This window comes from Corvus kubaryi, unplaced genomic scaffold (assembly GCF_017639235.1).
Source record: "Corvus kubaryi isolate FWS band 111438036 unplaced genomic scaffold, C.kubaryi_AGA036_p1.0 split3-73, whole genome shotgun sequence".
NCBI lineage: Eukaryota > Metazoa > Chordata > Aves > Passeriformes > Corvidae > Corvus > Corvus kubaryi.
Genome location: NW_024582091.1, coordinates 15,531,050 through 15,603,138, shown reverse-complemented (window position 1 = coordinate 15,603,138; position 72,089 = coordinate 15,531,050). Strand labels below are relative to the sequence as shown.

The following is a 72,089-nucleotide window of genomic DNA, read 5'->3' as shown; positions in this document are numbered from 1 at the left end:
AACAAGCTTCCATCTCACTGCAATGAGATTAAGAGTCCTCAGCTACTCACTGTTTTGGGGACAGAAGGATTGACACTAAATTATAACTGTTACCTGCGAGGAAATCTGCTGCTGGCTGGAATTCTTAGGCCTGAAGGTGTTTACATCCTATTTTGATGATATTCTGGATTTCTGCATCTCAACTAGTCACTCAAAATCAAGTAGAGAACTGAGGATACAGGAATCATCCCCTATTTTAGTTGTTCATCCTACAAGATCTGTGTTTCTAAACTGGAGAAACAAGGATTTTATGCATGAACCACTCAGAGGATAAGGAATTGGCTGGATGGTCATGCTCAAAGAGTGATGAGGGACATTCCTCAGGGACTGGTGTTGGGACGGGAGCTGTTTAACATCTTTGTTGGTGACATGGACAGTGGGACTGAGGGCACCCTCAGGAAGTTTTCAATGACACCAAGCTACAAGGAGCAGACAACGCACTGGAGGGAAGGGATGTTATCCAGAGGGACCTGGACAGGCTTGAGATGTGGGTCTGTGCAAACATCATGAAGTTCAGCAAGGCCAAGTGCAAGGTCCTGCACTGGGTTGGGGCAATCCCAAGCGCAAACACAGACTGGGTGGAGAATGGATTGAGAGCAGCCCTGAGGAGAAGGATTTGGGAGTGATGGGTGATTAGAAGCTCAACATGATCCAGAAGTGTGCCCTCACAGCCCAGACAGCCAACCACGTCCTGGGCTGCATCAAAGGGAGTGTGACCAGCAGATCGAGGGAGGTGATTCTACCCCTCTACTCTGGTCTTTTGAGACCCCACCCAGAGTACTGCATCCAGCTCTGGGGCCTCAGCATCAGAAGGATGTGGACCTGCTGGAGCAACTCCAGAGGAGGACCATGAAGATGATCAGAAGGCTGAAGAACCTCTCTTATGAAAGACAGGCTGAGAGAATTGAGGTTGTTCAGCCTGGAGAAGAGAAGGCTCCAGGAAGACCTTATAGCACCTTCTGGTACATAACAGGGGGTGACAAGAAACCTGGAGAGGGACTTTTTACAAGGGCATGCAGTGACAAGGGGCAATGGCTTTAAGATGAAAGGGGGTAGGTTTAGATTAGGTATTAGGAAGAAATTCTTTTACTATGAGAGTGGTGAGGCACTGGAACAGATTGCCCAGAGACATTGTGGATGCCCCATCTCTGATAGAGTACAAGGCCAGGTTGGATGGGGATTTGAGCAACCTGTGTAGTGGAAGATGTTCCTGCACAAAGCAGGAACTAGATTATTTTTATCATTCCTTACTACCCAAACTGTTCTATGATTCTATTATTTGATCATCATCATCAAGGGCAGTATTGCCATCAGCTTCTGTGCGATTCATTCTGGAGGAGAAAAAGAGAAGTTCATCAACAGTGTTATTTTATATATAGCAGCTATTTGTGTTCCTGGTGACCATGTTCTGCTATTTCTGGGTTAATTTGTGGCTGTAGGAACGTTTTATATATCTCTGCTTGAGTGGAAGGACTGAGAGTCTGGGCAGATCTACAGGCAACTGAATCCATGCCAGAATTCCAGGTCTGAATGGGACACTTTCCTGGGCAGGAAACACAGAGGTCTGAAATTCCCACTGTAGATTAAAACAAAAAAAAAACCAAAAAAAAAAAAAGAAAAAAGAAAAAAGAAAAAAGAAAAAAGAAAAAAAGTGACAGATCTTAGTTTGAGTAATCTCCTCTTTAAAAATTCAGACAAATTAATTTACGTTGAGTGCTTTTGCTGAGTGGTTGAAATGATGAACCTTAGTCTCCTAAAGTGACCCCTTCAGTACAGATAATTCTGATTTTTTCTTGTGAAGTGTTGAGATCAAATAATTTTTGCAAGGTGTTAACATACATGGGAATTAGCTATACGAAAACAGAAGTACAGTAAGTCCTTAGGTCTGTTTTCTCTCTTGATTGTGTTTTGCCAATTAAATTGAGCTCCTGGCTTGCACCTGTGGAATATTTGACATTTCTTATATACTTTCATCAGGTACACTTCTCTGCATGCTTTTCACTGCATGGGAGGAAGTGAGATTAATTCCCATTATAAACTGAGGTGAATTGATTGTACATTAAGTGGACTTGCATTCCTTTGTCTCTCTGGTGTCCTAGGCTGTTCTTTTCCAGCACATGGAAGGTATTTTTGCTTCTCTTTTTTTCTTAGTGTCTTAATACAGCAAGAACTGCTGAATAAACTGAATTGGTGACTGTTTTGCCTCTGGACATATGACTATTAATTATCAGAATACATAGGTCTCTCAGAATAACATACATATAAAAATAATGGTGTTAAATATTTCCCCCTCCTTCATATAATACAGACACCTAACACCATCTCATTTGTCCCAGTGTCAAATGACCTCTGCCAAAATATTGGCTAAATACAGTGTGGGCAAATGTAGATTTGCTAAATATCTGGTTTTGGTATGTCACATCAGATAGGTTAAGCTTGTCTTGAAAGGAGAAGCAGCCCTGTTAGACATTTTGACATGAAAAGTGACTTACACATTTGCTGGAGGGTAGAGAGGGAGAAGAAGTAAGCAAGAAGTACTACTCAGAGAGTGAAAGAGAAAGCAAACCTGCCATTTATCTAATTTGGTGTCATGGGATACTTTGGCCTCTCAGGGGCCATATTCATGCACCTGATGCAATCAGCCACTCCTATCAATGACTTCAAGCCTGAGAGTTACACCCATTTACATTAGGGGATGGAAATGTTCTTCAAAGAATACTTAACTCTTTGGGACTTTGACCTTTAAGCTAGTCTACTTTATCATCTGTTTTCTGACCAATCCTATTGCTGTGATTTAATTCCAACTGCTGCAAAACTTGGCTTATAGTGTACTGAAGCAGGCAGGCAAAGCAGAGATAACTTTGTGAAACTAATTATTCAAGGAAACAACTATTTTAGTTACAAAATAGAGCTGATTTTGCTCCAAATGTTAATTCTGACCCTTCTCTGTTACTGTTTTTATTAGACTAACTGATAAAATAACACAGACAAGATATCAGGCATACAAGCTTGCTTTCAGATATGAAGCAGAAACAGCAGATGTCAAGGGTGTAATTCTTTGCATGCGTCCATGCCCCATTCCATGAACACTTGTTCTTCATGCCAGTCTCTGTCTGCTGACTCCTGTGTTATGCTGACAGAACCATATGCAACAGTTCCTACTGAATTTGATGGCAAAACTGATGCAGGTGAGGAATGGCTGTGTTTTCCTTCTTACTTCTCAGCCAGGTGAGCTCTTTGGTGCTTTGCTGCCTGAGTGCTTGTGCTTGCACAAGAGAGAAAAGAACTGAGTGTAAAGCAAAACAGGTTGACACCAAGCCGAGGGCAGGGCCTGGGGGCACCATCTCTAGCAGTAGACTGTGTTCAACCACAAAGCTAGGATTTAGCAGTATGATGTAGTACTTGCACCTAGGAGTACTGATCTCAGCTTTTATTGCAAAGAAACATATAATTTGAAACTATTGTTTACCTCACCTCTCTTTTCAGCTTGATTTACTTATCCTGGCAATTTCAGTTTTCTGCTATGTTTCCTGTGTTTCCCTGCTGTCCGTTCCCTGCCTTTCTGGTCTGGTGTGTGAGATTTTATGTGATATCACCATCCTGAGAACTAGGAAATGCAGGTATCTCACCATTCTTTCCTTTCTTTTGGTCTTGAACATATCTTGTTTCTTTTGCACATTATCCCCTTTTCCACTTGCACCTCTTTTCCATTTCCTGCACAAGTTTCTTCTTGAGTTATTCTTCTGCAGATTTGTTTTGTGATATTTTCCTGTGTCTCTCACTGATTTCAGGAGGCTCTGAGGTTATTCTGAAAATGCCGTGGCATTGTACTTGCAAATGCATCTTGTGAACTGAAGGTAAGAAAAACCTACTGGAACTCATTTAGTGTCTAACTCATCCTAAATGGTCCAGCAGGGCACAGTGGTCACCCTCTCCCCTTTGACATCTTGTCACAAACACTATTGCATTGTCATGCTGTTGCATAAAGGATGAGAGCTGTGCTGCAATGGATTTTATCTGTTTACAGTATTTCTCTGTTTAATTGTGTCCCTACTTCTGAAACGAGGAACAGTACATTCCTGGGAATTATGTTTCTGAGAAACAACGGCAGCACAAAATGGCATGCTGCACTGCTGGGAGTGACCCTTTGAAATAAAATGAATGTTCTCTGACATTCTTTCTCTCTTCATTGTAGCTTAACTGGCATCAATACAAAGGTTTACATCTGTATTAAAGATGTTGGTGATTGCTGAATGCATGATACATGAATGGCCATTATCATCTGCAGAGAGTTAGTGTACTATGCATATAATCAATCAGATTCTGTTCATGTCAGGAGCTGGCCAGCTCATTACAGCCTGTATCATATTAACCCTTGCAGCGGAGTGATAAAAGGCAGAAATATTCTGGAACAGGCCAAGTGGTCATCCAATCTGCCTTCTTTTTTGCCTGACAATCCCATAGGAAATCAGATTTATTAGACACCAACCCAGAGCCTGAACACTTTCATTTAGCCACTCATGTCTAGTCTTGAATCTATTTCTCACTCATTCAAGAGAGGAGTTTATTTCCCACTTAGCACTGTCCTGATACTCAAATTCTAGATATTCTGGTACTGTATTTGGTCAGGAAAGCAACTTTCCCCATCTGACATGCTGTCATCTGCCTCTTGTGTGATGGGCTAGTGCTAAAGCTGGGAAGTTGGAGGTGGAGAGCAGGAGACAGAAGGGAGACTGATAGGCTCTAATCCATCACTCTGCTTGGGCCAAGGGCAGAATTGGGATTTCAGATCATGCTCCCAGGCCTCTGCTTTTTTTATCCAATGACAGATCATTGAAAGAAAGTAAAAACAAAACTGAGAGCATGGCCTGGAAGGCCAGCTTCCTAATGTGCACACACTCCAGCAATCAGCAAAATGAGCCAGTAAAAAATAATAGAGGAAATTATGCATTTTATGGAAGAGTTAAACAGCACAGATAAAGCTACTTCAGCTGTGAGATATATAGATTTGAGGAATTCTATCTGTTATAAAGGATAATCTATCTGGCATCATAATCTATGGAAGGCCTTGATCCCTGCGTTTGCTGCTCCACTAATGCTTCACAGCCACAGTGCTGGCTTAACTGGCCACATCCAGCATGGGAGGAGACACAGCTTCAGCAACAGCTGGACAAAAATTATCTGATCTGTAAATCTGTCATTTTGCCATAACCTTTTCAAGGAATATGAAAAAACAAAGAACCTAATGTTTCAACCAGAGTTAGTTTAGCATGATTGTGGCTTTTGGTGCTCAAGTCATTGCTAATTTCCATGATAACTCTCAGGCTCTACAGGATACTGAACGTGCACTGAGGGTAAGTCCAATACACATCTGAGGAGTCCAAAGATGTCCTCAGACATGTGCTCCCACCTCTTGGATTGATTGTGCTGAGATCTGAATCCCTATAAACAGCTGAGGAACCTCTTAAAATAGTCTTAATTTTTACAGCAAGATGATGACATCTATGAAACTCTAGTCAGGCTTTGAAGCTGACAGTAGCAAAGCTGAAGCTTCTGGATCTGCAGTCCCAGACCATGGCACAGATGCCTGCACTTCACCCTGCATTTGATTTATAATTGTTGGCATAATTTTTGAGTTATTAGAGTTTCAAGAATAAGAAATTCTTCTAACCTAAACAAGTAAAATAGCACTATAAATAGCATTTAATCTTCATTGTGACTAAATTAAGTGAAGCAAGACGTTATTAAACACATTTCAATTCATTTCAATTCATTGCCATAGCTTCCCTTAAATTTTATGTGAAGCAGGAAGCTGCAGTTGAAAGCGGGGAAAGACAAAAGTTTCTGACTGAGCCAAGGATGTGGCACAGCTGGGAAAAAAGTAAATATAAATCTCAGGCAGAATACTGCTAGCAGAAGCATTAAACAAAGGAGGAATTTTTCAGTGTAGTACCAATATGACCTTAGCTGAATTCTCATACAATTTTATCTGCTTGTGTTAAAAATCACAAAAAAGATTCCAATTGGAACAGGTGCAGAGAAGGGTGGAAGAGGAAGCCTGCTTCAGGAGGGCAGACTAAAAATAATTGGTATTTAGCCTGATTGGTGAAGGCTGATAAGGGGTGTAAATAGTCTGTAGATGTATTTAGTGGGTTAGGACAACAGAGAATAAACACAATTGGGAACTACTCAGTCTTACCTAACTCTTGAAGGAAGGCACAGCGTTGCAAAGTGATATAGATAAATTTAGACTGAAAGTTAGAAGAGCATCTGTAACCACTAGACTGTGGTTATTCTGTCCTTTCCTTTTAGGGCTAATGTTCAGTCCTAACCAAGTCTTTACCGGTTGGGAAGGGGCCAAGAAGCAGGAAAGAGAGGAATTAAGCCAGGAGGAGAACTGATGAAAGCTGAAATGACATGGTATAGAGGTTGGGAAAGAGATTACTAAGGGATGGTGTGGGGGACACTGAGTACCCAGGGAAGTGGTGGAAGCTGCCTGGTGTGCTGGGTTCTACTCAAAAAAGGGGGTGAAAGAGGGAATGCACATCACCCCCCGAAGTTGCTGTGAGCCTTGCTGTCATTTGTCCTCCCCTTGCAGACCTGGTGTGCCTGCTTGGCCAGAGCCACGAGGTGATTGTGGAGGAGACTTGATGAAGTTGCCTTCCAGTGGGCCTCTCACAGGAAAAAAATGTCCCAGTTTAAGCTGGGACTTCTCTGCGCAGGAAAGAACTGTATGTTTTAGTTCCATGTACAGCAAGGTGAAGCCACTCCATATGGTTTTCTACTCTAACTGTCTTAAAAAAATCCCATCAAAACCCAACTCTTTCCCTAGTCAACAGTGTAACTGGTAGGAGTCTGAAGATTTGTTTTGTCCCAGAAGAAACTGATTAATTACTCATAAGGCTCATTAGAAACCTTCTAACTAGCATCTCTTTGCGGTTACAGCTTTGAGAAACAATCTGTCAGGTTTCTGGCTGTTTTGTCTTTTTTCTTTTCTTTTCTTGAGAAGTATGGCAAAAGGCTTCAGGTTTCATATCAACCTCTGATCACAGTAAAAAAGATGGACAGAGCTAGTTGTAATGACAACTGCCTGTGTGATATTGACATACAGCAGAGTTTGATGGCCAGGTTCTTTTAACTTAGAAGTGTTAAAATGTTTCTTGGATTAACATCTTTATATGTCAGCATTTCATTCACGGCATGGAAATGGGTGAGAAACCAGAGAGCCTTGTCAATTTTATGTGCTGGAAACTGTCATGTGAAGATATCTTTCAAGAGCTTGGCATTGTTAGGTTTTCAATGTCTCTAAGAATTAGATAAGAATGGAGAGAAAACTCAGGACATTGCAGCTAGAGCCAAGTGCAAATTTCTGGAACTGTTTCAGTATCAGTGGCAAAGAAAAAATTTTCGACTTGTGTGGAGGAAACCTCATTAGAGTTCATACCAGACTCAAATAGGAAGCATAATTCCATTAGTGTTGCTCAAATATTCTTTTTAATTACCCTTTAATCTTTCCGTCCGTGCTCTACAGCTAGTTCTAGTCTCCATGCACTTGTTGGAAGAATGGATGCCACTAGAGCCTCACTGGCTTACATGTCCTGAGGATGATTTGTTTCCTTGCCAAAATCTCTTTGGATTCCTTTTGGTATGAAACAGGTTCTTGCTGTGATACGACAAGATGCATATATAACACATAACATATTACATCACTGCTGTTGTGGGATGACCTTCTGGAAACAGTCTGAAACACCAGAGAGACTCTGATTTATCCCTATATTATTATATAACTGAAATAATTTTTCAAACCCTAATTGTAAACAACCTTAGAAAGGTTGTTTAACAAGGTTGTGTCCTTTGGAAAATATGGAGTCACATGTAATAGTCCTAAGTGAAAGTAATAATTTTTATTGGACGTTTTTATGCTAAGCAAAGCAAAAAAATCCCCTCAAAACTCTCCAAACCAACCCCCTGTTTAAACACTTGTATTTTAACTGCCCTGTGATAAAAGCTTATGAATGTTACAAAAGTAAAATAATGCCCAAAATCTATAATGATGCCTAGTAGAAGAGCAAATTTCATGGAGCCATCTCGAGTCTGCAACATCTAATGGGTGTTTCTTTGACATTAGCCTGAATAGCAATAATCTGAATCCACCAGAGGTCACACTAATTATGGAATAGCGCTTCTCCTGAATCTCAGCTCTAATGTTTTCCCTACCCTGTTTTGTGCATTGTCTCTTTTAACACTGTTCCTTTTACAGTAGAACCATTGGACGCACATTGAAGCATATTATTTCTCTATATTTTTATATGCTGTCATAATTGCATAAAGCATATTCAATTGAGTATAAACTAAAAAAACCCAAAACCATATAGTTTTAAGATGCTTCAAGGTTCTTTCTCCCAAGCAAGAATCACCAAGCAATACACATCGAAGAATTAGAAACCTAGAAGTATTTTGCTATCTAACAGACTTGCTGACCTTGGTTAATTTTTACATTTTTTGCCTGGCATCATTAAGAAGACTGTCCCACATTTCACTGGCATTTTCCCCACCTAAATTGAGGTGTTTAGCCTGGTAACTCAACTAGGAGTTTCATCTAGACTGTCTCTAGCACTGAGACAGGTGATTTTATTCAGCTGGTACTGGGTGGCATGTCCCACCTTCAGAAGCATTTCCCTCCCTCTCTTCACTACATCTAGAATTTAACATAACCTTTGAATAAGCACTTAACCTTTGAATGATCCCCTTGGGATAGCACATAATGAACCCACAATGATTAGGTAAATGTGATTGTGACTCAAGACGTTCAAACCTTTTGCCATGATGTATTTAGTATTAATTACGGTTAGGCCTATTTTAAGTAATCAGCTCTAATAATGATACTCTCTGTAATTAGTATTTTACTTAGTGGTACTACAGACTTCATACTCTGGTCATGAGAAGATAGTCGGTTTTTTTGTCTCGGTCAACAGTTTGTGTGATAGTAAAAAAACCATCTTTTCTTAACTTGTATTAGCTATGCTCTCTCTTGGACAGCATATACTTAATAAGAAATGGGCAGTTTGCACAGATTAAAAACATGTGATTTGAAACAAACATGCATCTAAGAAAAGGAAACATTTGGAACTTGTTAGCTTTGTGAGCACTTCTTGCAAATAGATGTAATTCTAATGGTCTTAAGGATCTGTGCAAGGAAGAGAAGGACTTTATCTTTGTTGACCTCTGAAGCAGAATGATTGGCAAGTATTGGGACTTAATTTGTTGGAAAACAAGTGATCTCATGGTTTAAGTGGCTTTGTCAGTGAGTGCAGTAAGAATTATGAAGATGCAAATCACAGGGAATGAAAGAAATTTGGTTCCACATTGGTTTATTGTCATGAATGTTTTCAGTAATGTTTTTACTCTGGTATTCTCTGTGCTGATGTACAGAAACATCTGTTCATCAGAGAAGTCCAAGTTTTAATAATTGTCTTGACAAGGCACAAAAAGATCAAGTAGCTTGCTCAAGGTCACACAGAGAGTGAGATTTAGTTTGTGTTTGCAGAGAAGTTTTGCTGGATCCCAGCCTTTCATTTAGCTGCTAGAGCTCATATTCTCCTTAATATTTAGAACTTGTTCCATATAGCACATGATTAAAGCACTTGCGGCTACAGCTTCAAAACCTACTGTTATTTGAGTTGGAACCTAAAGCATTTCTATTCAGAGTGCAAATTAAAGATATTAGATAGAAAAGTAAACAAAGCATGATTCTGTAATACATAGCTCTAATCATTTGGAAAAGCTAAGATTGCAGAGGATAGTACAGCTGCAAGCAGCGTAATAAGTAATGTGCAGTATTTTAATCCTGTTGTTTAGAAACATTTTTGACATTACTTCTAGACAACTGGGAACAGAAAAAGATCTATTCTTATATTATGTATTTGTTATTTAACACACCAAGATGGTAGGTTTTAAAACACGTTATAGTCCTAATCTCCTTAAAATTTGTAATTTATTTAAAGAAGAACCTTCACTTTGAGGTTTTTTTTTTTTAATTAAGAAGATCTCTAAAAGGAATATTTTGGAAATAAAACTCTTTCTTTTTAAAGATGGAATCTATGAATATTGGAATAACAATTTATTTTAATAAAAATTTAGGTGTGTGATGCTGCAGAACGTAAAATTTGTTGGATATTCATTCCAGTTAGAAGTCATTTGGAAAAATCATTGCAGTGGGTTGCTCAGGAGTCCAGCAAGTTGATACAAATGCATAATATCTGTGTTTAAGCCATAAAACCATGTGATTTTTCTTAGCAGTTCAGAGCAAGGGCTCCTTTACCATTGTCCTGGCTCCAACAGTGGCTGCAAGTAGATGCTAGGAATGAGCAGGAACAGGACAAGGATATGTTGGTACTGTCATAACACCTGCTGTAGTCTCCCAGTTCCAACTATTCTGTCAGCTCAGATTTCCTGGATTTGTAGCTTTTGTATTTTGTAGTGTTCAGTGGATCTGACCATGAAGTGTGTATCCTACCCTCCCTGGTGATGATGTACGTGTGCCTTATCTGCAATGCTCCCAGTCAAGGAACTGTGTGGGTTTGCAGGCTGCTGTCACATCCTGCTTGTTTCAGTTGTGGCTCTTACTACCTGCATTTGATGGCCCTTTGATGGCCATTTGATGGCTCTTCATAGTGGAAGCTGCCACGTGTAGGTCAACCCTTCTTCATGTTATCCAGAATTCCAGACCCACCTAAATTTTCAGTATAAACCAGCCTAACTTACCCTTTAAATTTCTTCAGTGATTCCCACTTCTCCTCAGGTTGTATTTAAAAATATACTTTACAGACATGCCCAAGAGGCCTTTTCATGCTTTCATATTTGCACTACTTTCAGTGTTTAACAACCCAGCTCCCAGGTCTCCCATCAGGTCTGTCTAGGGTAATTTTTAATTTGGAAAACCTTGAGTTTGTTGCCTGTGCAGTAATCTTTAGGCCACGTTAGCAGGATAATTCACTTTGAATTATGTTTGATTAAATTATGGTCTTTAAAAACAAGGACACAAGAATAGTGAAAACCAGTTAATCTTATTCTTAATTTCCTTAATTAAAAACTAGAATGCTATGCATATAAAATCTCAGGTTCTCAAATATTACAATGACAAGACTGAAAAAAGAGTAGATATTTTTAGTACATTAATATTACAAATTTTAAACTACCCTGTTATCTTGCTGAAGTTCTGTGCACCGTTTCAGTTCCTTTTCCCTTAATTTTTTCAGACAGATGGATCTGAAAAAATTAAGTACAGTGAAATTGCCAATTAAAAAAATCTATTTCAGTCATAAAGCTTATCCTGAATAAAACCCTTACTTTTCTCAGAATCATAAAATTAAAAATAATATTTCATGCTTTTTTTAATTTTAAGGGTGATGTTGGCAGCCTTCCACAATATTCTCCAAAACATTCAGCTTCATCAAATCTCAGGCTGTGGTGAGGTATTTGGCACAAGCACCAAACAGTCTGGCAGAAGCAAATCCTGTCTGTCCTGGAGCATTCATTGTTGCTTTTGTGTCTGATCACCCAGTCTTCTGATGTGTCTTTGTGTATAAGCTGCAGAGATGCATGTGTAAATGAGACTGATACGTCTTTAAAATAAATGTTTTCTGCCACACTATCCATTTCAACACTTAAGTGGTGAAAAAATGGATGTAAAAGGACTTGGAACACTGGGTAAGAGTCTTTTCCATCGGAAAGGAAGGTCAAGTACGGTATTAAGCGCTGCTGGGGAAAGTGGCTCAAGCGGTGAGATACAGAGTGACTCTTGTCCAGAACTGTCCTGAGGTACTCAGCTAGCCAAAAAGAAAAATTTGCTGTACTTTTGGGAACAAATATCACTGCCAGTCTCAAGCATTTGAAAATCATGAATCAGGCCTCAGAAATCATGAGATTAAGAAGAAAATACGAGCTTTCAGAAACACTATGCATTGGAAGATATTTGTACCCTCTTTTTTCAGTGTTTCTCGTACATTGCAACATGTTTTCTAAGCATTCTTCCACATCCTTGAGGGTTAACAGATACTCTTAAAAATGGAGATTTTCATGAGGTAGCATGACTTGAAGAGCTTGGGTTTTGTGAAAATCATTGGCTATCAGAAACTTGGATAAAACATTCAAAAGGTTTAGCAATAAAGAGTAAAAGAATGGGGAAATGAAGTACAAAGGCTTCAGAAAGCTTAAACTGCCTCTCTGAGTGAGTTGACAGCACTGTTACTGAAATTAAAGTGAGGCTGGCCAGATGAGAAGAGACTGTAAAGATTTTATCGATTAACCTTGTGCAGGGAACACACATCTCATTTTTCCTGGTAAAACAGAACAGGCTCCAAAGAGTAAAATGTGGTGATTTAGAAAACCGCTCAAAGGAGAAGCAATGACAGGATTTATGGCATTCCTAAAAGCACAGAAAATAACTAAAATGTGGGAATGTTGTCTCTGTCACTTACACAATCCTTGCATTTTGATAGTCTTATGTAAAGATTTTATAGGGCAGAAGCACAAACCCCCTCAAGATACATTGTTTTCGGTTTCCAGAATTATCAAACTCAGCAATAATTTTTTTAAAGGCAGCTGAGAAGAACAATGAAGAGCTGTATAAGAACAAAATTATCTATTTCGATGACAATTACTACCCTGAAGTTCAGAAAACTTGGAGACATATTGGAACTAAGCAAAACCATCTCAGGAAAAGGAATAAGCTCCTTCATTTCATAATCATCTCAACTAAGATGAATATTATTGTATAAGAACAAAAGATCCTAGAGAAACACTGCCAGTGTTTGACAGTTCAGGCATTGTGATTCTTCAGAGAGAAGCAGCAGAAGGATTAAACATCCAGTCTGAAATAACTAGACCAACGTCTAACCTTACAGCAAAGTCACCTAGATTTTTAGACATGAGGCCTAACATACATTGGTGTTCCAGAAAGGGAAGCAGAGAGAGAAAGAAGTTAAATATGAAGTCCGGATGCTCTATTATGTCCAAAGAGCAAAAAGGACGCCCAGGGGAGGAAGTATAAAGCTGCCTTTTTCTGAGTTGCAGTGTTCCTGCATCCAGACCCTTCAGGAACTTCCAGCAAACTTAAGGCTGTTTGGGGTTATGTATTATCTGACAATGGACTCAAGGGGCCAGTAAAGCAGCTGGGGATCAGCTCAGAGAAATACTATCTCCTGTGGAGGCAGCTAGAAGAAGGGGAAATTCTGAACCTAAATTTCTCATTTTCTAGTAAGCATAAGAGCATCTCTACAGCTGTATGAATCCCTTGCAGACTGGATATGTCAGGCTTAAAAGCCAAATCTTCGAGCTGTGGAGCCACACCATCAAAATAAGCAACAAACTTTATAAACTCCGTGTTTTACATTGTGCTATAATGGTATGTTTAATAGCCAGATGTCAAAGATGGATATTATGGATACCAGGAAGGGAAATAAATGATGGGATAAAGGTATTAAAAAGAAAAGGCTGTATACTCGGTAAAATGTGCAAGGAAATACTGATAGAAGAAGAGGTAAGTAAGTAGACAAATATACTGACTGCTAAAGTCAACTCCCTCTATTTCAGACTTGCCTTGTTCCCTGTCTTCTTATTCTGAAAAGTAAAAGATCAAAAGTTAGCAAAAAAAGGTAAAATATACTGCAGCTTTCTGAGCTGTTTCCTTTCCTTCATATTCTTTTAATAGGAAGAAAAAGTTTTCTGGGGAAACTTCTGGGAAGACAGTTCTTTGTCTACTTCAGCTGTTAAAAATAGTAGTTGTAGCTCTTAGCCTACTGATCATTGAAGCCACACAGCTTTTCTGCCCAAATGAATTTGAGTTCAGGGACTACTAGTTTAAGTTGCTGATCCTAACCAAGTGTTAGGATCAACCTGTTTTCATCACGTCAGAATGACTTTATACCCAGAAAAAATGTAATTATAGCTGCATTCTTTATTGCACTGTGCTGGATACATTTGTATTGCTGTATCAGGAACCCATACTTAGAACTAAAGATTTGCCTTTTTTGGGCGAGGGGCATCCACTTTTTTCTTTCTTTATTGCCTTTGCTTCTAGAAGTAGGTCTGTAGCTACACGTTAATGAATACCACAGTACTTCTGTCTTTCATGTGGGACAACAGTGATGGTGTATTTTCTTCTTTACATTAGTTTATTTTTCAGGAATATTAACATGAATATATAGATTTTTGTGCAAGATTTTGTGGCTCGATTATGAAAGCATGTATAGTGAGAATTTAATTGGTGACATTAAATGTTTTAGGGTTATGGTGAAAGAAATTTTGGATGTTATTCACATAGAAAGACCTTTAAGAACTGAACGTCACAGAGCACCTACAGTATTAATTGCTGATTAACCTGAGTGTGGACTCCTAAAACTCAGATGCCAGCAAGGGGAGAAATACATGAAATTTAGTCATCAGGTTGTGGGCTAAAACTTCTGGACCTCCTCAGCTGTGCTGTAATTAGTTGCAGTGGTATGTACGCCAAATTAGCTATGCACTAAGCTCAAGACACAGCCAACCAGCCATAGGGACTTTAGGGCTGAATAGATTCTGCTTTGTTCAAATATAGCTAATACAAGCAACACATCTGCTGATGGTTAAAGAGACCTCAGTGTGGCTGGGAGACAATGTATTGTAAATTGTATGAGCAAATTATTGTTGGCTCTGTCTGTTATTATGACAGTAATAGTGTGCAAAATATGAAGCCATAGCCAAGGCCAGGATGGACGGTATCTCAGTGAGTGAGATACTAAGGTAGGGCTTTCACTGTTATTCTGGCCAAATATAAATTTATGCTTTCTATGTTTTTTAATGTGGCACAGCTTAGGTCTCTGAAGACAGAACAGAAAACCATGCTGGCCTTAATTCTCGGTTGATTTATTTAAAGATAATAATAGATAAAAGTAACCCTGTATAGATGGCTATTTCATATGGAATATTTACCCCTGTTCTCTACAGCCTTGTCATAACAATGCAAAATCTACAGAGGCATTCTGCTTATGTGAATTTAACAGATGACATAACTTATTGGTGCTAAGATTTGCTTGCATCTGAGCTGTCAGAAATATGAGATCATCCTTCTTTGTTGCTTAGGCTGACCTTTTCCTCTAGAAAATATTTTAACCATAATTTCCATTACAGTCCTGCTTTAGGCATTACGTACATGAACAAAAAGGACAGAACATTTTAAAGAAACAACACTTTCATCCTCCTCTCCAAACTTGAAAAGAGTGCCTGTCCTGATATTCCACATCAAATGGAAAAACAAAATAAAGACGAGAGAACAAAGTAAGCCAGCAACTACTTGTGAACAGTGTAATAAATAAATGTCTTGACACCCCAGCTGAGAATCCTCAAGCATACTTGTCCTAATTTCCTTCATATATTATTCACCTTATATTGCAAGACATGCTCAGTTACTTGTAATTTCACTGCCACAATCTACCAATCATTTTGGTTTATTTTCAGCTGTAATATGTTTAGTTACACAACCAAGGCTGGCAGAGTAGAAGGGTGAAAGCTCAAGCAGCTTGATGACAAATTGCTGAATCTTGTATTTGAATTCAAGAATGAGGATTTAAAACAGTCTAGAGATAACCTGTTCCTAGGCTGTCCTGAATAACTGAGCTAGGCCCAGAAAACTGCAGACTTTGGAGTATAACGGTAGAAATCACTACCTGGATCCTGCAGGTAGTTTTATAACACTTAATTTTGAAGGTAGAGTAGCATAGCAAATTTATTGAGACTTTGTGCTCTTTTGGTTTAGCAACACAAATTTTTAGAAACACAACAGTGCCAAGTGCAATTGTTTTCTACCTGAAATTCTTGAATTAGTCATATTATCTGATACCAGATGCCAGAGGACAAGCACTGTTGGAATGCTGGAAAGCTGACTGGCCCAACAAAATGTGATGTTACTGCTTTCTTTATTGTGTGGGTGAGGTTGAGCTCTTTCCTAACATCATCGTCTGGCTTGCTGACTTTTCTTGGTCTGGAGTTCTGCTTAGTAGCTGGCCTTCCAGCGGTCTTCCTCTCTTGTGCATGTCTTTGAAGTGTTTCAGTCACTGGATGTCTGCTGCCAGGCTCAAATCTCTGAACAGAGGGCTAGTAACCCTACATGATGCCTTGGTATATGTTGTCCTCCATTCTTTTTTTTAGTCTCTGAGGTCCTTCTTGGATAGAGTCAGCCTGCTCCATTCCTAATTAAATGCTGAAGGCCCGCACAAGTCCAGCCTTGCCTCTTGTGTATTAGATTGCTTGTCCAGACTCTCTCTTCCTTAATGGTCTCAAAGGGAGCTTCTGATTTCTTCTTTTCTCATTTGGATCTTCTGATTTCTTCTTTTCTCATTTGTGACTTCAAGCCTGTGTGGAAATTTGTCATGATCCTTTTGTCACTTGTTCACTTTTTCCCCTTTCTTCCTTCTTTGTACTGCCTTCCTCTGCTTGCTCTTTCTCTTTTGTCCCTTGCCCCCATACTTCTATTGATCTCATCCTGTGGATGAACACCTGCTTTTCTGAGATACCAAGGCTGGATGTTGCAAAAGGCTTTTGTTTCCTTCCTATTCCTCTGATTTAGTCCCTCTGGGCTAAAGTCATGAGCAGCAGGCAATGCTGCAGAAAACACTTTTGCAAACAGCTACAACATATTTAAATGTAGTTCATAAGACAGCACATCAGCAGAGTTCATACTGCTGCAGTAGTCAAAATTGGCAACCTTCCTACCTTTCTTATCAGGGTACACCACCTCCATCACTTGGGCATCCTCAGATTTGGTGGTAGTCCTCTGACGAACACCTCCAGCACAAACCAGTACTAGTGTGGTCAGGACAAATAACCCAGCAGTCAGCACCACTTCACAAATATCCTGTTATTCTCTGCTAGGAAATGGGAAACCTAGGTCAGTTCTCCCCTCAGAAGAACTCTGAAGGAGAAGGGTATCGACCAACTTAACATTATAAGAGGCAGTTTCCAATCTTCTGTTTGAAGCTGGACTGCTCTGTAGAAATAAATGAAAATTTCATGTAACTTGATGGGGGTCTTTGTATCCGAGTAAGTGAGCATTTCTCGGGGGACACCAGAGGTGAGCTCTAATCAAGTCTTTTAGGGTTCTACACTATTTTACCCAAAATTAAAATCACAAGTGGATAGGGTATAAGACACTTTTCTGTAGCATTGTCTGTTGGCTTCTCAGTATGGTCCCCATTCTCAATCCAATCTTCACCTGCCTGACAGCCCTGTGCAGAGTGTAGAGAGCACCAGTGGCTGCTGAGTGCTGTGGAATTGACACTAATGGCTGTGCAGTGTATAAGATAGTCATCATTTACCCAAGTTCCTCTGTGGGTTAAGTCTTGGGTGTCTTACTAAAATAATGAGAAAAGGCATGGAGAGTCTGCAATCCATCTGCACTCCTCAGAAAGAAGTTTGTCCCTAACAGTGGTCCCAGATTCTCTCCCAGAATGGATGATGCCCTTCTCTTCACCTTTGTAGCTCTGCCCAGTCTGCAGCTTCTGCTCTTTGCTTTCGTTTTACTCTAATGTTCTCAGTTGCCAGGTGGTTCTCCCATCCCAGTGACTGGATCATAAGGCAGACTAGGGCTGCGAGTGACATACTGAATAGTATCTCAAAAAGTAGTAAATAAAGGCTTATTTATTCAAAGGAAATGAAATACATAATAATGAACAAATTCATTGATTTTAGCTTAAGAAAATAAGTCTAGTGAGATTTATTTGAAGTGTAGATTTTTTTGTATGTGTTTATTTTTTAAAAAAGTGCATGGATGCCAAAGTTCCAGATATTTTTTTAGAATAAGTTCATGAATTTGTCAGATGCGACTTTGAAGCTTTTCCCAACCTTTTGAAAGTAATAAAACTGGGTGGGTTCAGTGCCTCAGATGGAATCTCCTAGACGTAAAATCCATCTACTAAGGTGTTTCATATTTTCTAAAAGCCAAAATCGTGCAAACTGCAGCCCGAACTACGAGGTGCTTGTTAAACGTAGGCAGAAAACAGTGTCAAATGTTCTTTAGGCTGGCTTTCATAATCACTTGTTGGCTCCACTCCTGCAGGACCTCCTAGAAGGAGGTCTTGGCCATGTTCTAAAATAATACATTTATCCATAAGCAGCAAAGGCTACAGCTGCAGCCTGGTGTTTGTGTGAGATTTAAACACCAATGGAAAGGTCTTTTAACTTCTCTGAATTCCTCATTAAAATGCTGGTGTGATTTTCTGCAGCCACCTCAGCTAAGAGTAGCAGTCCAACAAAGAAGCACTGGAAGAGATTGGCATTGTATAATTCCCTTTGAAATGTGGCAAAGAGAGGAATAAATTTGGATCCCCCATCAAGAAAACTCGGAGCAGGAAAAGTATTTTCACCACTACCTGTTGCGGGAAGGGATTCTGTGATGACAGCTCTCCAGCAAGGAGCTGGTGGTGAGAATTCAACAAAAGACTGTAGTCTCAAAATACTGCATGTATTTGTGGGTGCTGTTGTCTTCTTAAAAAACAACAACAACAAAACTTGCTTAAATGCAACATTTTCCCTAGCTGGGCCTTCCCCTTTTTAACACATGAGCTAGTCTGCCTTTGCCATCTGTTCAGATCTCTGGGAGCTGCAGAGAAAGGAGGGTAGGAGTGTCAGGGCCGTATATCTATGTGTATGATTATGAACAGGTTTATTTCAATTAAGGAATAATGAAAACCAATGGCCTGAAACTGAAGCCAGACAAAGTCATATTGGAAATAAGACACAAGTTTTTAAAAGGGAAAACACTAACTTTTGGAAAATACCACTGTGGGGAATGTTGGTGTCTCCATCTCTGGACATCTTCAAATCAAACCAGGGCCCCAGTGCCAGATCGGTGTGCTGCACTCACAGAAGTCAGCCAAGCTCAACCTGCTGAGCCCAGCACAGGAGTAACTGTGTATGATTTAAAGACCCATGAAGTCAGACCATGTGATCCAGATCTAGCACATTCTCCTCACTTTTTGGATATGAGAAGCTTTTTAAGGAAAATAAGTGTATTTAGATACGTGCCAGCTTGAGATTGACAGGCTAGACTTTTGCATCTGCTTGCTTTTACTAGATGTGTAGTGACATATTTAAGAGGTATAATAAATAGTTTTATTTCAAGTCTCCTAAAGTGTATGAGTTTCTGAAAACAGTTTCCCAAGGCTAGCATGCACCTGATTTGTAGAAGTGTTCTGAGGCAAATATAGTCAATTTGGTCATATTTTTATCACCTATTGTCGACTGCAACAGATTTCCTACATGGTCCTTGTGAAGCAATAGTACATCTACCACATGAAGAAGGCCCGAATCTGTTCTTGGATGCACAGTGTAGGACTGTGTGACACATTCAGGTGAACTGAAAGGGGTGGGACCATCTGCTGAGTATTAGGATGAAATTTTTAGTCACACAGACAGTTAATATTTCTTTCTCACACATGACCAGAAATATTTTACCTTTAGAAAATACCATCTGTTTTCAAAAGCTAAAAATAAAAAATCAGAGTTTGATATTCTCACAATGATTAGCCTGACATGAGTCCATGGTGGTACTGGATGGGCCAGATTTGGATGCAGTGTGGGTGACAGCTGTAAAAATCAGCCCTGGTACCAGAGAAAATACTTAAAGAGAGAAGAAAAAGAAAGTTGAAACCAACTGGAATTAGAAATATTGTTTCCCTAACATCCCTTGAAAAGAAATACCTGCCTATATCCCTATCTTGGAGGTGAAGTTTAAAAGTGTGTTCGATTTTATTTTGTTTAGAATATCTGGGATTCTGTTGTTGCTGTGTCTGAAAATCTGCATTAGATATTTTGTTGCATTTCAAAATCCATCAAACTTTCTAGATATTGCACAAATCTGCTTAGCTATACAAAACTTTTTTAAAAGGATTAAATAATTTGATTATCTCTTGACTTTGGAAGGGCCACAAGATTTGTTTTCATTTAATAGAGATCTTAGGGTAAAAATGATAATTTTGTTATAGAATTAGGGAAGGGAATCAAATTGTGGTTAAGATGAATGTTCATGTTGACAGGTAGACATTGGGCCTGAAAAACCTTGCACTGCTTGTGAAATGGTGGTTTGGGTTGTTGCTGTTGTTGGTTTTTGGTTTGTTCATTTTTTTTTTTGTGGAGGAAAGAGTTAAGTTGCATCAGTGCTTATGATAAAAAACATCATATGTGGTAAATTATCACTGTGCAGTAAATAACCAAAGGGGAAGAAATCTGCAAGGCTCCACTCAGAATTTTTTTGGCCTTTATATATATTTCTGTTGCAGAAGAAGTTGAAGCTGGTTGGGAAGCTGTGCTGGTAGGACATGTATGTGGAGGGGTAACCACTGGTGTGAGTCCAATAGATGCATCAGTCACAAGGGAAGGAGAATCCAACTGCGCAGCTGACGACATTAACCAAAGAGACTTTGGAAAAGAAAGGTCATCAAACTGTAACACTAAAAGGCACTGTAGTAAGAGTTTAAGAGCAGGTGTAGAGCAGAACGAGTGTAAGTGTATGCAGCTGAACGTCTGCTCATATAATTTTGTTCCACCTTCCCATTCAGATTCAGTAGCACAAAGCATTCACCATATCCTGGCCTAAAATACTGTGAAGAGCTCCTGTGCTTTGCTGAGCATTTGTGACCGGTTGTCTTAGAGGCTGAGCACATTTCAATGGGGGATGAAGAGGTCCCTGTATACATTGGCCATGTATCAGCTGAAGTTTGTAAAACACTTTGGAATCCTTTGGGCCGTAAGTCCACATAATGTCAGGCCATTATCATGTTTGCTAGGAAAGCTAGATTTGCTGCCAAAAATGACAAAGTCCCCTTTAAACTTTGAAAGACTGTAGCTAGACTCTCCATTAAAATAGGGCAAGAACGAAGTAAAATGGGACTAACCAGTAATTTTTGTGTTGCCTTGGCACTGCCTCTTCTCCCTGTAGGCAGTGTTGATCCTATTCCTTTTCACCTTCTTCCTCTGGGTTCTCCAAAGTCCATGGCTATAATCATGAGGTGGACTTGGCAGCAGTGTATAGGACCTGGAATGTGTTTTTCCAGCAGCCCTGTCTGGCTTTGTGGCTGACTTCTTTGGCTGACGCCGCGGCTGGCTCTGCTGGCAGACACATCTTCTTTGGGGGCTGTTTTGGGTTCACAGGGCTGTCAGCTTACTTTCTGTTCTGCCCTGGATGCTTTTTTACTTGAGTCACACTTCCTTTCTTTTTTATTTCTTTCTTTTTTTTTTTTTTTTTTGAGGACTATGTTTGTGGACAAACTTTCTATTATGGAAACACGTGATACAGCAAAAATCTTTCCATATTTCAGTGTTCTTGTAATTGTTTCCCTGGGAACCAAGTGTAAATGTGCACATTTACTCAGCTGCTACTGTACACGTGGTCATTTCCAAATAAAGCTGCTCAGCTTGGGACCTTCTTTAGCAATTTCTGTCACTGGTAATGTGGCAAATCTCAATTTCCATGACAAATAGTGCCCTATTGTGCCCTTCACTAAGACCTGGATCTGCAAAGATATTTAGGTGACTAACCTTTATGTAGGTGCTTCATTTTCACTGACTCCTATTAAGTGCATTGCTTTTAAGGATGTGGGCATTAAGCCATGCAGACAGCTGCCACCAGCAGGTCGTGGCGGTGATGCCATCTTGGTGGGATGGATTCTCTCTCACAGTCCTGGATTTCCACCTTTTTACTCCTTTGTTGACTTGTTGCTCTGCTGAAGTTTTGATAGATTTCTGTGAGTAGTTTCACCAGGAGATGAGATAGTAAACTGAAAGACCCTCACTGGATCCTGATGAGAGTTCTCCACATTTTTTTTAAACTTTTTCTGATATTTTGAAATATATTTTCCATGATCAATTTTCTTCTTCTCTCTCACATCTTTCTTCCTCCTTTTCTTCTCACTTTTCTCTTTTTTACTTTCTAGATTCATTCCTCCTGGGATGGCCTGGAAAGTAAGAAAAAGAAAAGCTAAAAAGTAAGAACACTGTGAATACAAAAAATGCTTCAATTTGACAAAGAGGTTTCCGCTTTTTAGATATGCTTTGAATAGAGAATGTTGGTAGCTGCAATCTTAGTAAGTGGACTGAGGCAATAATTCTCAACCTATTTTCAAATTGTTTTTTGGAAAAAGGGGTTTCCCTTTCTGTGTTAGATACTCTTATTTTGCATTTTGGTGTCTGTACCCCTTTGCTGAATCTGTGAGCATGTACTCTAGGCTGTATCAGCACGCCAGCAAAGTTCCTTTGGCTTGTACCCACTGTTGGCTGTGGACCCTGGTTCCCAGCTGTAGAGGCACTTGTTTACTACTGGGCTTTTATTTTCTCAAATGAGACAGCTGTTGATATAATCTCCTTTCCTGCACTGTTGAGTAGCTAATTGACGAGCATGGAAGTCAACCCCCCTAAGGACTTCCGTAAGACCTTTGACACAGCCCCCCACAACATCCTTTTCTCTAAATTTGAGATATATGGATTTGATTGGTGGACTGTTCGATGGATGAGAAATTGGTTGGATGGTCACATTCAGGATGTAGTGGTCAACAGCTCAACGTCCAGGTGAAAATCAGTGAGGAATGGTGTCCCATGGGGGTCTGTACTGGGACCAGGACTGTTTCTTATCTCCATCAATGATATGGACATCTGGATTGAGTGCACCCTCAGCAAGTTTTCAGATGAACACCAGGCTGAGTGGCTGGGGGTGTTGGTGGATGAGAGGCTGGACATGAGCTGGCAACATGCACTTGTACCTTGTTGTAACCTGGGCTGCATCAAAAGAAGTTTGACCAGCAGGTCAAGGGAACTGATTGTCTCCCTCTGCTCTGCTCCTGTGGGACCTCACCTGGAGTACCAAATCCAGCTCTGGGGCCTCCAACATAAGAAGGACCTGCTGGAGTGACTCCAGATCGGAGGGCCGTGAAGACAGTCAGAAGACTGGAGCACATCTCCTAGGAAGACAGGCTGAGAGAGTTGGGGTTGTTAAGGCTGGAGGAGATAAGACACTGGGGAAACCTTATAGTGCCTTCCAGTACCTAAAGGAGCCCTACAAGAGAGCTGGAGAGGGACTTTTTACAAGGGCATGTGGTAATAGCACAAGGCGGAATTGCTTTAAATTGAACGAGGGTCAATTTAGACTAGATATAAGGAAGGTATTTTTTACAGTGAGCATAGTGATGCACTGGAACAAGTTGCCCAGGGAGGTGGTACATGCCCTATCCCTTAAAATATTCAAGGCCAGGCTGGATGGCTCTGAGCAACCTGGTCTAGTAAAAGATGTCCCTGCTTATTGCAGGGGAACTAGATAACCTTCAAAAGTCCTTTCCAACCCAAACTGTTTCTTCCAACCCATTCTGTGTTTCTTATGTCCTTTATTTGGCTGAGTTTCGGTCTAATTATTTCCAAAGCAGATTTTTTTTTGAGGGGAATTTTCCCTGGAGTTCACCTAGAGTACATTTTTATCTTTTGCACCTTCTAATCCATCTCTAAAACACAGAAGCAAGACTAAGGGAATTAGTAAATAATGATAGGGCTTTGTGTAAGAGGAGTGGGAATATCAAGTTCCTCTTTTGCAAATAAATGGGAACTCCAGCTTTTTGACAAGGAACAAACTTTTGTTCTTACAACAGCAAGGCTGAGTAGCAAAGAAGTACAAAAGAACATTTCTGAAGCTGCATAGGAAAAGAAGAATCCCTGAATTCTGGATTACAAATGCAGAAGATACTGGTTTCCTGTTAGTAGTTCCAACTTTGTGTCCTAAACAATTGCGTAGGAACAATTTTGTTTGTTGGTTTGTTTTAAATGTGCAGTGCTACTTGTTTCATTATTTTGAAAAATATCTGACAGACAATATCTTCAGGAAGTGTTTATGAGGAAAGTTTCATAAGAGTGGTATTTTGTTTGCTCTAACATTTTAGACAAGTAGGGTTAATTGAGGTAAATGGTTATTTCAATTCATTGAATGACCACTTGTCTTTTGCATTTTGATTTATAAATATCATAAAGGAAGATATTATCAAGCAATAATACCTGTCAAGCTCTCTTGCCAGCCCCAAATAGATATTTAACTTTTTTCAGTGATTTTTCCAGTTTAGTCTCTAAGTTATTAGGAACAAGAAGACTCCTGCTGCTTTTCTTCAGATACTTATCTGTAATTAACAGAGCTCAATGTTAAGAACTTCCCCTAATATATTTATTTTCTGATTTTTAGTTACACCTTCTTGTTCTAGCCCGGTTATTTCTTCCCTTGCTTGCTGTTTACACTCTTCAGATACTTGAAAGTGTTTAACATACGGGTTTTGTACATCGCGCCGCCAATCAAACATCATTCCTTTAATATCTCTTCATAAATCAAACCCTCCAGCTGTTCAATTATTTTTATGGTTTTTTTATTTTTTCCACATACCCATATTTTTGTTGCCTTTTTCTGGTATTAAAGTACCCAGAATTGTGCAGAGATTCCTGCATATAATCCCTCCAGAGGGAGGCTGAATCATTCACCATTCACTGGTACAGTATCTGTGACCACATACACAGCTAACTATGGACTTCAATTTGGGTTGCTCCCTTACCTCTGATAATTTAGTGCTTTGTAACATGTCTTTAATTCTGGTTAAATGAGAACAACATTTTGGTCTGTTTGAAAGCCTGAATTAATAAATTTATGGTATTTAGACATTTCAGAAGAGATGCTGTAAATTAATGATCACAGATTTTCATAATGACCGACTGCAAATAAGGACTGAATGTGATACTGCAATATCAGAGAGGGAGATCTAAATGCAGCAAATGTTTTAACATGGCACGTAGGAAAGAGATGTAGTATTCACATACACTGAAGGATAATTGGTAGTATTAATGATTCAGGAAAATATGTCTGGAAGGATCTAAGACATCACCTCATCCATTATCCTACCTAGGGGTAGGATGCACTATAGCTCTGTTGCTCCTGATGAGTTCATCTTTCCTATTATTATGTGTGTCCACTAGAGAGGCTGTAATCTACAGAAAATCTATTTCAGTATTTACAGAGTAATCCCACTAGAAGGCTTTTTCTATTTTTCAACCTGCATAATACTGATGTTTGATTAAAAGTTGCCCTTTTGCTTCTTGAAATGACAAAATTGATGAAATATGGGACTGGGACCTGGGTCCACCTGTTCCTTGCAACAAAAAAAGAAGACATGAAAGAGATATCATTACTGTGTGGCCTGTCATTATTAATCTACTTTTGTAGTCACAAAATATTTGAGCAGCCATAATCAGTGCTCTTGAGAATGACTGTCTGGGAGTGAGATGCTGACAAGAAGAAGCACTATTAATTCAACAAGAAAGGCTTTATCCATGCCAGAGACCCAGATGCTGATAAAGCTGATTGCAGTAGTGCTGTGCTGATTTGCAGCATCTGAAGGTCTGTGATTTATGTAGACTGAGTTTGTTTGAAAAATACAGAACTGTGGTATAATTTTTGCACCAGCTCTTTACATGAGTACCCAAAGTTTCCTCTGAACTAACTAAACTTCACTTGTAAAATACTATCAATTAAAAACTGTTCTAACAGATGAAAATAACAGGGCAAGATGCAAAGCCTGCAAAACTACCCCAGAAGTACTGTAAGAAGTTCTTTCTATTTAAGTTATATTTAGAATGCTAAATTATTTGGGGGGAAGGAGGGGGTAAGTACTTTGCAAGTGATTTGTAGCTTTATTAATACTTCAATTCCACATTCTAGGTAGTGTCAGGAAATGCAGGGAGACATCATAGAGAAAATGCTACCCAAGTCTAGAAAGTGTTTAGTGGCCTGGGAAATTGGCCAAATTAGATATTCAAAGCAAAATATAGCACATCTTTCAAAAGTCTCAGAAGTATTCCGGTTTCCATATAAGTATTACCATTTACAGGAAATGTAGTACAGACATACACATGGGTCATTCTTATCCAAAACCAGACTCATTTGATGAATAAGTAACAGTTTTAAAGTATGTACTCAATTTCTCAGGTATGAGGTGTTGTTATTGTAGAAATCAGATGTTCAAATAATTACATGCCATACCCTCTTGCCCTTTGCTGCTCATAAATAACCTTATATTAATATCTTCTGTGTGGATGAGCCTGGGATTTTTTTTCCAGATTATGTTCCCAGAAAACATACAAGAAACACTTCATGCTTCAGAGAAGGGTGCAATAGGTAAAAGAAATTCTTTGGAATTTGTCCCTATCAAGTAGGAATAAGGTCATTAAATATGTCAAGAGTGCGAGCCAATACCCTTCCTGATGTTCCTTCTAAAAATAACAACACAGGAAATCTAGTAAAATGGCACAACTCCATAACAGAAAATCACAATACACTGCCACGTAACCATGTAGGACTTGGTTTACACTACCTCACCTTAAGCACTCAGCTGAAATGCCTAAACAATGAGAAAAGTTCTTCAGGAAGTTATCTACAGAATATGGAAAGTGATGGACACAAGTAGAAGGCAATATAGGTCTTCGAGTCTAAACTGTAGTGTTAGTAGTCAAAAATTCTGCTTCCTTCCCCAAATCAAACCTGAATATATATTTAAATTAGAAAAAGTAATGCAATTTACCAACTAAACTAAAATGCACATCTTAGTAGTCTGCTTTAATCACACAGACTGAAACACTCCCACAGCCCTTTCCCAGTCAGCCTCACTGCAGGATATTTTGGAGAAAGGGATGTACAACAGACCTAAAAAGCAGTAAAATTAGACTCTGGGAAAAAAAACGAGGAAAGAAAACTTCAGAATCAAGATTTTTTATGCAAAGTGTCCTGTATCTTATATGATCCTTTCTCATTTAAATTGGGATCTAGTCATGTTAGCGATGGAATTCCTGATTTTTAAAGACGGCCTTTAGAACAGTATAGAAAATTGTTTTTACACTACTCAAATTGTTTGAAACCCACAACTAAGGATGTATGTTTTTCTATATTGTGGATAGTATATGTACATATAAAGTATATAATAATCTGTTATATCTTTCAAATACATTTCTGGTTTTGTAAGCCCATGCTGCCATTGAATTCTCCTATCTCCAGCATGGCATAGGAGATAGGAAAGAAACTAATAGTTAAAGCATCTCCTTCAACTAGGAACTTTTTCAAGGATAACTGTATGTAGCAGTACGTACTTTACTAAACTCTAATGCTTCACAGTGTCTCTATTTTACTGAAGTTTACTTTTCTAAAAGTGATATTTCCCTCTTGTAACTGACCCCATCTAAATGTGGGTAGTGTATGCTTAAGCTAGTCAGCTTCATTTCCGTTTATATTTGATGGAAAAAAATGGGCATCCCCAGCGATGCAAATGCATCTGTGCCTGTCTTTTCCTAGAACAGAACCACAGAGTGGTGCAGGTTAGAAGCAAACTCTAGAGTTCATTTAAGCCAGTTCCTGGCTCAAAGACAAGCCAGTTGCTCAGGGCTTGTCCAGCCTGCTGTTTGAAAATCTCCTGGGAAGCCTATTCCAGTGTTTGATCAGCCTTGTGGTAAAAAGTTTTCTCCTTTTATGTGATCAGAATTTCTGACACAACTGAGCTCCAACTGGCTTCTCTTACATGTTATTTTGTGCCTATGGGCCTCTGAGGAGAGGCTCCCTCTGTCTTTCATATTCCCTTTCATGAGCTAGCTACAGGCAACAGTAAGGTCCACTTGAGCCTTCTGCTCAGAAAACTGAAAAAACCCAGTTCATGCAGCCTCTTCTTGTGCATCCTGGGGATTGGTCTCCTGCTCATCCTTCTGGCCCTCCACTGGGCTCACCCCAGCATGTCCATGTCTTTGTGGTACTGAGCAGCCTAAAACTGGGTGCACTACTCCAGGTGCAGTCTCACAAGGGCAAATAGAGACAAACATTTTGACTTACAGAAACAGTATTAATTCTTGCCAATACAGTTCAGTTGACCTTCTTTGCTGCAAAGGGACACTGCCAATTTGCATTCAGCATATCGTCCATCAGGATGCGCCAGTCCTTTTCTGCCAAGCTTTTCCAGACGCTTGAGCCCCAGCCCTTATTGCTGCCTGGAGCTATTCCCTCACAGATACATGACTTCGTATGTGCCTTAGCCCCCATGAGGTTCCTATCAGTGCAATTCCTTCAGCTTGTCCAGGTCCCTCTGAACTGCAGCCTACGCTCCTCCATAGTGCCTGGTATCACCTGCAAAGAGGCTGAGTGTCTTCAGTCATTAGTTAAGACTGAATAGTATCAGCCTTGCTGCGGTCAAGATGTGCAACACCTTTTGTTCTTCTGTTGTCCATTGGGCCTGTCAGTTCATCATGGAAATTTATGGGATTGGCTGGGCGTGATTTGCCCTTGCTAGATCCCCTTCACCTTCTTGCTTTTCATGTGATCAGCAACGGCTTCCCAGATTATTTGCTCCATAAAGTGCCTAGGGGTTGAAGTGAGGCTATTTGACTTAAGTCACTCTGCCTGCCCCTTCTGAAGAGGGGTGTGATGTTGACTTTTTTTTTCTCTGAGTGCAGTGACCTTTCAAAGATGACAGCTCTTTTTGGAATGATGTCAGAAAGCTCCCTCAGCACCCTTAGATGCAGCTGATCTGCTCCCATGGGTTGCATGTGCTCAGTTTGCTGAAGTTGTCCCTGACCCTGCCTTCCTCTACTGCAGATTCCAAGTCATTCCCATAGACTCTGCTGGTAGCCTTCAGGGGCTGCAATGCCTGGGACGTATCTTCCCATTGAAAAATGAGGAGAAAAAAAGAGACGGAGTACCTTTGCCTTTTTCAAGCCTGTTGTCACTCAGTCCCTTACTCCATTGAGCAACATGCCCACATTCACATTAATCTTTTCCCCAGTGGACATATTGCTCTTCAGTAAATATAAAGACAGACCAGGCTGATTAGCTTAGTCTTCATTAATTTTCAAAAGCCTAGAAAACAATGACATCAATCGTATTTCAGCTCCAAATAAACCTCTGTTTTGTGAAGGATTGTTGCCATTACCAACCTGCACTGGGCTCTTGGCATGTTTGCAGTGGTTGATAGCTGCCTTCAGCAGCCCGGCAGGCTAGTGCCACCACATTGCACCAGAAGCAAGGGCTTTGATCAAGCATCAAAACCAGGGGTTCCAGGCTTTTATTCTTTGTTGTGTTCTGACTTGAATAATAGTTTTAATTACTTGAAGAGTGATTCATGGCAGTGGAACACAGCTCCATCATCAGTGCGGTCTCAAGCAGTTACTGAGCCTGTGATGATCTGGATCGCCAGAAGTCTTCCAGCTCTTTGGAGGTTCCTGATGGTGTGCAGAGGGATATGTGCTTGGCTGACTTGTCACATACAGCAGTTTTGTAAGTTTAACTTTTGACATGAAGTGGTGTTAAGTCAAATAAAGGTGTCAAATATTACATTTCTCTTATGAACTAGCACTAAAGGAAGGTGGTACAGAAGGTGCCTCTAACATATTTAGAAGCACTTAAGGGAAGTAATTCTGATGCTGTTCTGCAGTGCTCTTCTTTTTGGGGCAGTACAGGCAGATGTTATCTTTAGTGGTTCTTCCAATGCCCAGTGCCTCTTGAATGTTGGATGTGCTCTTGGATGCCTGATTTAGCTCATGTTTTAGACATAAAGTTAATGGCAAAAATCAAAACATGTGACTTAATCTGAACAGAGCAAAAGACAGTTTCTACCTTAAAACTCCTAAAGAGAATGTTCTAAATAATATTTGGGGGACTACAGTGAGGGGTGTCACAACAATAGTGAGTGGAAAAAGAAGTATTATTTATGAAAATGCAAAAATAAATTGGTGAAAAAGAAGAAAGAGGTTATCTCATTAACCTCTCTGCTTGTGCAGTTCTTCCACAATATCTGTTGTAATAACTATTCTAGGAGATGCTTGCCTGCCAAAAGAGCGGTGCTAGCGGCGTTTCCATGGAGCGTGCAACATGCTGAGGGTCTGCGCAGCTTCCAGTGAGGGTGAGCAATGGATTCCTGGTAACTTTAATGGTTTTTCAATCCAGGTCTAAAGCCTACAGTTAGCCCAAGACAACAATTAATTAAGACCTTCCTGTGCTTAAAGGCCCAGGTAGTAGTAGGCAGTGCCAGATTAGCAAGGCAAAAATTACTTTATAGATCTTTAGGCTGCTGTAAAGCTATTATAAACTAATCTTGGCTACTTGTGACCCTGAAGAGTACATCTGGCAGCAAGAGAGGAATGCGGTATTGATACTACACCCTCCAGCTGAAGAAGAGAAGGTGGCACACAGCCACTATTCCTGCTTTGAATTACCGAGTATTTCCCCTGAGGAAAGACCATCAGGAGAGCAAGACTGCTGGGTCTCTGGCTCTTTTGCACTGCTGAAGTGGCAAAAAGCAGCTGAGACAGACCTGAGAATTGAAATTACACAGCTCATTTCGTTAACATTCTAATACATTTTCTTCCTGTTTCTGAGCTATATGGAAAATGACAAAACTTTTGATTGGCTTTAATTGCACTATATGTTAAATTATAACTAAGCACTCTTCATACATTAATTGCCCACAGCTTTCTGATGACATTAAGGACATTGAATAATTGTACAGGAGATGTGCATCTCTCATGAAATGGTTAATATTCAATAAGTTTATTTCTTGCAATCATTCTGTAATTATTTTACACTAACTATATTTAAATTTAGTAGCATAAATCACAGAATACTAAATTATTATTTAAAACAATATTTTAAAATTCTAAACTGTGTAAGCTAATCCTACAGAAATATGTCTTTAATAATCAACTGGTATTTTTAAAAAAATGCAATTAGAATCTTATTAAATCTAAATTAAAAGCTTACATGCAAAACAATTTAAAAATAGATATTGAAACCTAAGAATTCACACTCTTCGGTGTTTGCTCCTATTACAATGCACACTTAAGAATTTAATAATTTTTTCCAGGTGGACAAAAACAAAAAGGGTTCAAATTTGTAGCTAGTTTCAGATTTTAAAGTAAACAGGCTATTTAAATGGAAGGACATGGTTTGCTGTGTTGTACCCATATGGGAACATTTAATATTAAACACATCATAAAAATGAGGGAGATTAACATTTTTAAGCAGCTTTGCGCCATTTGAAGGGAGGTTTTATTTTTATTTCAGGCACTGAACTGAGCTTGGTTTTTCCAACATGCAAATTCTGAGTCAGCGATAGACACGGTGAAGCAAAAGTGAGGACGTGGTGAGCAGGCGCTCCTTTTCAAAAGGTAAATCAAAGTGAAAAAACCTGTAGAGAACACAGGCTACGAGGGCATAAAGCATATCTAATGTGGCCCAGTCACTGGAGTGGTGCTAAGTTCAATGCAACTGCTCAAGCCTAAAGCCATGGTTTGCTCTCCTTGCTTCTGTAGAAGGGTCAAAGTCCCAGCTCTTAGTTATTAGGAAGCAAATTTTTGGTCAATACTTCCAAACTGGGCTATTGTGAGGTACTTCTCTTACCGCGCCACATAATATGTTTATGCATTGGGAGCTGTGCTTGGCATTTCTTGCATCACATCCACAGGACAAAAGCAGAATTAGACATAGAAGCAGAGGGATTCCTGCAGAGACAGCAGCAACAGCAGCGTGTGAATTCTTCCTGGTATTGCACAGAGATGTGTAAAATAGGATCTGTAGCTGGAGGCTGTACTTTTGAGCTCAGATATTTGATAGCTGATAGTTTTGCATACTGAGAGCTATCAGGATAACATAACAGCTATATGATGGTCATAATTTTACTGACTTTCCGTCACTGCTAAATATTTTTCAGGCTTTATGGGAATTTTTTCCATCTTTACTATATATTTAATGAGCACAGAAGTCTATCAAATGTCCATTGTTCTCAAAGGATTGCCTTTGGGAACTCAAGGGATGCTTGCTTGCTTTTTTTTTGTGGAAGGAAGATAATTAACTTATTGGAAGAAAACCAGGCACATTGTATACTTACAGTGTTTCCAACAGTTTGTGGTGGGTTTTCTGAAACATAAATTTTCTTCTCAGCTGCAGGATTGGGTCATTGACTCCTGATGAAAATAGTGAAGTGACTGGAACATGGTTTTCTTTCTCTAGAAGGTTGTAATAACAAGACTGTATCATCATCTCTATGGCTTCTCTGTCTCACTTGATGTCTGAGGAAAGGGATGGTCTTGTGGCAATAAGAGGGAGGCATTATGAAGAAACACAGAGTGTCATTTGATCTTTCACATCCATCATGTAACAGCATATCCTCTGCACCTCTCTATGCCACCCTATGTGTAAAAGCCTGTAAATGTGTGCCAATGACTGGATGTCAATCATCTTGGGGACTTATTTTTTGGTTTAGTTGCAGAAGAATTGCTGAGCTACTAAAGCATATGGGAAGAAGCAAGTAGAAATGCCTGGGAAGAGAAGGGTCTCCATGACGTGGGAATTCACAGTCCCGCTAGGAAAGGGTGTAGGCTGGCCAAGAGTGGATGCCTGGCAGATGCACAGACTGTTCTGTGAAAGAGACCTCTCGGTAGTTTGAAATACTGCCATACCCACACGAGTTCGTATACAGAACTGCACTGGGAAGACACTCTGAAAGCCTGAACCAGAGAGCTCCTCCTTTGCTGGGGGAACACTTGCTTTCCATTCTGGTCCCATTTAAGTGTTCTGTAGAAACTGCTGAAGTGAGTTAAGTATTAGCATAGAAAAGACTTGTCTAACATAGTCCCTTGTGCTTTTCATTGCCTTTTTGATCTGTTACAATGGGTGGGTTTGAGGAACCTAGAGGAACACTTACTTCTGCTTTATAGAGGACTTACTTTCTAAGAAAGGATTCGTAAAAAGTGGTTTTCAGTCTTCTGTCTGGCCTCAGAAGGCTGTTACCTTTATTAATGCAGATGCCCCAAGTGAAATATCTGCCTGCCTAGCAGCAGCTGATTAGGTTTAAGGACCTATTTGATCCTCCTTTCCACCTTTCAGAGCCTTTGATATATGCTCCAGATAAAGACTTAAAGCCCTACTGTTGTGCTCCTCCAGAGGTCAGGAAAGAGTCCTGTATCTAAATGGTTCACTAGATGATATGAATGTTCAGTTCTTACTCCTCGGTCTGTGGAAGCTCAAAGCCCCAAATATTGGATCAAGTCATCCTTATGGCAGTGCCATTGGGCAACCTTTGAAGAGTCTGCTCAAGGACCTCCAAATTGAATTTACTTTCCCTCTTTTCCAGATGTTCATAAACTCAAGTGACTACAAAAGAGTCTGGACAACCACCTTAGTCAGAGATGTCTCCTCTGTTTAATGCTGGGTAAGCGAAGTCCTGCTACAGGACCTCCTTGCTCCTCAAAATCTCAGCCTGAGTATGCCTCATGGTGTTTAGCTCTATTTGTTCCCTTTGCCCCTCTGCCCACTGTCCTGAGTGGTGGTAAATATCTTAAAGTCCCTGATGGTTATTTCCAGTTCCTAGCTGGAAATAACTCTTTTCTGAAAGCTTCCTCTGGCTTTCTCTCTAAAGGATTAGCCACAAAATATGTGTATACAGGACTGGAGCCCAAATTCTACAGCCAGGAAAATGGTGGATGATTCTCATTCTGGAATATTTTATGCCAGGAGTCCTAGCAGAAATCTCAAATATTTATTCTTAAGAAGACAAGGTTTCTTAAGTTCATTAACTTACATTTCTCTGTAGTATCCATCTATATAACCTGTGACCCAAAACAATGACCAGAACTGAAAAAGTGGTGAAAGAGAGGAAGGTATTTATAGTTCATTATCATTATGATACAGAAAGATTTTAATTTAGTTAGATGGATGAGGCAAATGCATGTTACTTATAGGAGACAAAAATTCTAGTTGCTGCTTTATTGAAAGAAATATATGTGTATGTATCAGGCTCACTCTCAGTTTGGCAAACCTTGATTACTTTTAAAATGTTTTCTGTATGATGGATATTATCTGAATTTCTTAAATCTTTCACAGACCTTATGCTTAGAGCCTGGGTAAGTCAAAGGAGTGGATTTTCTTCGGCTGCAGGTCAGGTATTGTAGTTTTAACACTGTGCTTATCATGCTCCTGTTTGCCCTTTCTCATCATCTTGCTGGCCCAGACCACTGGTGAACATGAGCTGCTTTTTCTCTTTTTGTGATCTTCTAATTTGCAGGGTTTTGTTATCCATAAACCGTAATATGAGAGGGTTGTGAGAGAATGGGTTGGTCACTTCACTCTCTCTTCATCATCTTACCCAGGGTGGATGGATCAGTATGACAAAGGCTATATAATGTCAGAACTTCTGAATTATTCAGGGTTTTCAGAGGCTTCCCTTTACTGTCTGAATTATTAATCTTGTTCATTTATGTCTTTAAAGAATGATGAAATTAAAAGTGGAGTATGAAAGCAGTGACATTCTTTTCATATTTTTCCAACTGCAGGTTTGATTCTGCTTCCTGATAGCTCTAAGTGTATATTTGTACTTCATCCTCAGAATTTCCTGTGGTTTGAAATTCTTTTGCTGACATGAAAACAGTTGTGATTTGAAAAACAGAACAGCTTTGAAACTGGTAATACATAAAGCAGTTGAACTTATTAATATGACTCAGAAACAGGATAGAAGTAAAAGGTGCTATTTCCTATGTGTAAATGGAAAACCTATGAAACTGAGGTCTGGGAATCTCTTGTGATTGCATTGGCAGACTGTGAAAGTAGCAGGATCCACTTATAGAGACTGACTTGAAGGACCTGAAGACAGATCCAGTGTCATCCCAGCAGTAAATCTATGTGAAGTTATTTTGTACAAGGAATTGCTATTTACGTAATGAAATAGCTCAATACTCCTTCAGAAACTGTCTCTTTGGAGCCTGTTGTTACCTTTAAAGGGACAGACGGCAGAAGGAGGAATATTCCCTCGCTTTTTAGTGGAACAGTCCTAGACATAAGAAACCTGTACTGAGTGTACATGGCAAGGTTTGGTAGTGGGAGGCTGCAGAGGTGGCTTCCGTGAGAAACTGCCAGAACTCCCCCCATGTCCAACAGAGCCAATGCCAGGCAGCTCCAGGACAGACCCACAGCTGGTCAAAGCTGAGCCCATCAGTGGTGGTGGCAGTGCCTCTGGGATAACAGACTTAAGAAGGGGGAAAAAAAACTGTTCAACAATCTGGGAGAGAGGAGTGAGCATACGTGGGAGGAGCAGCTCTGCACACACCAAGGTCAGTGAAGAAGGAGGGGACAAGGTGTTCCAAGTGCTGGATCAGGGATTCTCCTGCAGCCTGTAGGGAAGGGCATAGTGAGGTAGCTCTTCCACTGCAGCCCATGGAGGGCCATGGGGGAGCAGAGATGCTCCTGCAGCCTGTGGAGGATCCCACACCAGAGCAGGTGGATGCCCAAAGGAGACTGTGACTCCACAGGAGGCCTGCACTGGAGCAGGGTCCTGGCAGGACCTGTGGACCTGTGGAGAGAGGACCCCACATTGGAGCAGCTTTGCTGGCAGGACTTGTGACCTCATGGGGGACCCACACTGTAGCAGCCTGTTCCTGAAGGACTGCACCTTGTGGAAGGTACTCATACTGGAGCAGTTAATGAAGAACTGTAGCCCACTGGAAGGACTCATGTTGGAGAAGATTGTGGAAGGATGTCTCCCATGGGAAGAACCCCACACTGGAGCAAATGAAGAGTATGAGGAGTCCTCCCTTTGATGTAACATATGATGAACTGACCACAACCCTCAGTCTTTGCCCCCCTGCACCACTATGGGGGAGGAAGTAGAAAAAATTGGGTGTGAAATTGAGCCCAGGAAGAAGGGAGAGGTGGGGAGAAGGTGTTTTAAATGTAGTTTTATTTCTCATTACCCTACTCTGACTTGATTGGTAATAAATTAATTTCCCCTAGCTGAGTCTGTTTTGTCCATTATAGTAACCGGTGAGTGATGCCTCCTTGCCCTTACCTCAACCCATGAGACTGTCATTATATTTTCTCTATCCTGTCCAGCTGAGGAGGGAAAATGGTAGGGTGACTTTGGTAGGCACCTGACATCCAGCCAGGCTCAACCACTAGAAAATTGTATTACCTTGAATGTAGAAAGAATAAGCAGGTGGCAGGACCCCACAAAGACCTGAAATTTTCTCTGACCTCTGGTAAGTAACCCTTGGAAGCCCTTGTTCTCTGTCACAGACAGAGAAGAGATGGGACTGGAGACAGCTGAGGCCATGAGAAGCATCATAACTCAGAGCTCCTCCAGGAAGAGCTACCTCTTCTGCACTTGGGTCATGATGCACAGCCACTAAATGCTGATCTCTCTGGGGTTTGTTTTAGTGGGGAATGGGTATTTCCCTGTGTCTGTCATCTGCTTGGCACCCACACAGACATGCCTGGACTAAGTTGGTGACGAAGAAGCATAAGCTCCTCTCATTCTCCACTATCTTCCAGCTCCTCCACAAGTCCTCAGGGAGAGAAAGGGCAAAGGAGAAACCTAAGGTACTTAATGCTTTCTTTTCTCAAGATTTTAATAGTAAAACCAGTCACTCTCCAGGTACCCAGCCCCTTGAACTGGAAGACGGAAATGGGGAGCAGAATGAACCCCTATATCCAAGTGGAAATCATCAGCCACCTGCTATACCACTTAGACATGCACAAGTCTATGGGGCTGGATGGGATCCACCCAGACGTACTGAGAAAGCTGATGGAAGAGCTCACCTGTCCACTTTCCATCATTTACCAGAAGCCCTGGCTCCCTGGGGAGGTCCCAGCTGACTGGAACTTAGCAAATGGGACACCCATCTACAAGATAGATTGGAAGGAGAATATAGGGATCTCTAGGACAGTCAGCCTCACCTCAGTGCTGGGGAAGGTTATGGGGGTGATCATCTTGAGTGCCATCACATGGCATGTGCAGAACAGCCAGAGGATCAGGCATAGCTAGCAGGGATTTGTGAAGGGCAGGTCCTGTTTGACTAACCTGATCTCCATTTATGACAAGGTGACCCACTTAGCTGAGGAGGGAAAGACTGTGGATATTGTATATCTGGACTTAGGTAAAGCCTTTTGCAGCATTGTTCACTGCATTCTTTTGGAGAAACTGGCTGCTCGTGGCTTGATGTGTACTGTTCAATGGATAAAATGGCTGGATGGCCAGGCCCAGACAGTGGTGGTGAATAATACGATATGGAGATAAATCCAGGTGGTGTACAGTCATAGGTGGTGTTCCCCAGGTCTCAGTATTGGGGCGAGTGCTCTTTAATATCTTTATCAACAATTTGGACAAGAGGATTGAGTGCACCCTCAGTCAGTTCACAGGCAACCCCAAGCTGGGTAGGAGTGCTGATCTGCTGGATGGGAGAAAGGCTCTGCAGAGGAATCTGGACAGGCTGGAGAGATGGGCCAAAGCCAAGTGTGTGAGGTTCAAAGTACACAAGGCAAAGTGCTGGGTCCAGGGAGTTCTGGTTGACAGCTGCTGAACATGACCCAGCAGTGTGTCCAGGTGGCCAAGGAGGCCAATGGCATCTTGGCCTGTATCAGCAACAGTGTGGTCAGCAGGATCAGGGCAGTGATTGTCCCTCTGTAATTGGCACTGGTGAGGCCACACCTCAAGTGCTGTGTCCAGTTCTGGGTCCCCTCACTACAGTAAGGCCATTGAGGTGCTGGAGGAAGTCCAGAGAAGGGCAAAGAAGCTGGGAAAGGGTCTGAAGCACAAGTCCTCTGAGGAGTGGCTGAGGGAGCTGGGGTTGCTTAGCCTGGAGAAACGGAGATTCAGGGGGAACTGTATGGCTCAGTATAACTACCTGAAAGGAGGTTGTAGCCATGTGGATGTCGGTCTATTCTTCCAGATAACAAATGACAGGACAAATGGAAATAGCCTCAAGCTGCACCAAGGAAGGTTTAGGTTGGAAATTAGGAAAAATGTCTTTGCTGAAAGGGTTGTCAAATATTGGAACGGACTGCTGAGGGAAGTGGTTAAATCACCATCCCTGGAGGTATTTAAAAGATGTCTAGGTATGACTCTTTGGGACATGGTTTAGTGATGGGCTTGATTATCTTCAAGGTCTTTTTCAAGATAAACAATTCTGTGAGTCTATGATGCCATGATTTATGTCCAGAATGAAGCATTTCAGTATTGTGAAAGGAAACAGTGAATTGAAATGTAAACTTACAGCTGAATCCATTTGTTTCAAAACATATATTCACTGAAAAGTGCTTTTTAGGGGTGCTCCAAAGCTTAAAACATATTCAAGACATAAACATTTCCTAAATTTTAAACATTCCCCTTTTATGTGGGATCCTACAGAGCAGCAAATATGAAGACTCCTATTGTATTCTCACCTCTGTTGGTGTCAGTCAAGTTCAAATCCATTGAACTTAAGGGATTTAAACTGATATAAAACTTGTTTGAGGACAGAAAAAGGCTTAAAGCTTAGTACTATGACAATCTAACTGAGAACCACAATACATTGAAACTGAGAGAAAATTCATGTTTTCAATAGTAAGGTACAAACATTGCAAAGGCAAACAGTGACAAACAGGCAATACTGATTAAGTTGTTAAATTTACAGAGAAAATGCAACTAACTCTCAGGGGAGTTAGGTTGCATGTTCTCCATTAATTGGAATACACACAGTTAAAACTAATAAACTAGCAAAGAAACAAACAAATAATTTATCAGTGCCATGACTATTTTGTGTATCATGGCAATCCCCCCAAAACTGTTTATTCCCTCACTGCTGCTGGCTTTTTACCTTCTGCATTATGTTCACAGCTTAATGAAAATTGCCTGCCCAGGTTTATTTCCCTAATGAAATGCATAAGGAATAGTAACACAAGTTTAGGACATGTATTGGTACAAAATATTAAAAATCCCATCTTCTGCCCTCAGTGTCCACTTTTGTGCCTAAATATACATTATGTTGTTCTGTTACAGTGGCATCTGTTTTTCTGTGTCTTTGTTGTGCTCCACAAAATTTGTAGCATGGCGTTTGGTCGATGTCAGAGGATACACAGCTTTAATCATATAATTCTTTTGTGTTTGGATAATTCTAATTTTAAGATTGGATTAATCTCTCCCACCTTCCTTTTCTTGCTCTCTCTGTCTGTCCACCTTTGTTTCTTACCTGCTCCTTCATCCTTTTTCCTTCTGATGTTTTGTGTGTGATTTATTTATGCAAAATTTAACCTTAGAATCTCTGGTTTTTTCCCCAATGTGGTTTGGTACGGTGGGCGTAAAACTGGAAGATTTACATCTGTAGTTGTAGGTATGTGTCTGAGCTGAATAAAGTTTTTCTTAGTTTTCTTATTGAAAAAATGAGTTGAGTTTTCTTTAAATGGCCTCATACTTCTTATGGTAAACTTTTGCTGTTGGGGCATGGGGAAAGCTGGTGGTTTTGAACCATTCACTGTAACAAGAGGGTAGATATCTCTGTGTTCCTGTGTTGCCCCCATCAAGGGAATCTTTCTAGGTAGGGTTTCTCTCAGGGTAGCTTGTTGCAGCCTGGGGAAAGGTGACAACTGGGGAGAGTCAATCACGAGGAGGTCAGCGCCGTCTTTATCAAGTTGCCTCTGTGTTGGGGTGTAAATATTGTCATATACTGCCTTTAGAAGATCTTTAAACCTCATGTCCTGACGAGGCAAAGGGCTTCTGGTAATAATTCTGTTTTCCATCAGGGACCGTGCAGGTACTTTTCTTGTACTTGTCATTTCTTGGATGTTTGAAAAGGGAGGTTGCTGGTTTGCTGGTGTGGATGAGGATTTCTCATGAAGACATGGTTTTCTGGCCTCTGTCAAGTCTTCAAAATCATTCTGACTGTTCTGAGAGTCCAAAAGTGGCTGATAAATGGGCTCACATGGCATACTTTTGCTTGATGACTTAGGAGGCCCACAGTGGACCAACTCTCTGCCTGCAAACTTGGAAACTAAATAGAATATAGAACAAATCAGATCAGCTTCTCCTGGAATGGTATTTTCAAGAAAATAACATGCTAATATCACATCAGCTTCGTCCCATAATAGATCTGTATTTGTAAAGTCATAAATAAAAGTAAACCTTGACACAGAATGAAATTTTGCACTGATAATTTCAGGCAGATGGTGATCTGCAGGTAGGCAATTGTCAGTTTTTTGGTTGGGTGAACAGTCTTGAATAAGCCTCTCAGCACAAAGCTGTCTGGCTTAATTTTAGTGAGTACTACAGAATCAAGGAATAATAGAATAGTAGGGGTTGGAAGGAACCTTAAAGATCTTCTCATTCCAATCCCCATTCACCATTCTCTAGATCAGAGTTGCTCAGAGCTCCATCCTACTTGACCTTGAGTACTTAAAGGGTTGGAGCACCCACAGCTTCTCTGGACAACATACTCATTTATTCTTCTGGGGATATTTATCACATCGTTTTAAACATGGCACATAAGTAAATAGTTGTGGGGGTGCAATAACTTGAACAAGAATATATTCAGATATAGAGTTTGATTATTCAGTACTGTGCATCTTCTATATTTTTGAGACTGTGGAAAATGATGTCATGGATATGAGTACAACCCCTCACTGAGTATAGTGAAGTTGTGATACTTGCACCATGCTCACATTCATCCCGGGAATTTAAATAAATACCCTTTTTTACTCATAAATTTCTGTTCTTGGAAGTGCCTTAGAAGTACTAGTACTTCTAAGGGTGACTCAGAGATAAAATAACCTACACATGGACATGGAACAGTTACTTGTGATTAGTATCTGCAGAGCTTGCACTGGTCAGGTGTTTATCTGAAAATTATTTCACTTGATCAAGATTAAATCTATCACCAGATTTGGGCCTGGGAAAAAATTGCTCAAAATACTTGAAATTCAAAACAAAATGCAAAGATATTTCTATAGCATTTTCAGGGACTGTGTTCCCTTTTTTTCCTCAGATACCCTTTTACCCTTTTGAACTGACATGTTGAGACTTATTTCAGAACAGTACCTTTTGAGAAGTTTTCTTGGTTTTCCAATGCAATTGTGATATCATCTTCTTGAATAGCATTTTGCATTGCCAGTGTTAGTACAGTAGAAAATGCCGTATTGCCATAATTTCTGAGGTTTTCCAGAGTGTCCTTTTCAGCCTTCTGGGAAATCTTAGTTTCTGACTCTTTATTCAGCTGTTTGTTGGGATTAATACTGTGTTTTTCTGCTTCATATTCCCTCTGTAAAATGATCAGACACCATTTGATTTGCAGGGAACAAAAAAAGCACCTCAAAATTTAAAAGAAATCCCTCTATAAGGTGTAATGGGAAATCTTGTTTTCACATAAGCCTTAGTTACACAGATCAACATTCCATCTGAACAGACCCTATGCCAGAGGTTCTTCCAGAAACCCAGCTGTACATGGGCTGGCAGACCCTTCCCTTTACCACACAGGCTGTAGGGAGAAAGTTTTCATGAAAATCCACTGAATGCTAGGATGCCCATAGCACTTCCTTCGAGGCTTATGGCTCACGGAGTCTCCCAAGATGTGTAAGGAAGGTCAGGGTACCACAGAGATCCTGCTGCAAAGCACAAACACTACAGAATGCTGTGAGCCACTCCCTGATCCAGAAGATTCATGTCATGCGACTGTTGCCGTTTGCTGTGAGGGCAAGTAGTCAGCATGAGACTAGAACACATCTGGGGAGGTTCTGCAGTGGAATTGCAGCAGGAAGACGTCCATGAAGCTGTGGTAACAGGACCATTCATCCCAACAGGAACATGGGCTTCAGGACTCACTGCTTGCTGCAGTGCCGCTTCCATCACTCCTACAAGCATCTTCCGTGCACAAGGGATATGTTCTCATATGTAGGTCACTTGTAAATCAGCTATGATCCCAGTTTTCAGAGTCCTCACTGTGTAAGCCTCATGCACACTGAGTTTCAGTTATCAAAACCTTGTGAAAATGCAAGAGCTGCGAAATAAAATGTTAGATTTAAAACATATTTTTCGCAAGGGGAGAACTTTGCAAAGCAAAGAATAGAAGAAATAAATCCCTTCCTACAGAACTAAGTCCTGTGATGAGCTGACTGCTCTGTGTGCTGCTTCTGTCATAGAACATCTCCTTTCAGGTCTGGCATGCCTGAAAAAGGAATTTCTGAAATGGAGTTTCTGAAACCAAGACAACTACCCACATGGATATTCCAGTGCAACATCCAGCTCTTTTTTGCTGCTTTCCATATCATCTCTGACAGGCCCACTTTGTCATTACACGGCTACCACTTCAAGGATTGTCTGTAGTGAGTTTTGATCTTTTTACTGCCATCCCCACATAATACAAACTTCTTGCTTCCATTGGCAGAGAGGTAATTAATTTTACTATGGTGTATTCATCTTTTTCATGGTTTTCTCCTAATCTTTGCATTGCAAAGTACTCCCCTTGTGAAAAATATGTTTTTAATCTAACATGCCATTTTAAAATGTGGGTGCAATTTGTGGACAAAAGGCACTTTTGATAGCTTGAATGTATTTTGTGAGTTAGCAAAAATGTTTGGAAAAATTTTAAGGACCTCAAACCTCAAATTTGTGCGGTCACCGCATCCTTCCTACTTACCTGTAGTACCCAATCACAATTAGGGAAATTATTTAAAAATAAATTTTTTATTTATAAAAAGAAACAAAGTACGTTTAAGTTGACAACATATTGCTAAAACCACACTAGATCAATTGGGAATTTGAGATGTCATAAATATTTTAGGCTATGCAATCAAATAGTCTCCCAGGATTTTACACACTGCTAGTTAAGAAAACAAATTTTCATCTTACATTTTGCAAGCTGTCACCTTATATACAGTATATCGGAAAACTTGCCATGACTGGTTTTACTGCCGACCTCTTAAGAGCTAATTGGTTAAGCACCTGGGCAGGAAGCTTTTTGGCAGAAATGCTATTTTCTGCAAGGACCAGCTATAAAGTTCTGGATGGCAAATTGTAGTCATTAAGGCTCCCTCTTCTACAGCAGAACACATAAAATGTAAATACATTGCTTGGAGAAACTACTATGCATAAAAGGACAGGCTGTGTTTTAAGTTTATCCAATGACTTATGGCTCAAATTTGAACATGGAAAGGATCTTATGCTTTTTTAAGGTTAAATCTTTCAACAGACTTTTCTAATTGCAGCCAGAAAAATGAGAATCACATCTGTTTGCATCCAACAAAACTATTATTTGCATGTACAAACTTCTGTATACAAGGAGAGGGTGCAAATACAATGACTCACACTGTTTTTTCAAATGCAGGGGGTTTGTACATGAAAAGTAATTTCCACAGGCTTTTTCTTTCAGTTTTAGATTAGAATTTCTGCTGAAAAATTTTCCTCAGGAAATTGTATATTTCTTGGTATTGAAAAATCATGGCATATTCTGCTGCCTGGAATGGGTTGAATGCACTGTTTTGTGAATACACGTTTGAATTCCAAACAATGACATGGGCTGATTGTGTTGGTAGAATATTTTATTGCTTGTTATTCATAGGCATTATTATGAATGCAATTACTTTTCTGTTTGTGTTGATATTTGATATGCTTCATTCTTTTTGGACAGAATATTCAGAAGAGCCAGATGCCAACTTTCTCTACAAGTCACTGAGAGGAAAGGAGGTTTCTAACTTGATCAAAAATACTGGAGTATTTTTTTACCATAAATTTGCTCCTTTATGGATATTAGCTCCCTGTAAATATCTCTTTTCATAGGCAGATAGAAATATGAAATAATCTTTATGGTCCTAGAAAGAAATAATGTAAATCAACAGCAATTAGTTTTCAGGTTTCTTCATTTTACCTGTGACTGTTACTTGTTACTTATCTGTTTCCATAATTTAGATTTGAATTTCCACTTATTTATATGCAAATTCTAATTTTTTTGCTTTAATTTTATACACACAAGCTGTCTTGTTGAGCTCAGTGAAACTATCCATATCCTTAAAGTTAAAGCAGATGCATACATTTGCAAGATCTGAAGAGCTGAAAGGATATTATGTGATTTAAAGACAGATGACACACTGCTAGTAATAAATAGCAAATAGTTGGCTTTATACAGAATAGAGAGAATATCTATCAGTGCATTTTGAAATATCCTTGGCATAATTTATAACACAAATATAAAATACCCATGCTGTTGCAATTAAGCTCTAGTAACATCAGGATCTCAACAAGAAGATGAATAAAAAGTGAGAAATTTCCCCCTTGCATTCAGTTAACAATCTTTACTCTTCTTCCTCAGTTTCAGCTCTCTGTGGCTGGGTGGTCAAAGAAGTGCATCACAGCCTGCCAAAGAGGTGGTTGAATTTGGCCTCTTTTAGACCAAAGCAGAGAAACCTTCCCGCAAGATAATTCCCTGCCAGCTGCCTCCTTCGAGAGCTGTGCCAGCACAGCATGGGCCAGTCTCCAGGGAAGCTGGGGGCTGCTCTTGGCTCTGCCTCTGCCCAAAAACGTCATGCCACCCGTGTGGGGCTCCGCCTTGGGATCGCATTCTTTTCTTTTCCCTATATACTTCACATATGCTTAGGGCTAAGTTTTGCCATTGTGCAAGTATGTGCATAAAGTAGCTCTAGCTGAAGAACAGGCCAGAGGATATTGGAAAAATAAGAGCATTGATTGAGTAAGAATGCCCAGCTTGATTTCTTAGCCAGCCTTCCTCTCTTTTCTTCCCTTTTTTTGCGCAAATTCTTGCTGAGAAATATGAATATTATTGAATGTTGGAGAAACTGTTAAAAGGTGGTAGCACTAACAGTCATGATTTGAAAGAGCTCCTGGGGAGGAGTGATTGCAAAGGTTAATTATACAAAAGCCTGGAATAAGAAACAATCAAGAGACCAGTATTAACTGCAAAAAGTAGCAGAGCCTAACAACGAGCAAGGGAGAAATATTAATTTTCATAATAGAAAAGAATGTAAGAGGGAATAGAGGGAAAAAAATAAGAAACAAGTTTTGTAGCGTGATTATCTGGGGAAAAACCAGTGAGATTACAGTCTGATAACAGAATGATCTCTAAACTGTGCTAGTAGCAGGCTTTGTGTTCATGAGTTTAAAGGTAGCATTTATGAACTTTGTACTGAGGGAAAAAGGGAAACAAACTTTTAATGACATGAAAAGATGGTATGAATTGGTCTGTTCTAATTTCCTAATTTGTATGTCTTAGTAGCAGATATTGGAAGGTATTATTTGTGGTAGAATCCACTCTGCCAAATTTAGACATTTAGCTCGTGCCTGTATTTCAAGTTCTCAGCAAAGATGTCCTACTAAAAGTGAGTAGTTTCCCTGTGAAACCATCAAAGGGAGAATCTGTCTGCAAATTTAAGAACTTCCCACACTGATCATGCAAAAGTTTGCAGATCAGCATTGTTTTGTGGTGCAGAAGAAAGCACTACACACCTGGGAGTTATGTGGAAGGGGACATGGGGAAGGTGTAGAAATGGGGAGTTGGGATATGACACAACTGAGCAGACCCCAAGGTGCATATCCAGTTTACATGCTTAGATGTGTCCCAGCTGGGTTTAGTCCAGCAAGGGAAGGGCAAAGTCCTGCTCCTGGGGAAGAGCAACCCCAGGCACCAGCATATGCTGGGGCCACTGGGCTGGAAAGCAGCTGGAGGTCCTGGTCAACACCAAGTTGGCCATGAGTCAGTAATATGGCCCTGCTGCAGAGAAGGCTGATGGTATCCTGGGCTGCAATAGGAGCAGTGTTGCCAGCAGGTCAAGGGAGGGGATGCTGCCCCTCTGCTCAGCCTTGGTGAGGCCACACCGGGAGTTCTGAGTCCAGGTCTGGCCTCCCCAGTACAAGAGAGACGTGGACATAGTGTAGAGACTTCTGCACCACAGAGATGATTAAGAGAGTGGAGCACACACAAGAGTTTCCCTCTGAACATCAAGAAACACTTTTTCACTGTGAGGGTGACCAAGCATGGTCACAAGGTACCCAGGGATGCTGGTGTTCATCCTTGGAGACCATCAAAAGCTGTCTGGACATGGTTCTGGGCAAGCATCTGTAGGTGGCCCTGCTTGAGCAGGGGGGTTTGATCAGACAACTTCCAGAGATCCCTGCCAGACTCAGTCAGTCTGTGATGCTGTGATTTTGTGAAAGTCGTCACTGTTTTGAGCTGGAAACAGGTCATATTATTTTGAGTCACTACTGGTTTGGGTTTAAACCTTTAACTGAATAAATGTCAACACAGGGAAAGAAGATGTCACTCACTCCTTTGTTACACTCCCTCTCTTCTCCTCCTTGCTCTACCAAAAGTTTCAGTCTGCCTGGAAAATGTATTTACTAGGACTTCAAAACAATAATTTTTAGTGTATTGACTTACAATCAGAGCTGTTTTAAGGGTCTGTGCTTGAATTCAGCTTGACTCTCTGCCATAAGAGGGCATTTTGGATGTCAGGAGTGGCAGGAAGTATCACAGACCCTTAATCAGCTTGCAACTTTATGTACATGATCACTTCCCTCTTTCTCCCAGGTAGGATGCTGAAAGAGGTCATACAAAATGTGAAACACTATGACTTGCCTGGAAGGCTAGATTTCTGCTGGCTGTAAATCAGCTTGATATCCAGAGGTATTAGAAAGCTGGTCAATAGCCTTCACAATATGGGTCTTTCTGAGTGACTTATGATTTAGCAGATCCTGCTTAAAATTGTAATATGAAAAAATTCACATATGTGAAGAAAAGCCTCTTCTCCCTAAGCATGCACACACACACACTCCCCAACTCATATTTTTGAGTTATGGCTCTGTCTGCAGACACTGCACAGACTGTTGCGACCTTGGGGCTGTGTGCTGGCATGGAGATCTGGATCTGCTCAAGCTCATCTGAATAATTTCTAGAGGAGTCAACTGGACCTTCTCAAAATACAGCTTCTCCAGGGCAAAGGCTTTGAATGGGAGGCTAATCGCTAATGTGTGTGTTTTTGTAGCTGAAACTTTTCCCATTGCACTTGTGTGTTAGAAGCTGGAATTTGGCTTCCTGTCTGCCTAGTTTCTGCCTGAAGCAAAATTTTTATGGCTGAGCTGTGAACCCCTTAGTGGAGACGGTTGTAAAAGAAAAGCTTACAGCCTTTTTGACTAATTGTGGCCTTACCAATGATTACCATAATTTTTTGAATTTATTTTTAAAATGTTTGTCCCCTCTGATCTCACTCCATGTCCCTGAGTGAGCTGGAGCTGGAGTGTGAGCATAGGATACAGGGGTAAAAGTATGAAAAAAAAAAGATGATGGGAAAAGATTTTACAACTTTCACAGCTTCCTACTCACCTCCCCAGACTTTGGATTAAACCCTCACAGACCAGTCAGAAAGGAAAAGGATGGCGAAGTCACTGAGATGCTAATGCTCCTTTTCCCAATGGAAAAGTAATCTTATATGTAAAACAAAATAATTCTCAATCCCATTACAACCATCAGCTCATTTTAAAAATTCATTAGTCATAAAAAAGGTATATTTATCTCTGGGAATAAAAAAATCTCATAAATTAATCACCTCTGAGAATGCCAGAATGTAGGTTTCTTGAGACTGCACTTGGATCTGCAATTTCATGACTATTTTTTGATGAACTTCTCCCCATTCCTTGGACAACCACCTTTTTCATGTGTGCTATGTAGCTGCTGGATTGTTCCGTATAAGAATCCAGGGAGCCCTTTATGCCTCTCATGATCATAATATCTTACCTGAGCTCTTTTGTGGTCTTTCTGGTACCTGAGCAGTTTCTTCAGCAATAAGCAATAAGAAGCCATGGCAGGAGAGGGTCTGTTATTTATTAAAGTGTTGATAACTTCTGAAAGACTGAACCCCATAATTTCTGTCATGTAGTTTAAAACAACAGGATTCAATTCACTGGGGCAAAATCTGAAATATTCGGAAAAATTATTTTAATACAAATGATGCGGCCAGGTACAATGTCAGAATTTACAGTAAGCAGACATTACACTTCGTGTGATGCAGCTGGAGTTGGCTAAGTTGATTTTACAGGCAAATTATGATACACAGTTGTGCAATAAGCTTCTTGTCTGGCTACGCTAACTTCACTGCCGGGCTGGGGCTCTGTTACTGCATCATTAAACATCCTATTGTTGATATAATTGATTACTCTGAAAGGACACCCACCAGGATTAAGCTTGAAAAATTAAAATATGGAGAACAGCATTTTCTCATTTTAATCAAATGTGTGTGTTTCAGTTCTCAGTACAGTAGTTAATCCTCAAACGGATTAACAGGGAGATAGTGTGTGTGCATGTACATAAGAAGACAGAAAAGTAGCAAAGGCAGGAAACTCTTGAAGGACAAAAAAGAACCAAAGAAAGTACAGTAGGATTCCAATTTTTATATAACTCAGATTGTGAAATAAAACATGTTTTGTTGTAATGATAATTGTTTTACTCATGGGCTTCTGTGAGTAGCAAAGTCCAGCAAAGGCATTACAGAAATACATCAGCCTTGGATTATGAGACTCCTAAGACATTTTTTCAAACTTCAGTATGAATGAGCACAGACATGTGAGGGAAGGAAGGAGGGCAAAGGTAAAAACAGTGGGCAACTCTCACAGAAATTGCAAGTAGATTTCTAACAGCTCTGGCTGTGACTGGCAGTGGATCACCATGGTAGGAGAACTTGCTAAGAGTCCTCTAGACACTGATGCAGATGGTGCAGATTACACAGGCCAAATTATTCTCTTTTTCAATTAGTGCGAAATACTGACTTTTACAGAACAATTTGGGAATGAAATATGTGACCCATTACTAGCTACTTTAATCAGTGAGTATGATGTAAAAGGTCTATCACCGAATTTAGGCATTTAAAGACATGCAAAGTATGCTTTGCAGCATCCCAATATGAAAGATGAATAACATCTTGAAAGTTGGCAATGTTTATGTGAAGTGTCATATTGCACATAACTATTTCAAACTTTTATAATAATCTCAAACCATAAAGTGCCCTGCTAAGAATAAATGGAGCATAGTTAAAACCAGGTACAAAGATGGGTGAGAATAAAAATCATTAGAATAACAAAAATTTCAGTGTAATATAAAAATATTTCTTCAGGTGGCATGCGAGACCTAGTTTTGTAGGAAAGGATTAGAAGGACACTGAAATTAGTGGCAGCTGTGAGGCATGTTAAGAACAAAATTATTGATACAATAGATATAAACACTTATATAAGGATGTTTCCTCTTAAATAAAATTTATCCACAGTTAGAATGATTATGTGGTATTTTCTGAAGTAAAACTCTCTCATTTTGGAAGAGCCCATAGTAGATAACAAAAATCTTCTAAAACAAACAAACAAAATCCTAAAAACACTTCCCTCCCAAATCTGCAATCCAGAAATCCCAAGGTAGAAGATAGATGTCAAAACTGTTACCTGTTCTCAGAGGCAGCAGCATTCAGTATTTTCCTGGTGAAACCTTCATTCAACCATTTGTCTTTTACTGCTTCTTTGACTCCAGGCCTCTTAGCAGGGTCGGGCTCAAGTAGAGACTGCATGAATTGTATAGCTCCTGTGCAGTATTCCAGTAAAATGGCTTGTTTGCTAGTAATATTTCACTATCTGACCACTGCATATTTTTCCTGTTGCAGAAATGTGGTACTTGCCCTGCTTCAAGACATTGTAAGAGCCTCAGCTAAAATTCAGTCTCTAGGGCTTTTCTCTGAGTCTGCTGTGGTCCCATGGGGTGACACTTTTCCCCCAAGGGCAGGGTGGGCAGCAGTCGCCAAACCATGCTGAGATGCCTGCTAGGGACCTTTGGATGCTGCTGTAGATACAGTAATGGAACTCAATTCCTAATTTGCTTGGTTTACCCCAGTGAATGCAGCCTATGGCATCAGCAGTAATCTCAGCATTGTGCCCACTCAGCATTTGATCAGGCGTCTGAAAAGGGGCACTTCCGTGCCAGCTGACTACACAGGGGTTATGTTCCTCACCCAAAGAAGCCAATTGCATCAATAAAACTCTCTGTAATGAGGTCTGGAGATGGACTTCTGTGCTCACATGATGTGTTGTGCTTTGGCTCCCTGGAGCTGGAGCCAAACATTCCTGTCCGTCAATCACTCAGCTCCAACACTGCATAAAGTCCCTGTCTTTTTTTTTTTTTCTTCTTGGGAAAACTTTACTGAATTCTTCCATATCCCTTGGGGAAGTTTTAAAGTGAACAAAAAGGCAAGTGAGCATTAAACTGGGAACATACTGCTCCTTTCACTTGTAATCTCCTTCAGAAGAATTTAGATCTAAAATATGCAAATCTAGTTTATTACTGCTCTCTCACTGAATTCCCAGTGGGCAAGAGAACAATGGAGTTACCCACAATCTTCCACTAACTGTGTGGGCTTTGTAGAAAAGCAGAGATAATGTATTTATTAGTAGAAGCCATAACAATAACATAAATAAGAAAAATTAGAAATATAATAATTGCAGCTATGGAAGGATTCTGCAAAAATGAAACTGCTATCTGGCAACTGATCTCCAAAGAAAGAGAAATGGGAGACTAATGTACAAACACTCTTGACAACTATGGTAGATATCCTTATTCCATTTACTAGGGGAGAGAAAGAAATTGAATCATCACATTATCTTAATACTCCAGACTAGATCCAGCTAGCTTAGTCTGGAACTGTCTGCTGCTTTCCAGTGCTTGGCTGCAGGCAGCCACTGAAGCTCATCCGGGTTCCTAGGATCATTCTTGCCTCACATCATAGCCATGCTTCTCAAAACCATGGGGAGATCTGAACTCTTGCTGGTAGATAGCTGGGCAAAACATGTCTCACTCTGCTCTGCTTTCTGACTTGGTCAGTGAAGACTTACCATAACAGCTGTGAGAAGGGGCCCGAGCCTGTGACAGTCAACAGAGAAGATGCTACTCCAGGTGGAGAGAAAATGGGGATTAAAGCCAGAGGTGTATAAGAATTGTTGTAAAGCAGCAGAATTTTTAACTCTGAGGAAGTAAACGTTGTACTGCTGACTGAGAGCGTATATACACCAACAGGAATTCTGGGGTTTAGAGCCATGGTTTGTAATTCAGGCTAGAATTTCTGAGAACTATCTTTCCCAGTTGTCCTAAAAGACTTCACTGACTGCACCTCATTAAAGATTGTCAGTAAAATTAACTGAAAAATGTTACATTTCAGTTCTTTCTCTCGAAAAATATGAACGGACTCTTCGCAAAAATAGCCCTCCCATGTCTTTAATAATCTCAGTGTTGTAGGCCCTGTCAGTAGCCAAAAGATAAGGTCTCCAGGAAAAAATATCTAAGGTTTAGATAACTTATTTGTGGGAAAAACAGGAAAGAATGCCTGGCTGTGACACACAGCATGGGACATACTAAACACGGCAGTGTTCTCATTTATTGCAGAGCTACTCCACTTATGTAAAAGCAATGTACTTTTTATTCCCCCTGTAAATGAAAACCAAGAATAATGGCCTTTTGAAGAGACAACGTTATTTTTCTTGTAGCCTGAGATAAAGAGATATTGCCATAGCCTCAAAAAAGTTATTTCTAAATGCAAACAGAGCAACTGGAAAAGGTACATCTTAATTTCCAAAAGGTTGAGTTATTGTTAAATTCACATTATTACATGGGTTAAAACTTTTTTGCATTGATAGTCTTTATAAAGACTGAACTGCTTTACCAGTGGAAATATCTGATGGAATAGGGCTGATTTCTCCAATTAACATCTTTTGATGTAGTTGCTTGATATTGAAAGGTTCCACTGTGAAGGGTAATGTGCCCGTTAGCATAGCAAACATGCTCACACCTCTGTCAAAAGAAAAGACAAACATCAGAGCTCCATATGATGCTAATAAGTACTTATTTAAAAATCTCACAAAGCTATGAGTCAGTTTTCAGAGAGTTGCCTTCAGCATCACAAATGAGGTAACAGATCACCTCTAAGCAGAAATTCGTACTGAATACACATTTTATGCCTTTTTTTCTTTGCTTAAATGCCATTTTATCTAGAAAAGAATGGTGTGGGAAGTGTGTATAAAATAGAGTGTACAGTGAGTGACTGGAAAGCCTGTGGTGTTGAAAGTGGAGACCTGCTGTTTATTTTAAAAATAAGCTAATTGGAGTGACAGTGTAATGTACCCAGCCCATCAGAATAAAGCATTTTGCTTTGGAGGCTGAGTGACAACACAGAACTGGGACTGATGCAATAGATCTTGTTCCAAGTAGTAATTAAGTTCTTCTTGCTTTGCTCAAATTGCTAAATTAGGTGTGACTTATGCCCAGAAGGCATTCATTTGGTAACAGCTTGCTGTTGGCTAAAGACTTAAAACTTTAACTCTTGCGAAAGACTAACAGTCTGCTAGCAGCGACCAGCAAACTTTGTGAAGGTTTGCCATTCAGTCTGGAGAAGTACCAACATTTGGAAAACTTGCTTAGCTGTCCTGAGTTTGTGGACAGGGAGGTTTCCTTGAACACTCTCCATGGTACTTCCTTGCTCCAGCTGAACTGCACTGCCACAGCAGCACTGTTCTTCACCATAGAATGAATCATTGAATCATTGAATCATCGAATGGCCTGGGTTGGAAGGAATCTTAAAGATCATGCAGTTCCAATCACTCTGCTGAGGGCAGTGACACCTTTCTCTAGACCAGGTTGTTCAGAGTTCCCTCCGACTGTCCTTTACCATTTCTCTACTGAGCTCAGCAGAGATACTAATTTTAGGAATTCAGGCAACTCTAATTTAATTGGCGTGGTTGGTACACTAGTGGAAATGATATCTGTGAAGCAAATCTGTGATGTGCTCAACTATGATTTTTATTAATGTGTTCAAACAGTTGAAAAACCATGAGGTGGAGCTGCACACAGTTATAGCTAGTAAACACTAACACACTTGGTAGTTAATTGTAGATGGAATCTGATGGCATGTTTAACTTGGAAGTTTATTAGCCATACAAATTGCTTCTCCTCTGTCCTATTGAACTACCTGGATTTGTTTGACTACAACAGCTGTTTCCTCAATTCAGCTGGTGCATGAAAGCCAATCACTTTGCAGTCCTTCAAAGAACCTTTAAAATCTTCTGCACAGAAGTCATGATAGGCAAACAGGCACTGCAGTTCACTGTTGCATCTCAGGAGTCTTGGCTGTATTGCAGTTGGATCTGGTTGGGTTTGTGAGTGTCCTTTTGGCTGACTGGCTCTCTGGTTCCTGTTGTAATGACTCCTTGTCGGTCCTGCTGCATAAAGTCAGTCTTTCTGCACTACACTGAAATCTTTTGATTCTAGGTCCAGTCAATCTGCAGTCGTTTACTTATTTTGTGACACCAGAAGTAACTTATCTTTTTAACTAGTATTTTAGTCCATCAGAATTCCCTTTCCCATTATGATAATATGAACAATTCCAATATAAATTTTAAATATGCTTTATGCCTGAGGTGCAGAACCTGTGTTAAACAGCAAGGGCCATATATAAGTTTATATAGACCTTGACCTGTTATTTGCTGTTTATTAACATAGTGAGCTCAGTAAATGGTTCTAAGATTACTGCTTTGCCCTCATTCAGATACCTGAAATGTGAAATCAGTATTATCCTATTTAAGTGCTGACAGCATCCTCTAGACCTGATTAATCTGTGCTATGTTTACATAAATTCAGAGTAGCACTCTTGAAAATCAGACATATATTGAAGTAGTTTGGTGGCATGTGTCCCTTCATCCTTAACTTTGTGTACCATTTATACCCTGTAAATTTAGAAGAAGCTGAGGTATAGGAGTCATCGTTAGATGAAACCCCAAATATATAGTATGTCTGCCAGAGCAGGTCTTGAGAGGAGTAATATACTTTATATAACTATGTGCATATAAATCCTTTTTATCTTTTGAGCATATAGGAAAACTAATTTTCTGCTTTAGGCACCTGAACCAGATGCCTGTATGTAGGTACCAGCAATCCTGTAGAGCAAACTAAAACATTTTATCCTTTGTGAACACACAGTTTAGTAAAGACTGCTGAGAACTCCTCAAGGAGACTCCTCATTCTCACAGATGGACAGGCAAGAGTGACATCCCAGTTCAGAGCAGCTGTGTACATCCAGGCCTTCCTTTCCTTTTTGCAGGTGTTCTGAACGAAGTGGTTTAGATCAAATGCAGCATTATGTGTTGAACACAATCATAGAATGGCTTGGGTTGGAAGCGACCTTAAACACCATCTTGTTCCAACCCTCTGCCATTGGCAAGGACAACTTCCACTAGACCAGGTTGCCCAAGGCCCCATCCAGCTTGGCCTTGAACACTTCCACAGATGGGGCATCTACAACTCTTCTAGACAACCTGTTCTAGAAACATAACATTAACATCCTTTAAATGGGTATGCTTGTGGGGTGTGATGGGAGGTGGGGCTTCTAAACCAAAAAGTGCTATTACTCTTAGAAATCTTGTGAGCTATTTGAAATCCATGGGACTTTATCATTGGCTTCAATAGCTGGATCTTTATTCTAACACTTGTCAGTCAGGTCACTGCAAGGAATTATGGTTGTAACTGTAAATAAGTGGGAGGAGTCTGGATGAAGGTGCATTTGATGAGCCACTTTTTTTTTTTCATCTTAATGCTCTAGGCAAAGATTCAGTTCAGTCTGTATTTCTGTATTATTCATGCTCACTTGCCATACCCTGAATCATACCTGCTGGATATTGGCTTATAAAATGTCTCCTAGGTGGAGACACAGACATCTGGTTACTATGAAAAAGCTGAGGAGAAGGTGATACACTTGCATGCATATATATATATATATGTATATATATATATAAACATACATGCATACAGAAAAACATGAACTGCCTTTGGACAAATGATGGACATGGAGAGCTGTTCTCCTGTCCAGATCCATGAAGATTAAAGAATACGAAGATCAACTTAATATATTATCGTTTTACCAGCTCCACTTAGAAAAATAATGTAAATACCCCCATAACCTGACTGCTAGAACTGCAAACTGGAAATGCATTTGAAAAGTCTGAGATACTTTATGTGAGAAACTGGTCTTCTCCTGGCAGCTTCTGCATTTTTGCTTGTTACAGGAGATGTATCCTGTAGATGTAATAAAAAAGGAAAATGGAGTCCGTGAAGGTTTGTGCCACCTATGATGGAAAATAACTCCACATTATTATCATAATTCAGTATAAAGGGCCTTGCTAAGGTATGGGTGGAGATCTCATAGCTCTGTTATAGCCACATCTTTGGCCTGCGTGTCCTTCAGACTCAGTTTTTCTGTATAGATTTCTTCTTTTGGCAAAATACGTCTTAGACAGAAAATGGCCATTTGTCAGTCCAAGGCTTTCATGGAGTCTGATTTTGACAGAAGGTACTCAGCTATCAGCTGAAACTGCCTGCCAAGACAGGAAGGCAGGGGGGTTCATTTGAGGGGATTGATATGTACAAGTTATTTCTCTGACTTCTCAGGACAGGTTCCTATATGCAGATACCCTACCTTTTGCTGCCTTCTCTTGGCACAGGGTTTCTTCAGAATAGCATGTGTATTGATTATGCCCTTTTTTTTTCTCCAGTGTCTTGAAATGGAGGCACATTTCTAAATACTCAATTTTTTTTTTTCTGGCAACCCTTCCCTCATATATTTCTGCTTTTGCCTTTAATGCCCCAAAGCTGAATGCCACCAACCCATTTATATCAGAGTCTTATCTAAACCATTCAGTGCTGAGAGTGTTTCAATAAGTACATTTTTAGATCTACTTACATGGACCAGACATCCACCTTTGGACCATATTTCTTATGAGCAAGCAGTTCTGGGGCAGCATAAGCTGGACTTCCACACTGGGTATGTAACAGCTCCTGGGAGAGACCATCAAACCTTGCAGTATTGCTCAGTCCAAAATCTAATGGTCACAAAGACAAAGAAGCTTTAGTCTCTTTTTAAACTACTTTAAATTTACCAGTTGTCCAAAAATAGGAGAAATAGTTGTAGCATCTATTGATGTCTCAGCTGTGGATGCCAATTTGGGTTTGAATTAACATGCCATGAATTAGCAGAGAACTTAGAGTAAAGTTACCCAGCCATGGACCTGGTTTAGTTGATTTTGGCTTAACTATTTTGTTTTGCCCTTGTTGAGTGCATGAGCTTAACAACACAGCTACATTAGCTTGGCTTAATGAGCTATGACATTGGGCTCAGCTCCGTGGGCTTTAGCCCATGGTAAATGTGGGGGAAAAAGTGCTAACTTAAGCCTTTTTCTCTGTGTATGTGCATGTGTGCAAGAGGGAGGAAAGAGAAAGGTGTGATTGTAAAGGACTGGCTGGCTATAAAACAGGGGTGAAGAGTTGGTACCTTTTTTTCTCAGAGGTGTTAAGCTTTTAAAAGTTTGGGAAACACTGGGTTAAACATGTGGCTTCTCTAAGATTTAGCATCCCTTGTGGGGATTTTTCTGTGAGGTTCCCATAGAATAAGATTAATGTTTCTCTGAGATGTGTTAACTGCTTGGTGCAAATTCTCTCATTTTTATAAATGTTTGCTTCACAGCCCTAGCAAGATTTCTATTAGTGACCAAAACAGTCTTTTCTTTTTAAACACATACCAAATGATAAGGTCTCTAGTGGAAGTAATGACTCCACACAAACTAATGTGTCTGTACCTGTGTTTCACCCCAGAAGATTTATTTCTTTGTCTACAAATCACTTCTGCTAGGAACAGCTTTCTACACGTAAAAGCTGTAATTGTTTCTTGCTTCTCCAGCAATACACAAGGGAAAACAATAGGCAAAATTGTTTTCCTTGTTCTCTTAAAGGTATGTTTCAGTTAAAGTTCAAACAAACAGGCTGTTAAGTTATAATTCATAACTTTTATTTATTCTAAAAGCTCAAATATGTTTATTGAATAATCACAAGCTCACTCATCAAGTATGGTGTTTGAATAGTAGCTGAACTGTCACTGGAAGCTGCACACACACAGAAAAAGCAGAAAACAAGCTTCTCAGATAGCGGTGCACCTACCAATGATTTTGATGTTGTTGTTCTCATCAAGAAGAAAATTTTCAATTTTTAGGTCCCTGAAATTAAGACAGAAAGCAAACTTTAGGGTGCCTGATGTCCCAGCTAAACATTTGCAGATAGTTTTTGGCAAAATTTAATTGAAATTATAACAGTAGTTCTGCAAAGCTCTGCCTACAATTGTAACAAGATCCTTATTCCTTCCTGAAGTTTTCAGTCAGGAAAATGGAAACTTTCAGTATTTCAGGGAATATTTTATGAATATACATTTTAAATAGACTATTAATTTTAGGAATCATCTGTTCTACGAATTTAACTTTTTTTAATGAATTGCATTTATTTCTTCTTTTGAGTAAAAAAGTTGTGCATATTGGACCAGAGTTCTTTTGGCTTTTTTGAAGTACTGAGCACTGCAGAATATTTCTTATTTCTCTGCGAGTAAATCGTGCCGGGGAGATGTGAAGAATGAGAGGGGAACTGGAAAGTGAGACTTGCCTTGCTTGTTTAAGAGGGGAGATGTGCCAAAGCTGTGTTGGAGACAGATACTGTGAAAGTGGAGACATGTTCAGTGATGTTTGTGAAAACAGGGTCAACCAGTATCAGCCGGCCCCCGCAAGGAGGATGTAATCCAAGCTGCAAGAAAAATGTTGGCTCAGGTACTTGTGTGAACATTTACATATTTCCAAATTAAAAGCACAAGCCAGAATAATGCCCCACTGTGGGGAGTGCCAGAAGTGGCAATCAAAATCTTTTTCATCACAGAGGAGTCCTCAGACAGTGTAATTTCAGAGTTGGGAGCCGGTTGAAGAGCCTGCAATGCTTTGCTAAGTCCTGTCAAAGTCTGCTGCTGGGGGCTTCCCTCGGCTTTACAGGGGCCATGAGAGGGACAGAACAAGTTTCAGAAACAACTCCAGGAACATGAATTTTTCTCCCACCTGCTCTGAAGTTATAAAGCTCTTTTGTCAGCTCTTAGAGAGACCTTGGAGAGCACAGGAGGACAAAGTAGAAGGAGTGATGGGAACAAGGAACAAGGGCTGGATGGATTGGTGCTGCATGAACAGCACTGCATTGCTGCAGGGGATCGAGTCTGGAGGTGGTCATGATGGGTGGGTTGAGGTGAACGCCCTTTTAACTCTGTGGCTCTGGATGGGACAGCATTACATTCAAAACCCTCTGCTGCCCCAGGCCGAGAATGGGAATGGTTTTAATGATATCTCTTTAATAAGTTTTATTTGAATAGCATGTTTCTTGGAGTGGAAAATTAGCCAGTGCCCAAAAGCTGGGAGGTAGATTTAAGGTAAGTTTGTTCATAGCCTGCCTGTGTCATAACTCTGCACTGAAATGCTGCAGTTTAAAACTATTTGTGTTTCAGGCTACTGCAAATCTGACATTTCTATCAGATTTAGCACCCCACAGTGCACTCTGATGACTTTTACTCACTGCCATTAAATAATGTTATATTAGATTGCTACAACCACTGTTCTATAGGCCGAGCTGACTGCTCGCAGAGTTAATAAAAATGTAGACTTTCTTGCCTGAAATACCTGATAATGGTCACTATGAAAGTTTATGTAATGTCAGAAGTTATCTTACATCAAAGATACATCATGTTCTTTTCTTTCCCAAAAGAAACTTTCCAAGGAATGTTGTAAATTTAAGTAACACTGTGATTTTTTTCCCCCTCATTCCCATGGGTACTTCAGAGAGAGAGAGCCTAGAGGGCAGCTTGTGATGTTTCTCCAGGACTTGGTTCAGTAGGGATTCAAAGGCATATATGACATTTTTATATGAGAGAAGGGAAAATATCCAGGAAAAACAGCCAGGAAAAATTAGGAACTGTACATACAAGCCAGTTACTGCCACCTCACAAGCGCCAGCTGAAGGGGTTGGTAGCTGACTGTGCGCATGCGCTATCCCAATCCAGTTGCAAGGCGATGGGATTTAGCTTGCACGTCTTTATTGGCGGTTTCTAAGCTCAGATGCATTACCTCACCACTTGGCCGTGTCCAGAGCAGGCATAGGGATAGTAAGCAGAACTCAGCTGATGAATGTTAGCTTGTGGAGCTGTTGAGCCATATCTTGTGCCTGAGCCTCCTTATATCTGGCACAGCAAAATGCTGGGAGAACAAGTGAGTCAATGCTCCATCTTCTGGGTCATTTTGGCAACTATGGCAAAAGATCAGCCATGATCTTGCATGGAGAAGAAAGGTTATTACCTTTACTGTGAAATGTAGACTCAAACTTAATTTAACCTGTAAGGATTTGTTGGATCAGTGCTGATTTTAGTGATGAATTGGAGAAGTAAAGCTTAAGAAACCAAATAGCTGTCTGAACATAGTGTCGAATTTCTGTTGAGATATATCAATTTGGACTAAAAACAGTTACAAATTTAGCCAGTTTTTCATCAAGTACGTTATTAAGGATGTAGAAGATACTGTTTTTCTGAGACATATGCAGGGTTAAAAATCAGGAATGCCCATAAGACACTTTCGAGAAAAGTAAATTAAATTAGGACATTCCTAAGTGATGAGCTTAGGGATGAGACTTTACAATCACCAGACACCTCCATTCTTGGCATAGACCCAAGCATTGGCAACAATTATCCATCTCATGAACGTATAATTGGTGACGTTCTACCAGGATCTTCCCCAGGGATCAGCAGCTGCTCCCAACAGGCAGCTTGGGAACCCTCCTTTCCTTGGGCTAAAGCAATGCAAGGAATTGAGTTTTGCTAAGTGCTTAGATGAGAAAACCAGACTGGATTTGTGAGGTAACTTTCCTACTTCTTTGCTCATCTTTCTGGAAACATTGATGCCTTCTTTTCAGAAGAGGATACACCCACAATTATCCTTGTTGGTTTAATCTCTGAAGGGAGTTGTAATAAATCACTGCAGCTGGAGCTGAGCAGGGAAGCCCGTCCAGATCCTTCTCAATCTTCTTCTGGTAAGAGGTCAAGGCTATAGGTCTGAATCTCAAAGCTAGCAGCAGGTCACGAGTTGAAGTACTGCTGACTGAACCTACCCCTGTGATTGGGATCCTGCCAGACCATGCGACTTCATAAACCCTACAACAAAGTGCTGGAGAGCCAGGAATGAATTTTCCCTTGGTTAGGGTAGTTTGATAGTAAATCAAGTCACCAGGGGAGCTCATGTCACTTTGTACCTGGCTACTCTCAGGGTGTGCAGCAAAATTCTTCTCTCTCACTAAGCTCTTCCGGCAAAGCATGAATGATGGAAGAAGAAAGAAGTCGGGCAAGAAGTCAGGCTACTCTCATGCTCACTGTGAAGAATTATTCCAAGCAAAAAGATGGGAACAGGACTTGAGAAATTAATGGTGAATGTTGTCATGGGAAGAACATAAATGTTATGATTGTAAACACTGAAGAAATGCTGTAAAATAGATTACTTAGGGAACCAGCAAGGCAGGGATGCCAGCCTGGACTAAATGGGTGAAGCCCCTTGGGTTTATTTTCTGGTGTTTTTTGGTTTTGTTGTTAGTTTAAAATCTGTAGGTCAGATACTAACTATTTCTTTCTTGTTCATTCCTTATTAATTGAAAAATCCAATATAATGAAGTGCTGGATTGCAAGCATTTCAAGTCACAAAGCACTTGTAAATGCTGAGGCATCACATTTACAGCTTATTTGTTTCATGGTTGCTGTAACAATGGAGTCAACTGGATTACTTGTTAGGTCCTGTGGGCTTTCTTGGTGAGTGCACTTACCACTTAAAATTAAGAATCTGATTGACTGTGAATCATTAAGTTAAACAGAAAAACGGTGGGAAAAACTGCTTCTTGCCTATTCTTCCACCTAACATAGAAGTCTTACACTGCTGCTCTTGGCATATGTGCCGAGATCCCTGACAGAGGGGATGATCAGCTCTCCCTGCATGGGCTGCTGAGGTTCCTCTAGCAGTGACACCACGTATGATCTGTCCTTGTAATGCAAAAGCCAACATGGAGGGTCATCAACCTGTCACAGACCCAGATCTGTGGGTCCTGTCGTCTCGACAAGCCATGGGCTGTGATTCCTCAGTTTTCTGTTCTGAGTGATGTATGGTTATTTCAATATGTTGTGGTTAACCAAAGGACAATATTTATATATGTAGCCACACTAAAATATTTGAATGAGTTCATGACATTTGTCATGAACTAATTCTGAGAAAATTGTGGTAAAGTATTGGTTTTTTGTGCTCATCAGCTCTTGTCCCTGGGACAAGTATCTTTGCCACTTTACTGTGCAAGGAGTTCATAACAACTTATAATAGTAATAACCACTACTGAGAATAAAATGCTTCATTAATATGAGCTGAGAGTACATAGTCTTCTTTGCAATTCCTGTTTTTATTAGGGAAAAATAAAGAAATTCTCTTGGTGAAGAAGAACACTCTATGTTCTTGAACACTTTCTTTTCTTACTGTTTGAAAGAGGAGAAACACCTTACCTGTGAACAATCCCCTGGCAATGCAGGTGCTCTACTGCAGACAGAATTTGCCTGGTGTATCTCCTTACATCCTCTTCCACCAGCCTCTTTCTGTCACAAATTCTGTCCAGGAGGTCCCCACCAAGGCACAGCTCCATCACCATGTAATAGGAGTTGTCAGTCTCCAAGGTCTCATATAGCTGAACAACATTGGGGTGCTTAATCATCTGGTGTATCCGTGGCTCACGCTTCATGTTTTTTAAAACATAGTAATCCTGCTTGGCTTTCCTCTTGTCAATGACTTTTATGGCTACCTAAATGGCAGGATATTTGCAAATTAGCAACAAGCTTTGCAACCAGGATTAGTTTTCAGAAGGATATGGAGTAAGCTCTCATGGGGGAGAGGCTTTTTTTGACATGGTGTTGATAATCAGTACCACAGAGGGAGAGGTTTCTGATGGAAGAATCTGCTTTTTATTTCTCTTGAAGGGCAAAACAAGACGGCTGAAGTCTGTCATATCTGTCCCTCTCACTGCATTAGTAAAGAGGCACATATGAAATATTCTGAAATGCAAAAATCCCTACATGCTTGACTGATAACTGCGTCTGAAACACACCGCAATTTTTTCCAACATGCTCCCTTCTGACTTACTCTAAAAGCCATTCCAGGTACTGGCTATTATGGGCTGAGATTGGACTCTTTGCAGTTTGGGGAGCTATTCAGACAGTGAAGCTACTGAAGCCACAAGAGAAGTAAAATTCAAAAAGTTACTTGAGAGCAACCCACCTTTCCACACTTGCATCTAGTGGTATATTATTTTATCCCAACTGAACTAGAGATAACAGATGCTATGTGTGTCCTGCCATATAAATATTTGCTGTTGGAGCAGCTAATTTTCACTAAGTGTTGTCCATAACTTTAAAGTTCAGATGCAAGGCACTAATTGCTCAATGAGGATTATTAGGCAAAGCAGATTGGAAATTGTCTTTATGCCAGAATCCTTCTCTCTTTCAGAAGGAGGATATCTCTGTTGTCTATATTTTATAATTGTGAAAATAGTTGCACTCAATACGTATTCACACATGTGATTGATTATACATGAGCAATAAACTAAATTTATGAGGTTAATTTATGAGGATAAGGTTCAGAGGATAATTCACTGAGTAGATTGTGGTTTTCAGATTAAATGGTCTGAAATTTTCTGCTGTAAATTAGTGTGAGGTTACTTGTGATTCCTAGTGCATGTTACCCTCTTCTTATGAGCTTACCTTCTCCCCTGTGGGGATGTGCAGTCCCTCCATCACCTTGGCAAAGGAGCCCTTGTTGATCATTTTGCCTACTAGGTAATTCCCGACTTGTTTGGAGTGAGGGAATGTCTTCCCAGTCTCTTGGGGTATCTTGTTAAATGAAGAAGGTATTTTTATACCCTTTAACTTTTTCTCCCATTCTGGTAATATCTTGTCCAAGTTGCCATTATCTGTCATTTTGTCATCCAAGCCTGCTTTCATTGCCATGGGCATCCCTGGAGAGCTGGACATGTATTGCTACTTTCCAGACGTAGCTTCTGATTCACGGCAGATCCAGGCATTAGGTCTGAACATCTCGTGGTGCAAGTGACATCCTGCTGATCACAGAGCAACTAACCCTTTTCCCCTGAGACTCTGGGTTTGTCAACTGATCCCTAGTTTGGGCACACGAATCTGCTCAAGCAGAACCAAGTGGTAGATTATTAACCTAACCTGATATGTGATGCCAGTTAATGCCCCAGACCTGCCAAGCCAGATGACAGATAATCCCAGCCTTAGCCTGGAATATAAGGCTCTCTTCCTCCTACAACAGTTTCCTAAACACATGTCCAGTGTAAGTTGCACCAAATGAAACTGAGTCACAGTTTTCCTGACTCACATATGGCTGGTGTGCAAGGACACAAGTTTACTCTAAAAACACTGTGGTAGCATGAATGCAAAGCTGAGTTATGTACCTGATGCTGTGCAAGCATTTATATATAACTATTCATGCCCTTGTAGCACATTTAAGTACTGATCTGAGTCTAGGTCTCACAGAGGTCTTTGCATTTCTTGGGATGTAATTCTTGTTCTCTGTCCGGTGGGGACTCTGCATGTCTATGTATATGTGTGTGTGAGCTTTTTCCTCTGTACAGCAATGACTGATTAAAAAACCAAAAAAAAAGAGGCTTTTTCTTTCCGACAGCTGTTGTCTATCTATATCTGTCTTCATCACCTGGGTTCTTTCCAAAGTCATGAAGAGAGAAAAGAGCTTTTCCAAAGAGTGCTTTCACATACCTGCAATTTGAGATGGGAGTTGCCATCTTTCTCCACTGACTACAATGTTTGGGACCCAAAGCCCTTCCCAGAACTTAGTACGATGACAAATCCTCTCTCCACCCTTCATCACTTGGAGTTGAAAAATAAGTGTCCTGCTTGCCTGATTTGACTTGTGAAGCTTACTAAGGGCAAAAATTTCCCAGGATGAGTGAAAATTAGAAGGAATTTAAAAAATAGTGTTTATATTCCCAAATGGATTTACTGTATGCTTTGCAGTTCAAACTTTCCTGGGTGAGTTCAGTGCATTGCCATCTATATGCAGCTTCTTGCAGGCACAGGGCAAACACTTGTCTTTTAGTGTTTAAGTAAAAGATAAAGTCCCACTAAGTTGAACAGGTTGTCACACTTCGAGATATATCTGCTGCCCAGCTGGAATGGGACTTAGGTTCCTTTTAGCTATTCATTACAGAAAGCCTGAAACAAATGAGACTTTTTTTTAAAGGGAAGAACAAGGAAATTGTCCCTGATTTGTGCTTACTATTTGCTCTGTCTCTTTCCTGTCTTCCTAAACCACCGTTCCTACAAAGACCAGGACAATAAAAGTGAGTGGACCCACTGTATAGAACAAAAACCCCATGTTTCTGGCACATTTCAGAAGAAAGGAAAAAACTTCTTAAAAAATATAACAAACATTTAAAACATGATAGCTAGCTAACCTAACTATTGCTATTTTTGGGGAAAGTCCCAGCCCGACACCTTTAAAAATGTTGAAATCAAAAAGCTTCCAAATACCGTTCAAAGTTGGGTTTTTTTTGGCACAGTGGAGGATTTAAGAAAGGGTGGTAAGGCAGAAGGAGCATAAGAGAGTCCATCTCTGTGTTAGGGAGTCAATGGCTACTGGTCACAAGCCAAATGAAGCTGAAATGCTGGATGAGAAGGGAGCCATCCTCCAATGCTAGTTGTGTCTCTGCTCTGTGGTTTAGCTGTTATGTGATGTGCTGCATTGCAACGTGAAAAAAGTGTGAGGAGAGACCAAACAGAGCAGATCTCTGACAGAAGAAAGGTGCCAATAAGGAATAATCTCCAGCCAGGAGGAGGGGTTAGCACCATAGAAGGAATGGCAACCTTAGTGGCTTCAAAAATCAAACAGTCTTCCTCCCCAAACAAGCACTGTGGAGTAACCACCTTGCACTCATTTGGGGGTGTGGTGGGAGGGGAGACAGTTCTGCTTCCTTGAGAAATGCAACAAACCAAACCAAAACAACAAACCTGCAGATCTGAATAAGGTCTCCAGTTCTGCTATCAACAAGTGAAAAAAATTTTTTTGTATAAATTGGAGACTAGCTCCATGTTTAAGAAGAAAACTTTTACTTTATCACTCCATATTCTTACTACCTTCTAGGGAAATTGAAGAGTGTTTCTCATGATACCTGTGCTACTGATCCAAAAAACATGAGGCCATGTGGGTGCAAGAGGCCACTTTATGCTAATGCCAGGCTCGTTAAACAGCCTCATTGGGTTTAGCAGAAATTAAACAGCACAAGCAGGAATTTGTCACTTTGCAGCCACCATCTTGGATTTCCTCCTGTGAAGAAAAATCCTGCCTGCAGCTCTTTCCAGTCTTCTTGTTTTACATTAGAGATGAGGCAATGTGGTCCTGGCTTCTGGACTTGACTATTACAGGATGGAGCCTTGGCTTGATGAAAGGCTGGGGTTTATTTCTTGGAGGAATTATTTTTGAATTCCTAATTTATACTCTCATGAATGCTGTCAGTTTTGTAAGATTGGCCCACTGTGAAGGTCTTGAAGGTTGTGAACCGTTTGTATTTCCACGCGGCTTATGTTACCTGGCTGTAGGATGTAGGCTCAGCAGCTCCTTCTAAGACTGAAAGCTTTTCAGGTTTCATGCTGAGAAGTGGGGATTTCCTTTTCTGAGAAGATGGTGGCATCTAAATGTGGTGAATGGAGCAAATAAGGGGAAAAAAATTGGTTTGAAGACATGGTAGGAGGAATTTAATCTAAATAGCAACCTCACAGTCTGTATCGTAATAACTCTTAGGTCCTGGAACCACTTCAGTCTGCGTTTTATAATGTACCTAAGATATGCCCTTATTGCACTGTAACACCTGCCATATTGTAAGTTATTTCTGACTCCTCATACACTTTTTGGCAGCCGTGGAGTTTACTTTAGAAGTTACTGCATGTGCAAGTTCAGCAGCTTTTCTGCAGGATTTACTTACTGCCATGTGTTAAGGAGTTAAGAAAGCATGCACTCAAGGGCAGGTCACACTCTCCTCCCAGAATGAAGTAAATCAGAGATTGCTCTCTTTGAGAGTCCTAGTACTTCCTTAGTCAAAGAAGTGTCTGTTCTTCACCACCAAAAGACCAGTGGAATCAGAAACATATGGTCTGCTATTTTCTCTGAATCAATCTGGTCCAGCATTCACACAAGTGAATGGGAATTTTTCTTTTGTCTTCAGGGCTTTGATCAAGCTGTTAAAGTGCAAAAGACTTTATTCTCCATAACATATTAAATTTTAGTTCATGTAAGAGTATTTCCAAGATGTCACGTGTGAACATATTTCACTACACCATCCATACCACCACTAAATTTACATCTGATTCTGCATGGATTCCTTAGGCTGGTGGTTAAATTTAAAGATGAATAGGTTTACTTTGCAGATAGTCTGTCTTCTGCAATGCCATATATGCTTACCAGATTTGCAAAAACTTTCTCATTCATGTTGATACTTCTTTTAAGATCATTTTCCATTTCTAGGAAAGAAGTCCTGCATATTTTATTAATTGTCCATGAGTACTGGTTCATGGTATATTTTAGATGAACTATTTATGTCAGACATGTATTTTCTCCAAGTGTGGGTGGCTGTTTTTCAAATATATTGTCAACTTTGGTCTAGCAATCCTTACTTTATTCCTTGAGATAGCCTTACGTTTTCATTCATGTTTCACTATTGTGTCAGGTTCTTCTATGTGTACATGAATACAAAATCCAAAAAGCATCCCCAAGCCTTTGGGCAAGGCCGAAACCAGGTACCTGGAGTTGAGCATGTCAGGTGAAGCCTGACCTATCAGAAACACATCCCAGCTCCACCACTTGCCCACTCGAGGGCTTCGTGTGCCACAGGTGGTTGCTGTTGACTATTTGCAACACTAGTTACAACTGTATCTTTCAAACCCTATGGATACCCACAGCTTTTATCCTTAAATTCAACATATTCTTCAGTGTTATGCTCTCATGAGAAGTACTAGTCCTTCAGTTGCCTGTGGATCAGGAATGACAGAAGTATCTCTGCAATCTACTTCCAATTTGGTTTGAAGGGAACAGTGATGGTAGAAGCAAGAGTAATTTCTCAAACTCAAATCAGATTTGGCATCTGCCACCAAAAGTGCCTATAGGTTATCTTTATAATAATCTTTTGGGAATTGAACTGAGACATTCTGCTCTTTTCACTAAGGTATTAAAAATGTGTGGTCAGAGGCATGAAGTGGACTCAGATTGCTGATAGAAGTGAAGAGTTTCAAAGATTTTGCTGAAACTGGAGTTCTTTTCTTTTTTTCAGCTATATCAATTTTTTCTCCTGTTATTTCAATTTACTTTTTACTCCCCAAATAATAAGCATTTAGTGCAGATTGTGAAGAGCTGGGTCTGTTGAGGCATTTTTTTTTGTGATTGGGACAAGATACTCACCAAGGTGGCTGCACATACTATAGCACCTGGATTGTTTTACTTGCTTACCTATAGCCTGATGAAGGGAAGGACAAAATTATTATGCATTCAGAAATGGGGTATTGCTAGGGTTATTGACTTACTTTTTGACCTCTGGTGTTTCCAACTGACTTTGGTGGAATAAAGTTCAAGAATAAGACATGGTAACTTGATCATTTACAGTTAGGTGTCCCCATGGGGGCCAGTAAAGGGGGTCTCTTGGTTAAGTTTAGGCACTTAGTGGTGTTTTAATTGCCCACAGATATCCTGTCAGCTTTCAGATCCTGCTTAAGACAGACATGGTTATCCCCAGGGCCCATCTGCCAGCCCCAGGGGGGTGTCTTGGATACCATGCAGTGTCTCAAGTGACACTAGACAACTATGCTAGACAATGGGACTGATCTTTCAGTGCCAAGATAAGGATGAGATTAATCACTGCTGAGGTTTCTCCAAGTGTACCAGGATCTCCATGGAGTACAGCAGGAACTCTGAGCCTCTTCTTGAGTGATTTCCCTGGAGGAAATTTGATCTCAGGCAGTAACCACTCCTCAGTGCGCTATGTGGGTGTGTAAGATAATCCTTTGCCCTTGATAGCCTGCTAATTTAAAGGTGGATTTTTATCACTGCAGCATCATGAAGTTTTACATGTAACATTATGATTGTCAGCAGCTTGATGACTTCAGGAGATGAAGTTGTATTGCTGTGGCAATTCACTGATTAGATAAAGTCAGATCTCATTATTACCTTTCTCCATTCATGTCTTTTGGAAAAGGATAGTTATGTTCTTTTTTTGTGAGTTTGTGTTTATTGAACTCAGGGGAAATCAACAGTATCAAACTGTAACTCTTAATGAACTGAACTTAGAATGAACTCCCTTTTTTTTTTGGTCAGTTTTTAGTTGCTTGTTTTATATTCACTTAACTGCTCTGAATATAAGAAAGTGATACTATTATTGTCTGGAGCCTGTTGTAATCAGCAATTTTTTTTCTCCCCTAAAATTCTCAGTATAGATCTAACATTGTCCTTGCTCAAGTAAATGAAAAACTACCTCTCACTGAAATGGGAGCAGAATCATGGCAATAAATAGTCCTGAAATCCCACTGAAGATGGGCGGAGATCATACCATTTTTCCTGATAGACTTTAATGCAAACATATGTTGGACTTCTAATTAATAATGATCATTGGACACCAAGAGAAGGGTGGACAATTACAAAAAAAAAAATTTTTTTAGACATTTTGCTAGTGTTCAGAGGTTTAATATACTGCTGGCAGAAAAGAGGCAAATGGGAGCCATTAGTTCATGTTATTGCAAGATTTCTCCTTGGTTTCCTGCTCTCTGAGTCCTCACCATCCAGAGATTTCAGGCATGCAGGAGTAGGAGTGGTGCCCTCTGTCCAGCACCCAAGATTAGTGACATACTGAACATGCAAAGGTCACAAATTGTGCAAGATCAATGCATGTTTTTGTGATGTCAAGAATACAAATAATTATATGACAGTAACCATGTTCTTGGCTGTCCATCTGCTGCTGAGTTCTGTATCGAATTGCATCTTCTGTTTGTTGAATTGTAGTTTGCAAGAAATATAATATGCTGTTTACAGGTTTCTTTTCTACAGTGGCATTGTTTTCAGGCCAGATGGCCACCATTTGCATGGTCACTGAGCACAGGGAAGAATGAAAGCTGCAGAGATCTTTGCCTTTGCAAGCTCCACAACTTCTGCAAGGGTGAGTTCCCTTCTGTGATCTTGCAAATTGAGAGATCATGCTTGGGTGATAGCCAAGCTCCCATAGTGGTATGATTTTTTAACCTAGCTGGAGTCTAGTCCCCTTTACCTGGCTGAAGGGTAAGAAAATAGGAGAAAGGATGTATCCCTTGATCTTACTGACACCTTGTTCCTGCAATGGGAAAAGAGTGCACATCTTTTGTGTTTTCTTCTTACCGGGGGGTTAATCAGTCTTGAGGGAGACAGCTCTTATTTGACACCTGTCCTTGCTCCGAGATGAGAAAAGCAGAGATGCCAATATTGTCTGGGTGATTTGGGGAAAACATAATACCCCAAATAACAGCATGAGGCCTTCATAGCATAAACGAAGCTCTCTATGAAAGTTGTGGAAGACTCAGCCTTAGTGGAAATCTCCATCCTTTATCCTCACATGTCTCTTTCACAGGATCCCTTGTACCGTGCTGTAAGATTCACATGCATGGATTTGTAATCTCTGAACAGCACTAAAATGGTAAAAAAAAAAGGAAAAAAAAGGGAGAATGTTTACCCATGTATTACATGGGTTGTCTCCTTAACACCTTTCCATTAAATTGATTGGGGTTTTGATTTTAAAAGTAAGAATAAGGACTACAGACCATGTTTACATGCAAGTTATTTATTTCTTTCAATGAACATCTGCAGATTTTGTGCTAACAAAGTGAACAACGTGAATGGACTGGAGAGCAAGGCCTATTGTGCAAACCTGTTGACAAGCTGTCAGGTTTAAACTGATCTGGAATTTTTTTATACCATCACAATACAGTGAGAATACGACAGGGATGCTGGTTTCCAGAAATAGTTACAAGAAAGAAGAGAAGCTAAACCCCTTTTTTTTTCGAAAGAACCCATGCAGAATGAAGTTTGTACTGACTTCAGGTCCTCATCCCTCTGTGGATCAATAAATTAAGTAGCACATCAATACCAGATAGCAAATGAATCTCTGCAAAGGAGAGCTTCCCGCTGTGAGATTCTGTCTTGCCATGAGAAGTGTTTGATCTGGGTGTGCTGTTGGAAAAAAAAGGGCTATTTCACCATCTTTGAGGATTTTTGATTTACTAGCTACAGCTGATGGGATACCTGTTTCTCAGACTTAATCTGAGATGGTGTGTTTTTATTAATTTATTCCTTCGTTAGAGGGTTTGCTTTTTGGTGGAGAATAACACACTAGGTAAATATTTGGAGTACTTGACTGGTCTTTGAACAGGCATTGCTAAGCTGGCAGCCAAAAGGCAGATGCGGGCAGAGCAATGACTCCTGCAAGCCTTCCTTGCACTAGCAGTGTTTGCCAGGGCCAGACTGCTAAATCAATACTGGATGCAGGATTTTGGAAATGGTTAATACTCCTCATGCCTCACTGGACGGACCCCTCTGCACGGCCTCAAGGCGAGCCGGGGAGCTCTGCTGGGCGTGCGGGGCTCCCTGCCGGGCCATGGGCAGCAGGGTCTCCGGCGTCAAACTGCAGCACAACATTTTACACACAGCACGGTGAGTCCCCACTGATTTATATTAGGAATACAGCCTGGGAAATGTCTGCTGCGGGGTGGAGGTGCCTAGTGTTTCGTGCATATGCGTGTGGTTTTGCCTGCTGAAACACCTTTCCTCCGTGTATCCGGAGCTGTGTTGTGTCCCCGGCCGCTCTCTGGGAGTAGTCCCCTGGGCTGTGGGGTTTCCTTGGGGTCTGAGCTGCCACAAGAGGGAGCGCAGCGGCGGGGAGGGCGTGGGGACACAGCACACCCGGCAGCCGAGGGCAAACCTCACAGGACAGTGAGGCAGCGGCGGGTGAAGCCCACAACCTCTTCTAGAAGGGTAATTTTGCATGCTACATCTGCCAGACAAATAATATGTGCATGTAACACATGCAGCAGAGCTGCTTATAAATCAGATAATTAAAGATGTAGCTGACTATGATGTCTTGAAGGAAGCTTAGTACTGGGCAGTGACTTTTATTTACAATTTAACAGTTAAACGTCTTATACTGCATAAACCTTGAAATGGCTTGATTATAAAATGTGTTTTGGAAAGTCCATGTGCCTTCCCCACAGAGTGCTAAACCTGGTGAAAAATGGGTAGCATCAATAAACACCAAAACCTTGTACCAATAAATGTGTTCCCTTCATTACTCAAAGAGCCCAGAGCTATGGAGGTATAAAGGGCCCCATTCTCCCCTACAGGGGAATAACACATGCAGGGTAGAGGAAACTCAATGAATTTCAGCATGCTGCTTCCTGCTCATTTCTCCATAGGAGGGGGGTGGCTAAGCACTCAGGGCTTGCATCCTCCAAGGAACAAAATAAATATCTGCCTCCCTAGCTTATGGATGGACCATCTTTTCTGGTTAGTTGTCCTACAGACTGTTTTTGCAGTCGTCATTAGGTACTCCTCACAAAACATCAGGCAAATAAGCTGAGTGTTCCAGCCTTGCCGTTAGCACAAGAGGGGTGGCAGCTCTGTGTCCATGCAGCACTCCAGGCACCCTGGCAGATCTTCACACCAGCACAGTATTTGGCTGTAAATTGCAGCCTTTGAGCTCTTGCAGTCCTAACAGGCAGTGTGAGGCCTGCTATGTTTTTGAATAAAATAAAATTGCATTGTTGCCATAAAGTTATGCCGGATGGGTTTAACCCTCCCTATATTATGTGTGCTTTATGCCTATTTAGAGAAAATATACAAAGACAGGGGATGTGTAATTTCACTCGAGTATCTAAAGAAACCTGTTCATCTGGTGCAGATGAGGTATAGTGGCATTTATTGATTCATATCACTACAGCAACATCTACCTTCTTCAGCCCACAAATTGAGCTTGGGGACTGCCCCAGACCCAACCCTGTGCACATGAAGGTGTCTGATGGTGATGCCTTAGGTTTTGGCTTTTCTGTTTTTCAAGTCCTGTACTGCCTAGTGTGTGGCTCTGAGGTTTCTTGTGGCCTGCTGGCTGCTGTTCTCTCATGCTGGTTAGACATAACAAACCTCTCTAGGTTT

General features: G+C 40.4%; 1 protein-coding gene across 1 annotated transcript; it reads right to left on the bottom strand.

Moving 5' to 3' along the window:
- Positions 1-35,872: 35,872 nt before the first annotated feature.
- LOC121658804 (hormonally up-regulated neu tumor-associated kinase-like) lies at positions 35,873-62,854 on the bottom strand. Its single transcript, XM_042016107.1, has 9 exons — positions 62,603-62,854; positions 61,355-61,647; positions 56,914-56,969; positions 55,664-55,802; positions 51,599-51,726; positions 49,338-49,473; positions 47,647-47,824; positions 40,950-41,169; positions 35,873-39,906 (listed from the first exon to the last, which is right to left on the bottom strand). The coding sequence occupies exons 1-9, from the start codon at positions 62,852-62,854 to the stop codon at positions 39,155-39,157; spliced, it is 2,154 nt and encodes a 717-aa protein (XP_041872041.1). The 3' UTR covers positions 35,873-39,154.
- Positions 62,855-72,089: the final 9,235 nt, after the last annotated feature.

Excerpts from the sequence above, each read along its gene's own strand:
- LOC121658804 (XM_042016107.1), bottom strand. The coding sequence starts at position 62,854 with ATGCCCATGGCAATGAAAGCAGGCTTGGATGACAAAATGACAGATAAT. Across the intron at positions 61,648-62,602 it reads ACATCCCCACAGGGGAGAAG|GTAGCCATAAAAGTCATTGA; the intron begins GTAAGCTCATAA and ends CCTGCCATTTAG. Across the intron at positions 55,803-56,913 it reads CAACAACATCAAAATCATTG|ATTTTGGACTGAGCAATACT; the intron begins GTAGGTGCACCG and ends TGTGACCATTAG.